The sequence below is a fragment of the Arachis hypogaea genome, chromosome 3, assembly GCF_003086295.3.
Source record: "Arachis hypogaea cultivar Tifrunner chromosome 3, arahy.Tifrunner.gnm2.J5K5, whole genome shotgun sequence".
Lineage (NCBI taxonomy): Eukaryota > Viridiplantae > Streptophyta > Magnoliopsida > Fabales > Fabaceae > Arachis > Arachis hypogaea.
Genome location: NC_092038.1, coordinates 112,313,297 through 112,385,385, shown reverse-complemented (window position 1 = coordinate 112,385,385; position 72,089 = coordinate 112,313,297). Strand labels below are relative to the sequence as shown.

The 72,089-nt window shown below is 35.6% G+C and overlaps 2 protein-coding genes, 1 long non-coding RNA gene and 2 other non-coding genes across 10 annotated transcripts; 4 read left to right on the top strand and 1 right to left on the bottom strand.

The window, feature by feature from the left end:
- Positions 1–12,680: 12,680 nt before the first annotated feature.
- LOC112793275 (small nucleolar RNA R71) lies at positions 12,681–12,784 on the top strand. The gene has a single exon (XR_003197976.1). It is a non-coding gene; the product is annotated as a small nucleolar RNA R71 (small nucleolar RNA).
- A 6,510-nt stretch (positions 12,785–19,294) lies between these two features.
- On the bottom strand, positions 19,295–19,398 carry LOC112793744 (small nucleolar RNA R71). The gene has a single exon (XR_003198441.1). It is a non-coding gene; the product is annotated as a small nucleolar RNA R71 (small nucleolar RNA).
- Positions 19,399–52,502: 33,104 nt separating this feature from the next.
- LOC112790924 (uncharacterized) lies at positions 52,503–55,660 on the top strand. The gene is made up of 3 exons (XR_003196980.3): positions 52,503–52,981; positions 53,084–53,185; positions 53,507–55,660. It is a non-coding gene; the product is annotated as an uncharacterized lncRNA (long non-coding RNA).
- Positions 55,661–61,686: 6,026 nt separating this feature from the next.
- LOC112790922 (probable LRR receptor-like serine/threonine-protein kinase At1g63430) lies at positions 61,687–66,484 on the top strand. 2 transcript variants are annotated; one of them, XM_025833546.3, is made up of 13 exons: positions 61,687–62,478; positions 62,853–62,991; positions 63,113–63,184; positions 63,278–63,421; positions 63,514–63,657; positions 63,866–63,979; positions 64,054–64,118; positions 64,441–64,692; positions 64,778–64,983; positions 65,077–65,212; positions 65,295–65,452; positions 65,579–65,794; positions 65,926–66,484. In XM_025833546.3, the coding sequence occupies exons 1-13, from the start codon at positions 62,394–62,396 to the stop codon at positions 66,169–66,171; spliced, it is 1,977 nt and encodes a 658-aa protein (XP_025689331.1). In that variant the 5' UTR covers positions 61,687–62,393; the 3' UTR covers positions 66,172–66,484. The 2 variants fall into 2 exon arrangements, with proteins under 2 accessions (XP_025689331.1, XP_025689332.1); XM_025833547.3 differs by lacking the exon at positions 63,866–63,979 and having other exon boundaries at positions 61,719–62,478.
- Positions 66,485–66,588: 104 nt separating this feature from the next.
- Positions 66,589–71,159, top strand: LOC112790923 (protein BCCIP homolog). 5 transcript variants are annotated; one of them, XM_025833548.2, is made up of 10 exons: positions 66,589–67,203; positions 68,121–68,218; positions 68,522–68,687; positions 68,827–68,885; positions 68,970–69,194; positions 69,592–69,804; positions 69,918–69,983; positions 70,126–70,215; positions 70,290–70,346; positions 70,595–71,159. In XM_025833548.2, exons 3-10 carry the CDS (start codon positions 68,537–68,539, stop codon positions 70,691–70,693), a joined length of 960 nt encoding a protein of 319 aa, XP_025689333.1. In that variant the 5' UTR covers positions 66,589–67,203; positions 68,121–68,218; positions 68,522–68,536; the 3' UTR covers positions 70,694–71,159. The 5 variants fall into 5 exon arrangements, with proteins under 5 accessions (XP_025689333.1, XP_025689335.1, XP_025689337.1 ...); XM_025833550.2 differs by having other exon boundaries at positions 66,765–67,203; positions 68,142–68,218; XM_025833552.2 differs by having other exon boundaries at positions 66,899–67,203; positions 68,142–68,218; positions 68,531–68,687.
- The last annotated feature ends 930 nt before the right edge of the window (positions 71,160–72,089 follow it).

The window sequence follows — 72,089 nt, the reverse complement described above, 5'->3', positions numbered from 1 at the left end:
TATGTTTGTCTATGTTTTGAGTCGGTACTACATGATCATTAGTATTTAGTAACTATGTCTTAAGGCTATGAATAATTCCTTGAATCCTTCACCTTTCTTAAATGAAATAATGTTTTTAATACAAAAGAACAAGAAGTACATGAGTTTCGAATTCATCCTTGAAATTAGTTTAATTATATTAATGTGGTGACAATACCTTTTGTTTTCTGAATGAATGCTTAAACAGTGCATATTTTTTATCTTGTTGTTTATGAATGTTAAAATTGTTGGCTCTTGAAAGAATGATGAACAAAGAGAAATGTTATTGATAATCTGAAAAATCATGAAATTGATTCTTGAAGCAAGAAAAAGCAGTGAAAAAGAAGAAGCTTGCGAAAAAAAAAAGAAAGAAAGAGAAAAAAGCAAGCAGAAAAAGCCAATAGCCCTTAAAACCAAAAGGCAAGGGTAAAAATGATCCAAGGCTTTGAGCATCAATGGATAGGAGGGCCTAAAGGAATAAAATTCTGGCCTGAGCGGCTAAATCAAGTTGTCCCTAACCATGTGCTTGTGTCATGAAGTTCCAAGTGAAAAGCTTGAGACTGAGTGGTTAAAGTTGTGATCCAAAGAAAAAAGAGTGTGCTTAAGAGCTCTGGACACCTCTAACTGGGGACTTTAGCAAATCTGAGTTACAATCTGAAAAGGTTCACCCAGTCATGTGTCTGTGGCATTTATGTATCCGGTGGTAATACTGGAAAACAAAGTGCTTAGGGCCACGGCCAAGACTCATAAAAGTAGCTGTGTTCAAGAATCAACATACTTAACTAGGAGAATCAATAACACTATCTGAACTCTGAGTTCCTATGGATGCCAATCATTCTAAACTTCTAAGGATAAAGTGAGATGCCAGAACTGTTCAGAAGCAAAAAGCTACAAGTCCCGCTCATCTAATTAGAACTAATATTCATTGATATTTTGGGATTTATAGTATATTCTCTTCTTTTTATCCTATTTGATTTTTAGTTCCTTGGGGACAAGCAACAATTTAAGTTTGGTGTTGTGATGAGCGGATAATTTATACGCTTTTTGGCATTGTTTTTAGGTAGTTTTTAGTAGGATCTAGCTACTTTTAGGGATGTTTTTATTAGTTTTTATGCAAAATTCACATTTCTGGACTTTACTATGAGTTTGTGTGTTTTTCTGTGATTTCAGGTATTTTTTGGCTGAAATTGAGGGACCTGAGCAAAAATCTGATACGAGGCTGAAAAGGACTACAGATGCTGTTGGATTCTGACCTCCCTGCACTCGAAATAGATTTTCTGGAGCTACAAAACTTTAAATGGCGCGCTCACAATTGCGTTGAAAAGTAGACATCCAGGGCTTTCCAGAAATATATATTAGTCTATACTTTATTCGAGTTTAGATAACGCAAACTGGCATTCGACGCTAGCTCCATGCTGCATTCTGGAGTAAAATGCCAGAAACACGTCACAAACCAGAGTTAAACGCCAAAAACACGTTACAACTTGGCGTTTAGCCCCAAGAGAAGCCTCTGCATGTGTAAAGCTCAAGTTCAGCCCAAGCACACACCAAAGTGGGCCCTGGAAGTGGATTTCTGCACTTAGACTTATTTCTGTAAACCCTAGTAACTAGTTTAGTATAAGTAGAACTTTTTACTATTGTATTAGAGTCTTGGTTATCCTGGTTCCCTCTCTGGGGCCAGAACCAATGAACACCTTTATCACTTATGTATTTTCAATGGTGGAGTTTCTACACACTATAGATTAAGGGTGTGGAGCTCTGCTGTTCCTCGAGTATTAATGCAATTACTACTGTTTTCTATTCAATTCATGCTTATTCTTATTCTAAGATATCTATTCGCACCCAAGAACCTGATGAATGTGATGATTATGTGATGCTTATCACCATTCTCGCTTATGAACGTGTGCTTGACAACCACTTTCGTTCTACATGCAAATAAGCTTGAATGAATATCTCTTGGATTCCTTAATCAGAATCTTCGTGGTATAAGCTAGAATCCATTGGCTGCATTCTTGAGAATTCTTAAAGTCTAAACCTTATCTGTGGTATTCCGAGTAGGATTCAGGGATTGAATGACTGTGATGAGCTTCAAACTCACGACTGTAGGGCATGGTGACAACGCAAAAGGATAATAAATCCTATTCTTACATGATCAAGAACTGACAGATGATTAGCCGTGCGGTGACAGCACACCTGGACCATTTTCACTGAGAGGACGGACGGTAGCCATTGACAACGGTGATCCCCCAACATACAGCTTGCCATGGAAGGGAGTAAGAATTATTGGATGAAAGCAGTAGGAAAGCAGAGATTCAGAAGGAACACAGTATCTTCATGCGCTTATCTGAAATTTCCACCAATGAATTACATAAGTATTTCTATCTCTATTTTATGCTTTATTTATCTTTATATTCAAAAACCATTATAACCATTAGAATCCGCCTGACTGAGATTTACAAGATGACCATAGCTTGCTTCATACCAACAATCTCCGTGGGATCGACCCTTACTCACGTAAGGTTTATTACTTGGACGACCCAGTGCACTTGCTGGTTAGTTGTGTGAAGTTGTGAAGAATGTGTGTGAACCATAGTATTGTGCACCAAGATTTTGGAGCCATTGCTAGGAATTGTTCGAGTTGTGAAAAGTATGAGTCACAATTTTGCCTATCACCAGTCATCCTAAAAATAGATATTGCAGGATATATAAACAATTAAGCCAAGTAGAGGAAAGAATGCAAGGAATCACACATTCATGAAGTGAGTTAAAAGAATAAAAACTTGGAATGCAAGCAACAAGAATCAGAATTTAATCAAAGCCACAAACCAAGAATTCAAGCCATATTTGCGCAATGCTTGTTTATCAAGTCCAATAAGTGTCATATCCAAAAGAATGGTGAAAAAGGTCAGTTGGAAAGTGAAAAGAAAAGTTAGCAAGTTAATTAAGTCAAAAGTTAGAAAACCGGTTCAAAGATTAGTGGTATGACGGGCATTGACTCAATCAAAAGAAATGTACAAGGTATGGGAAATAAGCACATTCACATTCATAAGGAAGATGCAGCCATTGATAATGAGATATGAAATTGCATAAAAGCATATAATATGAAAATAAGTCATTAACAATGCCAAGGTCACTAGATATACAATAATTGGTGTAAGGATGTAAAATATGCACTATGTGTAACGAAGAGCAAATGTGGAAACAGTTTTGAATCAAAAGTGTCACACTAGTAAAATCTACCAATCATTGCGAGTGAATGAACCTTATTGAAGGAAGTTAAAGTCAAATTGTAAGGTTAGTATGAGTCAAAAGGCAATTGACTTGACTTGAGAACTGAAGACACAAAAAGGTTCAAATTGATGAGATAGGGTTAGGCAAGATACTATTGTCACAGAAGTCCGACAAAGAGTTTCTTGGACCAAACCTTCTAATGCGTATCATGGGAATCGAATTAAACACGGGAATGCCAACTAAGTCAACCTAAGAATTGAACTTGATGAAGTCAAGTAATCCTAAATTGAAAAAGTTGCAAGTTCAATTCTAGGTAACAAGTTGAAAACAAAACAGTTTCTAGAAATTTGGGCAGCATTCCGGCAGTATATTGGACGTTCCCGGATAACAGAAAACAGCAAAAATCACATATGAATCCATAAATTGCAACAAGCATGGTAAGAGCATGGATTACACATGTTCAGGCAGCATTAAACACAATCATACAATGAAACTCAGCAAGGCAGCACATAAGAACCAAAAGCTCAATATAGCAATAACAAGAATCCAAAAATAGCAGCAACAACCACTATTCAACAAAGCATGCAACAATCAAGAAGTAAACAAGAACAGAGCATTTATTAGGCCTAGAATCCTCTAGCCACATCCTAACTACCTAACAGCATATATTTCTATCTAATCCTAACAACCAGAATCAACAATTAACTAATCTAATCTAGTCATTAACAAACAAAATTAATGGATGAAAGAAAAATATAGCAGTAAGCAGTATGGAACCTGGGAACAAAGCAGAAGTAGAATTGGAAAAATGGAAGGTGAACTAGGAAATGTGAAGAGGTGAAGGGCTGCAGCACCACTCAGGAACGGTGGTGGCGCGGTGGCGCAGGCGGAGGAGCAACACAGAACCTGGTGCAGGGTCGTGGGGTGATGGGCAGAGTAAGGAGAGAGTAGCAAGGAGAAAGGGAGAGGAGATGGTTAAGGGGGAAGAAGAAGATTGGTGGTGGCTGCTGGTCCACCAGGGCGACGGAGGTGGCCACGACGGTGAACAGAGGAAGAGAAGCAGTGAGAGTGAGAAAGAGAGGAATGGAGGAAGAAGGAGGGAGGAGGGTGGAGGGGGTTCAGCGGAGATGGAGGTTCGCTGGACGGTGGCGGCGATAGGTGATTGAAGATGGTTATGGAGGTTTGGGGTGGTTATGGAAGAAGGAACGTTGGAGATGTTGAAGGGAGAGGGGGTGCTGGAAGTGATGGACACGAGTGTTAGGGTTCTCGCGTCCCTGGGTTAAGATTTTTTTTTGAATCCACGCGTATGCGTCCTGGATGCGTGCACGCGGATGGGCGAAATGATTAGTGGACGCGGAATCGCGACGCGCACGGAATCGTGGATGAGAAGAGTATGCATGGGCACAGACACGTACCATGCGTGACCACGTGGGTTGAGAATTGGGCTAGAGGCATAATGGTGGCCCGGAGTTAGCACAACTCTCGGGTCACAAGTATTGGAAGCTGCACCAACGCGCACGCGTACTGTGCGCGTCCGCGTGGGTAGTGACTTATGCGAGAAGCTTCGTGTTGGCGCGATGTGCGCCTAACTCTCAGGTATGGACTATGATGCTGCACCCACTCATCAAAGCGTACGCGTACAGCGTGCGTATGCGTCCCTGCCTTTTTTGTTTTTTTTTTCTTTTTTTTTTTGAGGAACACTAAAAACAGCCCAAAATCTTCCTAATACTACCGACAACAAACAACCAACTACAAATATAAAATTAACAAAATCTTATTATTGTTTTGAGGCTTTCCAATTAGTAACAAGTACACATTGCATGTCACACACTCAACAACCAAATTATTAAAACAAATATATATAAAAGAAAAGTGGTGCGGAATTTACAACCACAAACTAACTGGCAAGTGCACCAGGTCGTACAAAGTAGTACCTCAGGTGAATGAGGGTCGATCCCACGAGGATTCATGGATTAAGCAATAATGGTTGATTAATTTACTTAGTTAGACAAACAGAAAATGGTGTTTGAGAGTTCAAAAAGCATTAAACAGGAAACTTAGAATATCATAAGACAGGCAGTAAATAAGTTGGGAATAAAATATGGAGAAAGCAGTTAAGGCTTCAGAGTTATCTATTTTTCGGATTGACTTTTCTTATTAATTTATTTTAATCATGCAAGATTTAATTCCTGGCAAACCATATATGACTAAACCCTAATTCCTTAGACCTTTTTAGTCTCCTCTAAAATTCATCAACCGCCAATTCTTTGGTCAATTAATTCCAATTAGAGGGTGAAGTTTAATTCTAGTTATTATGCTACAAAAATCCTAATTATCCAAATATAAGAGGATTATATGTCACGTATCCCGTTAAGTCCAGATAATTAGAATTTAGGAGAAATTATTTTCAAGCTGTTGTTCAAGTAAAGAGCTTTTCAAGGTTATACCAGAACTCAATTAGAAAGAGGGTCATACTTCCGTTCCACACAATTTCATAAAAAACGAACAAAAACAATTCTTGAAATATAAATCAGTACATAAATTAAAATAGAAAAAACAAGCAACAGAATCAATCCATACAATAGACAAAGCTCCTAACCTTAACAGTGGAGGTTTAGTTGCTCATGGTTCAGAGTGGAAACTAGGATTCTGGTAAACTGTGAATTTTTGGGATGAGATGGAATAATCCGCAGAAGAAAAGTTTCTTCTTTTTATATCTAATCCTAATTAATTTAAAATCTATTTTCTAAAATTAAAATAATATCTTTTCCTATTTTAAAATAAAATTTAAATTTAATTCAGAATTAATTAACAATCCGTGCGAGCCTTGTAAGCGTGGGGACCACTTGGCTTCACTAGGATCCATGGTGCACAAAATTGTGATCATCAACAATGGTGCCAAAGACTTGGAGCTCTCAAACGTGAATCACACTTTGTCACAACTTCGCACAACTAACCAGCAAGTGCACTGGATCGTCCAAGTAATACCTTACGTGAGTAAGGGTCGATCCCACGGAGATTGTTGGTATGAAGCAAGCTATGTGCATCTTGTAAATCTCACTCAGGCGGATTCTAATGGTTATAATGGTTTTTGAATATAAAGATAAATAACACGTAAAATAAAGATAGAGATACTTATGTAATTCATTGGTGGGAATTTCAGATAAGCGCATGAAGATACTATGTTCCTTCTGAATCTCTACTTTCCTACTGCTTTCATCCAATCATTCTTACTCCTTTCCATGGGAAGCTGTCTGTTGGGTTTCACCGTTGTCAATGGCTACCTCCCGTCCTCTCAGTGAAAATGGTCCAAATGCTCTATCACAGCACGGCTAATCATCTGTCGGTTCTCGATCATGTCGGAATAGAATCCAGTGATTCTTTTGCGTCTGTCACTACGCCCAACACTCGCGAGTTTGAAGCTCGTCATAGTCATCCCATCTTATATCCTACTCGGAATACCATAGAAAAAGTTTGGACTTTCCGGATCTTAGGAATGGCCACCAATAATTCTAGCTTATACCACAAAGATTCTGATTAAGGAATCCAAGAGATACACATTCAATCTAAGGTAGAACAGAAGTGGTTGTCAGGAACGCATTCATAGGTGAGAATGATGATGAGTATCACGAATCATCACATTCATCATGTTGAAGTGTAGCGAATATCTTAGAGTAAGAATAAGCTGAATTTAATAGAAGAATAATAGTAATTGCATTAATACTCGAGGAACAGCAGAGCTCCACACCTTAATCTATGGTGTGTAGAAACTCCACCGTTGAAAATACATAAGTGATAAAGGTCCAGACATGGCCGTGAGGCCAGCCCCCAATGTCTAAGGACTAACAATAATCAAAGATGTTCCAAAAGCTTGTCCAAAGATTGATTTACAATAGTAAAAAGTCCTATTTATACTAGACTAGCTACTAGGGTTTACAGAAATAAGTCTAAGTGCAGAAATCCACTTCCGTGGCCCACTTTGGTGTGTGCTTGGGCTGAGCTTGAGCTTTACACATGCAGAGGCTTCTTATGGGGTTAAACACCAAGTTGTAACGTGTTTTTGGTGTTTAACTCTGGTTTGTGACGTGTTTCTGGCGATTTACTCCAGAATACAACATGGAACTGGCATTGAACGCCAATTTGCATCATCTAAACTCGAATAAAGTTGGACTATTATATATTGCTAAAAAGCCCTGGATGTCTAATTTCCAACGCAATTGAGAGCGCGCCATTTGGAGTTCTGTAGCTCCCGAAAATCTATTTCGAGTGCAGGGAGTTTAGAATCCAACAGCATCAGTAGTCCTTTGTCAGCCTCCTATCAGATTTTTGCTCAGGTCCCTCAATTTCAGCCAAAAAATACCTGAAATCACATAAAATACATAAACTCATAGTAAAGTCCAGAAATGTGAATTTTGCATAAAAACTAATAAAAATATCCCTAAAAGTAGCTAGATCCTACTAAAAACTACCTAAAAATAATGCCAAAAAGCGTATAAATTATCCGCTCATCACAACACCAAACTTAAATTGTTGCTTGTCCCCGAGCAACTGAAAGTAAAATAGGATAAAAAGAAGAGAATATACTATAAGTTCCAAAATATCAATGAAGCTTAGTTCTAATTAGATGAGCAGGACTAGTAGCTTTTTGCTTCTGAGCAGTTTTGGCATCTCATTTTATCCTTTGAAGTTTAGAATGATTGGCATCCATAGGAACTCAGAGTTCATATAGTGTTATTGATTCTCCTAGTTAAGTATGTTGATTCTTGAACACAGCTACTTTTATGAGTCTTGGCCGTGGCCCTAAGCATTTTGTTTTCCAGTATTAATTACCACCGGATACATAAATGCCACAGACACATGACTGGGTGAACCTTTTCAGATTGTGACACAGCTTTGCTAGAGTCCCCAGTTAGAGGTGTCCAGAACTCTTAAGCACACTCTTTTTGCTTTGGATCACGACTTTAACCACTCAGTCTCAAGCTTTTCACTTGGACCTGCATGCCACAAGCACATGGTTAGGGACAGCTTGATTTAGCCGCTTAGGCCTGGATTTTATTTTCTTGGGCCCTCCTATCCATTGATGTTCAAAGCCTTGGATCCTTTTTACCCTTGCCTTTTGGTTTTAAGGGCTATTGGCTTTTTCTGCTTGCTTTTTCTTTTTCTTTCTAACTTTTTTTTTGCCAATATATTTTTTTTTCGCAAGCTTTTGTTTTTCACTGCTTTTTCTTGCTTCAAGAATCAATTTCATGATTTTTTAGATTATCAATAGCATTTCTCTTTGTTCATCATTCTTTCAAGAGCCAACAATTTTAACATTCATAAACAACAAGATCAAAAATTATGCACTATTCAAGCATTCATTCAGAAAACAGAAAGTATTGTTACCACATCAATATAATTAAACTAAATTCAAGGATAAATTAGAAATTTATGTACTTCTTGTTCTTTTGAATTAAAAACATTTTTCATTTAAGAGAGGTGAAGGATTTATGGAATTATTTATAGCCTTAAGACATAGTTACTACATACTAATGATCATGAAGTAGAGACACAAAACATAGATGAAAACGAAAAACATAAAAAATAAGAACAAGGAATGAATCCACCTTAGTGGCGTCTTCTTCTTGAAGGACCAATGATGTCCTTAAGCTCTTCTATGTCCCTTCCTTGCCTTTGTTGCTCCTCCCTCATTGCTCTTTGATCTTCTCTAATTTCATGGAGAATGATGGAGTTTTCTTGATGTTCCACCCTTAATTGATCCACATTGTAACTCAAATCTTCTAAGGAAGTGTTGAGTTGTTCCCAATAGTTGTTGGGAGGAAAGTGCATCCCTTGAGGCATCTCCGGGATTTCTTGGTGATGAGCTTCCTCATGCGTCTCTTGGGTTCCATGAGTGGGCTCTCTCGTTTGCTCCATCCTTTTCTTAGTGATGGGCTTGTCCTCCTCAATGAGGATGTCTCTTTCTAGGATAACTCCAGCTGAGTAACATAGATGGCAAATAAGATGAGGAAAAGCTAGCCTTGCCAAAGTAGAGGACTTATCGGCTATTTTGTAGAATTCAAGGGAGATGACTTCATGAATTTCTACTTCCTTTCCAATCATGATGCTATAGATCAAGATGGCCCGATCCACAGTAACTTCAGATCGGTTGCTAGTGGGGATGAGGGAGCGTTGGATGAACTCCAACCATCCTCTAGCCACAGGCTTGAGGTCCAGTCTTCTCAGTTGAACTGGCTTGCCTTTGGAGTCTCTTTTCCATTAAGCTCCTTCCACACATATGTCCATAAGGACTTGGTCCAACCTTTGATCAAAGTTGACCCTTCTAGTGTAGGGGCATTCATCTCCTTGCATCATGGGCAAGTTGAATGCCAACCTCGCATTTTTCGGACTAAAATCTAAGTATTTCCCCCGAACCATTGTAAGATAATTCTTTGGATTTGGGTTCACACTTTGATCATGGTTCCTAGTGATCCATGCATTGGCATAGAACTCTTGAACCATTAAGATTCTGACTTGTTGAATGGGGTTGGTTAGAACTTCCCAACCTCTTCTTTGGATCTCATGTCGGATCTCCGGATACTCATTTTTCTTGAGCTTGGAAGGGACCTCAGGGATCACCTTCTTCTTGGCCACAACATCATAGAAGTGGTCTTGATGGGTTTTGGAGACGAATCTTTCCATCTCCTATGACTCGGAGATGGAAGCTTTTGTCTTCCCTTTTCCTTTTCTAGAGGTTTCTCCGGCCTTAGGTGCCATTAATGGTAATGGAAAAACAAAAAGCTTATGCTTTTACCACACCAAACTTAAAATATTGCTCGCCCTCGAGCAAGAAAAGAAAGAAAAGAAGAAGAAAAGAAAATATGGAGGAGAGTGAGGGGGAGGTGTATTCATCCAAGGTATAGAAGAGGGGATTGTGTTGTGTGAAAATGGAGTAGAATGGAGGGGTTTTTGTAGGGAAGGGAGAGAGGGTAGGTTCGGCCATTTAGGGTGGGTTTGGGTGGGAAAGATTTTTGAATTTTGAAGGTAGGTGGGGTTTATGGGGAAGAGTGGATGGATGTGAGTGGTGAAGGGGGTAATTGGGAAGAGAGATTGAGGTGATTGGTGAAGGGTTTTTGGGAAAGTGTGTTATAGGATTAATTAGGAGGTAAGGTGGGAATATGTTAGGTGGGGATCCTGTGGGGTCCACAAATCCTGAGATGATCCTGTGGGGTCCACAGATCCTGAGGTCTCAAGGATTTACATCCCTGCACCAATTAGGCATGTAAAATGCCTTAGCATACCATTCTGGCGTTTAAACGCCGAAGTGATGCACGTTCTGGGCGTTCAACGCCCATGTGTAGCATGTTTCTAGCGTTGAATGCCAGTTCCATGCTTGTTACTGGCGTTCAGTGCCAGCTTTCCTCAGGGCATATTCCTAGCGTTCAAACACCAGGATGTTGCTTGTTTCTGGCGTTCAGCGCTAGATCCATGCTCTGTTCTGGCGTTGAACGCCAGCCAGATGCTCCTTACTGGCATTTAAACGCCAGTATGTCCTTCCTCCAGAGTGTGATTTTTCTTCTGCTATTTTTTATTCTGTTTTTAATTTTAATATTTTTTTTCGTGACTCCACATGATCATGAACCTACTAAAACACAAAATACAATTAAATAAAAATAAAATTAGATAAATAAAAATCGGGTTGCCTCCCAACAAGCGCTTCTTTAATGTCAATAGCTTGACAGTGGGCTCTCATGGAGCCACACAGGTGATCGGGTCAATGTTGTATAGTCCCAACACCAAACTTAGAGTTTGGTTGTGGGGATTCAACACCAAATTTAGAGTTTGGTTGTGGCCTCCCAACACCAAACTTAGAGTTTGACTGTGGGGGCTCTATTTGACTCTGTAATGAGAGAAGCTCTACATGTTTACTCTCCCTTGTTATAGAAGGATAGCCGTGTGCCTTAAACACAAGGTAGTCCCCATTCAATTGAAGGACTAATTCTCCTCTGTTAACATCTATCACAGCTTCTGCTGTGGCTAGAAAAGGTCTTCCAAGGATGATGCATTCATCTTCCTCCTTCTTAGTGTCTAAGATTATGAAATCAGCAGGAATGTAAAGGCCTTTAACCTTTACCAACACGTCCTCTACTAATCCATAAGCTTGTCTTACTGACTTGTCTGCTAATTGTAATGAGAATAAGGCAGGCTGTACCTCAATGATCCCCAGTTTCTCCATTACAGAGAGTGGCATAAGATTTATGCCTGACCCTAGGTCACACAGAGCCTTGTTAAAGGTCATGGTGCCTATGGTACAGGGTATTAAGAATTTACCAGGATCTTGTCTCTTTTGAGGTAAAGTTTTCTGAACCCATGTATCTAGTTCACTAATGAGCAAGGGAGGTTCACCTTCCCAAGTCTCATTACCAAACAACTTGGCATTCAACTTCATGATGGCTCCTAGATATTGAGCAACTTGCTCTCCAGTCACATCTTCATCCTCTTCTGAGGAAGAATAGTCTTCAGAGCTCATGAATGGCAGAAGGAGATTTAGTGGAATCTCTATGGTCTCTATATGAGCCTCAGATTCCTTTAGAACCTCAATAGGGAACTCCTTCTTATTTGAGAGACGTCCCAGGAGGTCTTCCTCACTAGGATTTTCGTCATTCTCCTCCCTTATGCATTTGGCCATATTGATTACATCAATGGCCTTGCACTCTCCTTTTGGATTTTCTTCTGTATTGCTTGGGAGAATACTGGGAGGAGTTTCAGTGACTTTCTTACTCAGCTAGCCCACTTGTGCCTCCAAATTTCTGATGGAGGACCTTGTTTCACTCATGAAACTTAAAGTGGCCTTAGATAGATCAGAGACTAAATTTGCTAAATTAGAGGGGCTCTGCTCAGAATTCTCTGTCTGTTGCTGAGAAGATGATGGAAAAGGCTTTTTATTGCTTAGCCTATTTCTTCCACCATTATTAAAGCCTTGTTGAGGCTTTTGTTGATCCTTCCATGAGAAATTTGGATGATTTCTCCATGATGAATTATAGGTGTTTTCATAAGGTTCACCCATGTAATTTACCTCTGCTATTGCAGGGTTCTCAGGATCATAAGCTTCTTCAGAAGCTGACTCTTTAGTACTGTTGGATGCATTTTGCCATCCATTCAGACTTTGAGAAATCATGTTGACTTGCTGATTCAACACTTTGTTCTGAGCCAATATGGCATTCAGAGCATCAATTTCAAGAACTCCCTTCCTCTGAGGCGTCCCATTATTCACAGAATTCCTCTTAGAAGTGTAAATGAATTGGTTATTTGCAACCATGTCAATAAGTTCTTGAGCTTCTGCAGGTGTTTTCTTTAAGTGAATGGATCCACCTGCAGAATGGTCCAATGACATTTTGGAAAACTCAGATAGACCATAATATAATATATTTAATATGGTCTATTCTGAAAACATGTCAAAAGGACACTTTTTGGTCATCTGCTTGTATCTTTCCCAAGCTTCATAGAGGGATTCACCATCTTTTTGCTTGAAGGTCTGAACATCCACTCTAAGCTTGCTCAACTTTTGAGGAGGAAAGAATTTATCCAAGAAGGCCATGACCAGCTTATCCCAGGAGTCCAGGCTATCTTTAGGTTGTGAGTCCAACCATGTTCTAGCTCTGTCTTTTACAGCAAAAGGGAAAAGCATGAGCCTGTAGACTTCAGGATCTACTCCATTTGTCTTAACAGTCTCACAAATCTGCAAGAACTCAGTTAAAAACTGATAAGGATTTTCAGATGGAAGTCCATGAGACTTGTAGTTCTGTTGCATCAAAGCAACTAATTGAGGTTTCAGCTCAAAATTATTTGCTCCAATGGCAGGAATTGAGATGCTTCTTCCATCAAACTTGGACGTTGGTTTAGTGAAATCACCAAGCATCCTCCTTGCATTATTGTTGTTGGGTTCGGTTGCCATCTTCTTCTCTTCTTCAAAAATTTCAGAAAGGTTGCCTCTGGATTGTTGTAATTTAGCTTCTCTTAGTTTTCTTTTCAGAGTCCCTTCAGGTTCTGGATCAGCTTCAACAAAGATGCCTTTTTCCTTATTCCTACTCATACGAAAGAGAAGAGAAAAAGAAAAAGGAAGAGGAATCCTCTATATCTGGACAAAGAGGATCCTTATTATTAGTAAAAGAAGAAAGTAAAAGAAGAAAGGAATCAAACAACGAGTAGTTGTCAATCACAATCAATCCCCGGCAGCAGCGCCAAAAACTTGGTGCGGATTTACAACCACAAACTAACCGGCAAGTGCACCGGGTCGTGCGAAGTAGTACCTCAGGTGAATAAGGGTCGAGCCCATGAGAATTGATGGACTAAGCAACAATGGTTAATTAATTTACTTAGTTAGACAAACAAAAAATGGTTTTGAGAGTTCAAAAAGCATTAAACAGGAAACTCAGAATATCAGAAGACGGGCAATAAATTAGTTGGGAATAAAATCTGGAGAAAGTAGTTAAGGCTTCAGAGTTATCTATTTTCCGGATTGACTTTTCTTATTAATTTATTTTAATCATGCAAGATTTAATTCCTGTCAAACCATATATGACTAAACCCTAATTCCTTAGACCTTTTTAGTCTCCTCTAAAATTCATCAACCGCCAACTCCTTGGTCAATTTATTCTAATTAGAGGTGCAGTTTAATTCTAGTTATTATTTCACAAAAATTCTAATTATCTAAATATAAGAGGATAATATGTCACGTATCCCGTTAAGTCCAGATAATTAGAATTTAGGAGAAATTGTTTTTAAGCTGTTGTTCAAGTAAAGAGCTTTTCCACGTTATACCAGAACTCAATTAGAAAGAGGGTCATACTTCCGTTCCACACAATTTCATAAAATAACGAATGAAAACAATTCTTGAAATATAAATCAGTACATAAATTAAAATAGAAAAAACAAGCAACAGAATCAATCCATACAATAGACAGAGCTCCTAACCTTAACAGTAGAGGTTTAGTTGCTCATGGTTCAGAGTAGAAACTAGGATTTTGGTAAACTATAAATTTTTGGGATGAGATGGAATAATCCCCAGAAGAAAAGTTTCTTCTTTTTATATCTAATCCTAATTTATTTAAAATCTATTTTCTAAAATTAAAATAATATCTTTTCCTATTTTAAAATAAAATTTAAATTTAATTCAGAATTAATTAACAATCCATGTGAACCTTGTAAGCGTGGGGACCACTTGGCTTCACTAGGATCCACGCCTAACTTGGGGAATAACTGTGCCTTACGTGAGGAATGCTGGGAGTTTTGGCGTGTTGAACTCACATGGTGCACCTTACTTGAAGATTTGGGCGCCTAACTTGAAGAATGGAGTGCTACGTTGTGTGTTGTTGTTATGCTTGGCGCCTAACTTGAGAAGAAGTTAGCATCCAACACCATTAGAATCTAGAAGTATAGACTATTATATATCGTTGGAAAGCTCTAGAAGTTGGCATCCAACACCATTAGAATCACGTCCATTGGACCTCTATAGCTTGAGATATTCATGTTTGAGTGTAGAGAGGTCAGGGTTGAGAACATCATTCGTCTTCTTCTCTTTCTCTGCGGAAACTCCGTCGAATCCATTCGAATGCTACCTAAAATAAACAGAATTGTACACGACTCAAAGTAGCATCCATAGTGGCTAAAAAATAATTAATCACTAGGAAAAGATAGGAAAGATGCTCACGCATCAAAAAGCTACCTACAATGGTAACTCAAATCACTTATTAATCAAAGCTAAAAAAGAGTGGAAAGAGTTTACCATGGTGGGGTGTCTCCCACCTAGCACTTTTATTTTAAGTCCTTAAGTTGGACATTTGGGAAGCTCTTTGTCTTGGTGGCTTATGCTTGTATTCATCCTTGAATCTCCAAGGATCTTTGTTTCTCAATCGGTTGATGATGAGCGGATAATTTATACGCTTTTTGGCATTATTTTTAGGTAGTTTTTAGTAGGATCTAGCTACTTTTAGGGATGTTTTCATTATTTTTTATGCTAAATTCAAATTTCTGGACTTTACTATGAGTTTTTGTGTTTTTCTATAATTTCAAGTAATTTCTGGCTGAAATTGAGGGACCTGAGCAAAACTCTGATAAAAGGCTGACAAAGGACTGCTGATGTTGTTGGATTCTGACCTCCCTGCACTCGAAATGGATTTACTGGAGCTACAGAACTTCAAATGGGGCACTCTCAACGGCGTTGAAAAGTAGACATCCAGAGCTTTCCAATAATATATAATAGTTTATACTTTATTCGAGATTAGATGACGTAAACTGGTGCTCAACGCAGTTCTATGCTGCATTCTGGAGTCAAACGCCAGAAACACGTCACGAACCAGAGTTGAATGCCAAAAACACGTTACAACTTGGCGTTCAACTCCAAAATAAGCCTCAGCTCGTGTAAAGCTCAAGCTCAGCCCAAGCACACACCAAGTGGGCCCCAGAAGTGGATTTCTGCATCAATTACTTACTTTTGTAAACCCTAGTAGCTAGTCTAGTATAAATAGGACTTTTTACTATTGTATTCAGTGTCTTTTGATTGTAAGGTCTTTGATTGTAAGGTATTTTGACCATTCGGACCTCTGATCACGTTTGGGGGCTGGCCATTCGACCATGCCTGAACCTTCATCACTTATGTATTTTCAACGGTGGAGTTTCTACACACTATAGATTAAGGGTGTGGAGCTCTGCTATACCTCAAGTTTTAATGCAATTACTACTATTTTCTATTCAATTCATCTATTCCTATTCTAAGATATTCGTTGCACTTCAACATGATGAATTTGATGATTCGTGACACTCATCATCATTCTCACCTATGAACACGTGACTGGCAACCACTTCCGTTCTACCTCAGACTAGGCGCATATCTCTTGGATTCCTTAATTAGAATCTTCGTGGTATAAGCTAGATTGATGGCGGTATTCATGAGAATCCAGAAAGTCTAAACCTTATCTGTTGTATTCCGAGTAGGATTCAGGGATTGAATGACTGTGACGAGCTTCAAACTTGCGATTGTTGGGCGTGATGACAAACGCGAAAGAATCTGATTCTATTCCAACATGATCGAGAACCGACAGATGATTAGCCGTGCCGTGACAGAGCATTTGGACCTTTTTCACTGAGAGGATGAGATTTAGCCATTAACAATGGTGATGCCCTACATATAGCTTGCCATGGAAAGGTATAGAAAGATTGAAGGAAGGCAGTAGGAAAGCAGAGATCCAACAGGGACAAGCATCTCCATACACTTATCTGAAATTCCCACCATTGAATTACATGAGTAACTCTATCTTTATTTTCTGCTTTTTTTACTATTCGAAAACTCCATAACATTTATTATCCTCCTAATTGAGATTTACAACATGACCATAGCTTGCTTCATACCAACAATCTCCGTGGGATCGACCCTTACTCACGTAAGGTATTACTTGGATGACCCAGTGCACTTGCTGGTTAGTTGTGCAAAGTTGTGACTAAGTGTGATTCACGTTTGAGAGTGCTACCAAGTTTTTGGTACCATTGTTGATGATCACAATTTCGTGCACCAAGTTTTTGGCGTCGTTGTCGGGGATTGTTCGAATTACAATTACGTGCAACCACAGTGCCAACTTTTTTTGATCCGGCAACAGCACCATGTTTTTGGCGCCATTGGCGGGGATTGTTCGATTTTGGACAACTGACGGTTCATCTTGTTGCTCAGATTAGGTAATTTTCTTTTTATTTTCTTTTCAAAAAATTTTCAAAAATATTTTTCAAAGTTTTTCCCTTTGTTTTCAAAAATTATTCCAAAATTTTTAAGAATGAATTCTAGAGTTTTATAGTAACATGTTGAAGCCTGACTGGCTGTAAAGCCATATCCAAATCCTTTTGGATTGAGGCTTCCACTTGTCAACATAACGGGTATGTATATGGAGTTGGATGAAATATCAGCTGTTGCATGCCTGATTTATATCTTCTAAAGCTGGCTGGCTATTAAGCCGTGCCCAACCCTTGGATTGGAGCTTTAGACTAACATTGAAAGATTCCTGGATTTTCTTATTAAAAATTTTTGAATCTCTTAATTTCTTTTCCTATATGTTTTTTCGAAAAAAATAAAAGAAAATACAAAAAAATCATAAAATCATAAAAACCAAAAATATTGTGTTCTTGTTTGAGTTTTGTGTCATGTTTTAAGTTTGGTGTCAATTGCATATTTATCTTGTCCTTGCATTTTTCGAAAATTCATGCATTCATAGTGTTCTTCATGATCTTCAAGTTGTTCTTGGTAAGTCTTCTTGTTTGATCTTAATGTTATCTTGTTTTGTATCTTTTATTGTTTTTCATGTGCATCTTTGCATTCATATTGTCTAAGCATTAAAGATTTCTAAGTTTGGTGTCTTGCATGTTTTCTTTACATCAAAAATTTTTCAAAAAATATGTTCTTGATGTTCATCATGATCTTCAAAGTGTTCTTAGTGTTCATCTTGACATTCATAGTGTTCTTGCATGCATCATGTGTTTTGATTCATAATTTTTATGTTGTGAGTCATTTTTGTTGTTTTTCTCTCTCATAATAAAAAAATTCAAAAATAAAAAAATATCTTTTCCTTCTTTTTTCTCTCAAAATTTCGAAAATTTGGGTTGACTTAGTCAAAAAAATTTTAAATTTAGTTGTTTCTTGTAAGTCAAGTCAAATTTTCAATTTTAAAAATCTTATCTTTTCAAAATCTTTTTCAAAAATCAAATCTTTTTCATTTTTTATTTAATTTTCGAAAATTTAATGTTTTAAAATATTTTTCAAAAATCTTTTTCTTAGTTTTATCTTTATTTTCGAAAATTATGCTAACAATTAATATGATTGATTCAAAAATTTGAAGTTTGTTACTTTCTTGTTAAGAAAGGTTCAATCTTTAAATTCTAGAATCATATCTTTTAGTTTTTTTTTAGTTAAGTAATTAATTTTAATTTTAAAAATTAAATCTTTTCTAACCATATCTTTTTAATCATATCTTTTCATTTTATCTTTTATATCATATTTTTTTTCAAAATTTTATCTTTTTTTTAAATTTGATTTTAAAATATCTTTTCTAACTTCTTATCTTCTTATCTTTTGAAATCTTTTTCAACTAACTAATTAACTTTTTGTTTGTTTCTTATCTTTTTCAAAACCACCTAACAACTTTTCTCTCTCTAATTTTCGAAAATACCTCCCTCTTTTTCAAAATTTCTTTCTTTAATTAATTAATTGTTTTAAATTTTAATTTTAATTTTATTTCTTATCTTTATTTTTCGAAAATCATTTAACTCCTTTTTTAAATTTATTTTCGAAAATTTCTCCCTCTCTCATATTATTCTATATATTCATTCATTTACTAACACTTTTCTTCATCTCAAATCACTGCCCTTATCCTCACCCTTGTGTTTGGATTCTCCTTTCTTTATCCCCTTTCTTCTTCTACTAATAATAAGGAACCTCTTTACTGTGACATAGAGGATCTCTCTTCTTTTTCTGTTCTCTTCTCTTTCATATGAGCAGGAACAAGGAAAAGACATTCTTGTTGAAGCTGATCCAGAACCTGAAAGGACTCTGAAGAGGAAACTAAGAGAAGCTAAATTACAACAATCCAGAGACAACATTGCTGAAATTTTCGAACAAGAAAAGGAGATGGCAGCCGAACCCAACAACAATAACGCAAGAAGGATGCTTGGCGATTATACTACACCTACTTCCAAGTTTGATGGAAGAAGCATCTCAATTCCTGCCATTGGAACAAACAATTTTGAGCTGAAACCTCAACTAGTTGCTCTAATGCAACAGAACTGCAAGTTTCATGGACTTCCATCAAAAGATCCCTACCAGTTTTTAACTGAATTCTTGCAGATCTGTGAGACTTTTAAGACTAATGGAGTAGATCCTGAAGTCTACAGGCTCATGCTTTTCCCTTTTGCTATAAGAGACAGAACTAGAGCATGGTTGGACTCTCAACCTAAAGATAGCTTGGACTCCTGGGATAAGCTGGTCACGGCCTTCTTGGCTAAGTTCTTTCCTCTTCAAAAGCTGAGCAAGCTTAGAGTTGATGTTCAGACCTTCAAACAAAAAGATGGTGAATCCATCTATGAAGCTTGGGAAAGATACAAACAGATGACCAAAAGATGTCCTTCTGACATGTTTTCAGAATGGACCATGATAGATATATTCTATTATGGTCTATCTGAGTTCTCTAAGATATCATTGGACCATTCTGCAGATGGATCCATTCACCTAAAGAAAACGCCTGCAGAAGCTCAAGAACTTATGGACATGGTTGCAAATAACCAGTTCATGTACACTTCTGAGAGGAATTCCGTGAATAATGGGACGCCTCAAAGGAAGGGAGTTCTTGAATCTGAATGCCATTTTGGCTCAGAACAAAATATTGACTCAGCAAGTCAACATGATTTCTCAAAGTCTGAATGGATGGCAAAATGCATCCAACAGTACTAAAGAGGCATCTTCTGAAGAAGGAGCTTATGATCTTGAGAACCCTGCAATAGCAGAAGTAAATTATATGAGTGAACCTTATGGAAACACCTATAATTCATCATGGAGAAATCATCAAAATTTCTCATGGAAGGATCAACAAAAGCCTCAACAAGGCTTTAATAATGGTGGAAGAAATAGGCTCAGCAATCTCAAGCCTTATCCATCATCTTCTCAGCAACAGATAGAGAATTATGAACAGAATACCTCTAACTTAGCAAATTTAGTCTCTGATCTGTCTAAGGCCACTTTAAGTTTCATGAATGAAACAAGGTCCTCCATCAGAAATCTGGAGGCACAAGTGGGCCAGCTGAGTAAGAAAATCACTGAAACTCCTCCTAGTACTCTCCCAAGCAATACTGAAGAAAATCCAAAAAGAGAGTGCAAGGCCATTGATATAATCAATATGGCCGAACCTAGAAAGGAAGGAGAGGACATGAATCCCAATGAGGAAGACCTCATGGGATGTCTCTCAAGCAAGAAGGAGTTCCCTATTGAGGACCTAAAGGAATCTGAGGCTCATATAGAAACCATAGAGATCCCATTAAACCTCTTTCTGCCATTCATGAGCTCTGAAGACTATTCTTCCTCTGAAGAGGATGAAGATGTAACTGGAGAGCAAGTTGCTCAATATCTAGGAACCATCATAAAGCTGAATACCAAGTTGTTTGGTAATGAGACTTGGGAATGTGAACCTCCCTTGCTCATTAGTGAACTAGATACATAGGTTCAGCAAACTTTACCTCAAAAGAGACAAGATCCTGGCCAATTCTTAATACCCTGTACCATAGGCACCATGACCTTTGACAAGGCTCTGTGTGACCTAGGGTCAGGCATAAATCTTATGCCATTCTCTGTAATGGAGAAACTGGGGATTATTGAGGTACAGCCTGCCATATTTTCATTACAAATGGCAGACAAGTCAGTAAGACAAGCTTATGGATTGGTAGAGGACGTGTTGGTAAAGGTTGAAGGCCTTTACATCCCTGCTGATTTCATAATCTTAGACACTAGGAAGGAGGAGGATGAATGCATCATCCTTGGAAGACCTTTTCTAGCCACAGCAGGAGCTGTGATAGATGTTAACAGAGGAGAATTAGTCCTTCAATTGAATGGGGACTACCTTCTATTTAAGGCTCAATGATCTTCTTCTTTAACAATGGAGAGGAAGCATGAAAAGCTTCTCTCAATACAGAGTCAAACAAAGCCCCCACAATCAAACTCTAAGTTTGGTGTTGAGAGGCCACAGCCAAACTCTAAGTTTGGTGTTGAATCCCCACATCCAAACTCTAAGTTTGGTGTTGGGAGTCTACAACATTGACCTGATCACCTGTGAGGCTCCATGAGAGCCCACTGTCAAGCTATTGACATTAAAGAAGCGCTTATTGGGAGGCAACCCAATTTTTATTCATCTAAGTTTATTTTATTTTCATTGTTCTTTTATGTTTTATTAGGTTCATGATCATGTGGAGTCACGAAAAAAATATTAAAATTAAAAACAGAATCAAAAACAGCAGAAGAAAAATCACACCCTGAAGGAAGGACTTACTGGCGTTTAAACGCCAGTAAGGAGCATCTGGCTGGCGTTCAACGCCAGAACAGAGCATGGATATGGCGTTGAACACCAGAAACAAGCAGCATCCTGGCGTTTAAACGCCAAGAATATACCCTAAGGAGAGCTGGCGCTGAACGCCAGAAACAAGCATGGAACTGGCGTTCAACACCAGAAACATGCTGCAGCTGGGCGTTGAACGCCCAGAACATGCATCACCTCGGTGTTTAAATGCCAGAATTGCATGCAAAGGCATTGTACATGCCTAATTGGTGTAGGGATGTAAATCCTTGACACCTCAGGATCTGTGGATCCCACAGGATCATCTCAGGATCTGTGGACCCCATAGGATCCCCACCTACCATATTCTCCCCTCTTCTTAACATTCATCCTCTCTTTCCAATAAACACTCTTCCCCAAAACCCTTCACCAATCACCTCAATCTCTCTTCCCAATTACCCCTTCACCACTCACATCCATCCACTCTTTCCCATAAACCCTACCTACCTTCAAAATTCAAAATTTCTTTCCCACCCAAACCCACTCTAAATAGCCGAACCTACTCCCTCTCCCCTCACTATATAAACCCTTCTTTTCTCCTTAATTTTCATACAACACAAATCCCTCTCCTATACCTTGGCCAAATACACCTTTCTCCACTCTCCTCCATATTTTCTCTTCTTCTTTTCTTTTCTTTCTTCTCTTGCTCGAAGGCGAGCAATATTCTAAGTTTGGTGTGGCAAAAGCATAAGCTTTTTGTTTTTCCATTACCATTGATGGCACCTAAGGCCGGAGAAACCTCTAGAAAAGGAAAAGGGAAGACAAAAGCTTCCACCTCCGAGTCATGGGAGATGGAGAGATTCATCTCCAAAGCCCATCAAGACCACTTCTATGATGTTGTGGCTAAGAAGAAGGTGATCCCTGAGGTCCCTTTCAAGCTCAAGAAAAATGAGTTTCCGGAGATCCGACATGAGATTCAAAGAAGAAGTTGGGAAGTTCTGACCAACCCCATTCAACAAGTCAAAATCTTGATGGTTCAAGAGTTCTATGCCAATGCATGGATCACTAGAAACCATGATCAAAGTATAAACCCGAATCCAAAGAACTATCTTACAATGGTTCGGGGAAAATACTTAGATTTTAGTTCGAAAAATGTGAGGTTGGCGTTCAACTTGTCCATGATGCAAGGAGATGTACACCCCTACACAAGAAGGGTCAACTTTGATCAAAGGTTGGACCAAGTCCTTAAGGACATATGTGTTGAAGGAGCCCAACGGAAAAAAGACTCCAAAGGCAAGCCGGTTCAATTAAGAAGACTGGACCTCAAGCCTGTGGCTAGAGGATGGTTGGAGTTCATCCAACGCTCCATCATCCCCACTAGCAACCGATCTGAAGTTACTGTGGATCGGGCCATCATGATTCATAGCATCATGAATGGAGAGGAAGTAGAAGTTCATGAGGTCATCTCCCTTGAATTCTACAAAATAGCTGAAAAGCCCTCTACCATAGCAAGGCTAGCTTTTCCTCATCTTATTTGCCATCTATGTTACTCAATTGGAGTCATCATAGAAGGAGACATCCCCATTGAGGAGGACAAGGCCATCACTAAGAAAAGGATGGAGCAAACAAGAGAGCCCACTCATGGAACCCAAGAGACGCATGAGGAAGCTCATCACCAAGAAATCCCGGAGATGCCTCAAGGGATGCACTTTCCTCCCAACAACTATTGGGAATAACTCAACACTTCTCTTGAAGATTTGAGTTACAATATGGATCAATTAAGGGTGGAACATCAAGAGCACTCCATCATTCTCCATGAAATTAGAGAAGATCAAAGAGTAATGAGGGAAGAGCAACAAAGGCAAGGAAGAGACATAGAAGAACTCAAGGACATCATTGGTTCTTCAAGAAGAAAGCGCCACCATCACTAAGGTGGATTCATTCCTTGTTCTTATTTTTCTGTTTTTTGGTTTTTATGCTTATTATGTCATCTATATTTGTCTCTGTTACATGATCATTAGTATTTAGTAACTATGTCTTAAGGCTATAAATAATTCCATGAATCCTTCACCTCTCTTAAATGAAAAATGTTTCTAATTCAAAAGAACAAGAAGTACATGAATTTCGAAATTATCCTTGAATTTAGTTTAATTATATTGATATGGTGACAATACTTTTTGTCTTCTGAATGAATGCTTGAACAGTGCATAATTTTGATCTTGTTGTTTATGAATGTTAAAATTGTTGGCTCTTGAAAGAATGATGAACAAAGAGAAATGCTATTGATAATCTGAAAAATCATGAAATTGATTCTTGAAGCAAGAAAAAGCAGTGAAAAAGCAAAAGCTTGCGAAAAAAAATAGAAAGAAAAAGAAAAAGCAAGCAGAAAAAGCCAATAGCCCTTAAAGCCAAAAGGCAAGGGTAACGAGGATCCAAGGATTTGAGCATCAATGGATATGAGGGCCCAAGGAAATAAAATCCAAGCCTAAGCGGCTAAATCAAGTTGTCCCTAACCATGTGCTTGTGGCATGCAGGTTCAAGTGAAAAGCTTGAGACTAAGTGGTTAAAGTCGTGATCCAAAGCAAAAAGAGTGTGCTTAAGAGCTCTGGACACCTCTAACTGGGGACTTTAGCAAAGCTGAGTCACAATCTGAAAAGGTTCACCCAGTTATGTGTCTGTGGCATTTATGTATCTGGTGGTAATACCGGAAAACAAAGTGCTTAGGGCCACGGCCAAGACTCATAAAAGTAGCTGTGTTCAAGAATCAACATACTTAACTAGGAGAATCAATAACACTATCTGAAATTATAAGTTCCTAGAGATGCCAATCATTCTAAACATCAAAGGAAAAAGTAAGATGCAAAAACTGTTCAGAAGCAAAAAGCTACAAGTCCCGCTCATTTAATTAGAATTAATATTCATTGATATTTTGGGATTTATAGTATATTCTCTTCTTCTCTTCTTTTTATCCTAATTGATTTTCAGTTGCTTGGGGACAAGCAACAATTTAAGTTTGGTGTTGTGATGAGCGGATAATTTATACGCTTTTTGGCATTGTTTTTAGGTAGTTTTTAGTAGGATCTAGCTACTTTTAGGGATGTTTTCATTAGTTTTTATGCTAAATTCACATTTCTGGACTTTACTATGAGTTTGTGTGTTGTTCTATAATTTCAAGTAATTTTAGGCTGAAATTGAGGGATCTGAGCAAAACTCTGATAAAAGGCTGACAAAGGACTGCTGATGCTGTTGGATTCTGACCTCCCTACACTCGAAATGGATTTTCTGGAGCTACAGAACTCCAAATGGCGCGCTCTCAACGGCATTGGAAAGTAAACATCCATAGCTTTCCAGAAATATATAATAGTCCATACTTTATTCGAGATTAGACGACGTAAATTGGTGCTCAACACTAGTTCCATGCTGCATTCTAGAGTCAAACGCCAGAAACACGTCACGAACCAGAGTTGAACGCTAAAAACACATTACAACTTGGCGTTCAACTCCAAGATAAGCCTTAGCTCGTGTAAAGCTGAAGCTCAGCCCAAGCACACACCAAGTGGGCCCTGGAAGTGGATTTCTGCATCAATTACTTACTTCTGTAAACCCTAGTAGCTAGTCTAGTATAAATAGGACTTTTTACTATTGTATTCAGTGTCTTTTGATTGTAAGGTCTTTGATTGTAAGTCTTTTGACCATTCGGTCCTCTGATCACGTTTGGGGGCTGGCCATTCGGCCATGCCTGAACCTTCATCACATATGTATTTTCAACGGTGGAGTTTCTACACACCATAGATTAAGGGTGTGGAGCTCTGCTGTACCTCAAGTTTTAATGCAATTACTACTATTTTCTATTCAATTCAGCAATTCCTGTTCTAAGATATTCGTTGCACTTTAACATGATGAATGTGATGATCTGTGACATTCATCATCATTCTCACCTATGAACGCGTGACTGACAACCACTTCCGTTCTACCTCAGACCAGGTGCATATCTCTTGGATTCCTTAATCAGAATCTTCGTGGTATAAGCTAGATTGATGGCGGCATTCATGAGAATTCAAAAAGTCTAAACCTTGTCTGTGGTATTCCGAGTAGGATTCAGGGATTGAATGACTGTGACGAGCTTCAAACTCGCGATTGTTGGGCATGATGACAATCACAAAAGAATCAAGGGATTCTATTCCAACATGATCGAGAACCGACAGATGATTAGCCATGCTGTGACAGAGCATTTGGACCTTTTTCACTGAGAGGATGGGATGTAGCCATTGACAACGGTGATGCCCTACATACAGCTTGCCATGGAAAGGAATAGAAAGATTGAAGGAAGGCAGTAGGAAAGCAGAGATCTAACAGGGATAAGCATCTCCATACACTTATCTGAAATTCCCACCATTGAATTACATGAGTAACTCTATATTTATTTTCTGCTTTATTTACTATTCAAAAACTCTGTAACATTTATTATCCGCCTAACTGAGATTTACAAGATGACCATAGCTTGCTTCATACCAACAATCTCCGTGGGATCGACCCTTACTCACGTAAGGTATTACTTGGACGACCCAGTGCACTTGCTGGTTAGTTGTGCGGAGTTGTGACTAAGTGTGATTCACGTTTGAGAGCGCTACCAAGTTTTTGGCGCCATTGTTGATGATCACAATTTCGTGCACCAGTTGACATAAATTCCAACCGTCTTCACCAAGCTTGGGCAAAGTTCTACCCAAGATATAAGCTCCCATATATGGTTTTCAAGTAGCAAACCGGGATCCCATATCTTGTTTTCACACCCGTCTTCAAATTGAGCATCATGATTCTTCCATCCGGGTGGTTGACACATAGAATTTTCTTTAGCACACCAAATTTTCATTCTAGACCCACACAAAGTAGCATTCTTCCAATCATGGTCCCTAGACCTTGAAAGCTTGACCTTAAAGAGCCTAATGCCAAACTTCCAACCACTACACAACTCCCGTTTACTCTTAGTTCTACAAAGAGCTCTAAGTTGACCATCATTTTCAATCAAACCATATTCAAGTGAGAAAGTAAAGCTTAAGGAAAAGAATTTTACCCACTTAAATGTTGTGTTGGATGGTGACATAGGAAAGGTGACTTCCCCACACTTAGACAATGCGAGGTCTACTCCCTTATGCTCTTCCTGGGTTATTTCCACCTCTCGACAACTTTCTTCAAATTCTTCTTGCTTGTCAACTTCTTCCAAGTCTTCCTCATCGTCAATCGAGTCAAACTTGGGAGGTTGTATGAAATCTACTTCAACATCGGCTTCACATTCAATGGAAGAGTCTTCAACAAGAGCATCAACGTTGCTTGATGGTGAGTTATCTTAAAAAACTCCAACTTCAATTTCCATGGGGGAGGATTCCATTTTGGATAAGAATTCATCAATGATGGAGTCTTCCTCTTGATTACTCTCTTCAAAGTCTTCAACTATGATATGCCTTGGAAGTTGTACACCCTCCTCAACATCAATACTAGGCTTCTTAGAGAGAGGTTCTTGAGATTCCCATGGTGGTTCCACATCTCCTAAATCTTCAACCACTTCTTCCTCTTCTTCAATAATTATGGCTTCCTCCAATTGTTCCAATACAACATCTAACTTCTCACCCTCCACTGGTTTTTCTAATCTCTCCTTCATGCTTTGCTCTTTTTTTGATCTTTCACATGCGGCCACGGAAGTACCTTGAGTGTTCAAGCATTGGTAGGCTAAAGTGTGCACTACCTCGGTCAAGTTAGTCACAAACTCTAGTGCATTCCTTTGCATGGCTTCTTGTCCTTGAAGTAACAAAGTGAGAGAATTGTCTATTGGGGCTTGGGGTGGATAGGAAGGTTCATTATTTTGGAGAAAGGGTTCATGGTAGGTGATGACATGTCATCATATACCTATTTTTCTATGCTTTTCATACAAGAAATTGATAATTTGTGCTTAAATATTGAATGCTTTTATACTTAAATGATATATTTTCTTGATATTTTAATTTTATAAATCTTGTAGGAAATAAGAAGAAAAAGAAGCAAAGAAGCACAAAAAAGGAGGAAAAAAGAGCTTTGGGACACACTTTGAAGTTGGAGCACACTTTGGAGCCTTAGGCCACGCTTTTAAAAGCGTGGCCCATGACCAAATTAAAGAGGAAAACAACCAGCACGCACACTGCCCTGCCCTTGCCAAGGGCAGGGCAGAATCGTGATGCACATTGAGGTTGGAAGCAAGAATTTCGCTAAGGTAAAATCTGGGCGCTCACAGCATGACCATGCCTCCTTCAAAGGGCTATAACTTGAGCTACAGACGTCCAATTGATGTGCTTCCAGTTGCGTTGGAAAGCTGACATTCAGAGCTTTCCAACAATATATAGCAATCTATATTTGGCTTACAATTGAGGCAGGAACGAGAGGCATCTTTAAGGGCCAAAAATAAGCAAAAATAAACTAAAGTGCTTCCACCAAGGCTCGAAGCTGGAGCCTCACTCCAAAACAAAGTAGCGCTCAATTTTCTGCCCTGCCCTCTTGGAGAGCAGGGCAATGTCGTGCTCTTCATGGAAAATCAAGGAAAAATTGCTCCTCAAGTGCTTTCACCAAGTTTCGAACCAAGCACCTAAGGGGAGTGAGGAGCGCATCATGACACGGTCCAAGGAAGTGAGTGCGCAAGACACACATGCAAGGCAACATTGCCCTGCCCTCCACAAGGGCAGGGCAGCATCTTCACACATCAAGCCCGCACCACGCCCGCACCACGCACGCACCACGCATCAATTTTCTGCCCTGCCCTCCACAAGGGCAGGGCAGCCTCCTGGGAACACCCATGGGTCAAAATTCAATTCAAATTCCCTTTGAACTCAAATCTTCACCAACTGAACCAAGGCCATCCAAGACCCATTTCCCTCAAATCCAAAGCAAGCAAAGCCCACTCAACATGACTCAAAGGCACATGGATCAATTAAATTAGGATTTTCATTTTTGTAATTTGTTTTAATTTCATTTTCATTTTTATTTTGTAAAGCCTATATAAAGGCATCAATTCCATCTCACTAGGGGGCTTGCTCTATTAGGGAGTAGTAGTAATAGATAGCTCTATCTTAGTTTTCTTTTCTGTTTTTTTCTTGAGTGAGATTGGAGGAATTCTGTTTCATTCTCACTTTGAGAATTCTATTTGTTTACTTTCTGCAGATTTCTAAGAAATTGAGGATTGAATTTGAGTCTTCACTGATTGCTTCTCTTTTTTCTTCTGCAATTATTCTCTGTTGGATCAAGGAAGGGATTGAGATCTAGACTTGTTTTCTAGTCTCCTCCATCCCTGAGATCTTCAACTTTCCTTTAGCTATTGAAATTGAGCTGCATTTTACTTTCTGTTTCATTCCTCTTCTGCTACATTTACTTTTCTGCAATTTCCTTTCCTGTATTTTGCACTTTCACATCTTTGTTCACATTGAGCTTGATTTAATTTCCTGCACATTTACATTTTCTGCAATTTAAATTTCTAGTTGCTTAATCTATTGCTCTCTTAAATTTCCTGCACCCAATCCCCTTTACATTTCCTGCAATTTACATTTCGTGCAATTTAAGTTTCAGCTCTTTTACTTTCTTGTTCTTTAAGTTTCCTGCAATTTTATTTTCTGCATCTTTTAAATTCCTTGCAATTTAGTTTCTGTTGATCAACTTCACACAATTCACTCAATGTTAGCTTGACTAAACTAATCACCCACTAAAGTTGCTTGATCCATCAATCCCTGTGGGATCGACCTCACTCTTGTGAGTTATTATTACTTGATGCGACCCGGTACACTTGCCGGTTGGATTTGTGTGTTGGAAATTTATTTTTCCGCAAAAACACCATCAAGTTTTTGGCGCCTTTGCCGGGGATTGATTAGATCAACAATGATTAAGTGGGTGAGAAGTCTAGATCAAGCATTTTTTTTGTTTTTGTTCTCTGTTTTAAAGTGAAACCAAGGTGTTTGAGTTTTTGCCTCACTAAGAAATTCTCATCTCTGATATGAGTAATTTCAATTTTTCTTGGTGTTGTGTTTTCCAAAATTTAAATGGAGTTCAACTCATCTTATGATCAAACAAATTTTATGGGATATTACCCACCATCACCAATCTCTAATGGTGGTTGGGAATATCACCAAGAAATCACAGATTCTGAGCACTCCAATCCATGGAGATTTGCTTCACAGACACAAGATGAGCAAGAAAATCATATGGTATATTTTCTTCCACCACAAAATGATGCTAGTCATGATTCTAATGGTGGCTGGGAAGGAAATTCTAATGCTCCATATGATATTCATCCAAAGATATCATCACTTGACCATGCTTCAACAGAAAGCCTCTATCAAAATTCACCACCCACACAAACTTCCATGAACCAAAGCCTCTCAAAGCTTGAGACCATGATTGAAAAATATGAGAGGGAGGCACAGATATCCTGGAACGAGCAAGAGAATTCATTCAAAAACATGGAAATAATGTTAGCTCAATTGGTGAGTGCAACAAGGAAAGAGGAAAAACAAGAGGAAGAGGCTACTAAGTCAAGTGAATCTTTAGTGAAGAAGGAAGAGGTGGTGGAAATATTTGAACCTGAAACTGCCCTTGAGATGACAAGAGCACATGACAACTCACAACTCTCACAAACTTCCCTGGACCAAAACGCCTCAACACTTGAATCCATGATTGAAAGGTATGAAGAGGAGATGAAGAAAGCTTGGGAAGATCAACAAACCTCCTCCATGAAAGAGCTATTAAAGCAAATGTTGAGTGTAAAAGAGGAAGTGGAAGAACAAGCTAGTGAGGAGGACAATCAAGAACATCCAAACTCAAGGGAAACAGAGAGGCACATGAAGGACAAGCTCATTGAACCACCAATTCAAAAAGCTCTGGATGAATACAAAACTCCAATAATCACACAGCAACCAAGTCTTGAATTCAAAGAAGTGAAGGCAACTAACAAGAGCACCAATCCTGTCCCTAATCCAGCAAGCAAGATCAATCAAGCCATTTGCAAAAGGAAGCTTGCTGAGGAAAAGCCAAGGCAAGGGATAGTAGCTGAATCTTCTCCCCCTTTGAGGTCATTCCTCTTAACAAATTGGAAGAAGAGGAAGAAAGTAAAGAACAGGTAGACAGTAGGTACATTTCTTCTCCATGCTTTGTTTAAATTTCAATAAATTGGCATATGATTACATTCTAAGTTTGGTGTTGCCTTGCAACAAATTATTTTCAATCTTTTTGGATGATTGCATCAAATCAAAAATGAAAGTGACACACCAAGATTCTAAGTTTGGTGTGCCACTTATTCTCTATGCAACGCATCCAGCAACATCACTTGTCTGCATAATCATAGTGCCTTTGCATTGTTATTTTTCTTTGTTTTGACAGTTCGTTTGCATTCTCTTTGTTTTAGTCACCTCTTTATTTTTAAGTTTTCTTTTATCAACTGTTTTTGTTAATACAACACCAAGAGATCCTTATTCATGACAGATTCTTGGCTTGGTGATTGTATTTAACATATAACAGTTTCTTTTGTTTAAGTTTAATTCAAATAAATTGACATATGGTCGTATTCTAAGTTTGGTGTTGCTATGCAACAAAATTTGGTTCCAATCCTTACAAGATACTTGCATCAATTCCAAGTGAAAGTATCACACTAAGTTTGGTGTGCCACTTATATTTTTTTTATGCAATGTATCATGCACACCATCTTATGTTTGCAATCATAGTGTTTTTATTTCTCCGTGCCTTGATTATTATCCTCAATTTTGCTTGCTTGAAACACATGTACTACTAACATTTCATTGTGTAAGATATTCATGATCCATCTTAGCCCCATAGCCATTGTTCTAATTGTTGCTTGAGGATGAGCAAGCACTCTAAGTTGGCAAGGGAAAGGGAAGAATTGGAGAAAAAGGACAACAATAATGAAGATGAACTACAAGGTTGTAAAGTTCCTTTTCCTCTCCTTTGTTTCCAGCACTTTAAATTGCATGATTGTCTTATTATCTTTTCTGTTTACATGTGTGTATGAATAAAGCATAGCTTGAATCTTGATTTGTAATATGTTGCTGTGGCATTATAACTACCAACTTGAATTCTGTGAGTTCAAAAGCAATAAAGCATCATGATCATAAACAAACAAGGCATTAAAGAAGATTTTAGCATGTGCATAAAAGTTTTGGAAAGCTAGTGTGATTGATTGTTGCTCAATTGCATTGGATTTTATTTAATTGAAGCTTTTCATCTAGTATATTTTGTGAAATCTTTTGAAATCATGAAAACCTTGAAGAAGCAAATATAATTAAAGCAAGAAAAGAAAAAGGGAAGGAATGAGAAAGCTGAAGGCTCTGAGTACCAATGGCAATTTATTTGCTAAGTGCTTGTGGTGTTTATGTATTAAGCCAAATGCTTGAAAACAAAACACTTAGATGTCAAGGCTAGGCTCAAGTGCAAAAGCACTCCCTCAAAGCTCAAGGTTCTGAGCATCAATGATTAGAGAGTCAAAGAAAAGAAAAAAAATGAGCTTAATGAAGTCCTCTAATTAAATGCTTGTGGTGCTTATGTATCAAGTGGTAATACTTGAAAACAGAGCATTTAGAAGTCGTAGCTTTGTTATTAACTCATGGGACAAAGCACCCAAAAGGAGAAGCTAATAAAAAAAAATCAAATGCTTGTTTCAAGGAAAAATTATAAGGAAAAGATTTCATAAATTGAGCTAGATAGAAGCATCAATCATTTACATTTCTTTTGTGATTGTAGCATGCTTAGAAAACTAGCTTACCATGAACATTGAGTTGCTATTCTTCTTACCTTGGATTGTCAATCTTTATCGCATGATTCTTTTCTTGCTTGGGGACAAGCAAGGTTTAAGTTTGGTGTCGTGATGACATGTCATCATATACCTATTTTTCTATGCTTTTCATACAAGAAATTGATAATTTGTGCTTAAATATTGAATGCTTTTGTACTTAAATGATATATTTTCTTGATATTTTAATTTTATAAATCTTGAAGGAAATAAGAAGAAAAAGAAGCAAAGAAGCACAAAAAGGAGGAAAAAAGAGCTTTGGGACACACTTTGAAGTTGGAGCACACTTTGGAGCCTTAGGCCACGCTTTTAAAAGCGTGGCCCATGACCAAATTAAAGAGGAAAACAACCAGCACGCACACTGCCCTGCCCTTGCCAAGGGCAGGGCAGAATCGTGATGCACATTGAGGTTGGAAGCAAGAATTTCGCTAAGGTAAAATCTGGGCGCTCACAGCATGACCATGCCTCCTTCAAAGGGCTATAACTTGAGCTACAGACGTCCAATTGATGTGCTTCCAGTTGCGTTGGAAAGCTGACATTCAGAGCTTTCCAACAATATATAGCAATCTATATTTGGCTTACAATTGAGGCAGGAACGAGAGGCATCTTTAAGGGCCAAAAATAAGCAAAAATAAACTAAAGTGCTTCCACCAAGGCTCGAAGCTGGAGCCTCACTCCAAAACAAAGTAGCGCTCAATTTTCTGCCCTGCCCTCTTGGAGAGCAGGGCAATGTCGTGCTCTTCATGGAAAATCAAGGAAAAATTGCTCCTCAAGTGCTTTCACCAAGTTTCGAACCAAGCACCTAAGGGGAGTGAGGAGCGCATCATGACACGGTCCAAGGAAGTGAGTGCGCAAGACACACATGCAAGGCAACATTGCCCTGCCCTCCACAAGGGCAGGGCAGCATCTTCACACATCAAGCCCGCACCACGCCCGCACCACGCACGCACCACGCATCAATTTTCTGCCCTGCCCTCCACAAGGGTAGGGCAGCCTCCTGGGAACACCCATGGGTCAAAATTCAATTCAAATTCCCTTTGAACTCAAATCTTCACCAACTGAACCAAGGCCATCCAAGACCCATTTCCCTCAAATCCAAAGCAAGCAAAGCCCACTCAACATGACTCAAAGGCACATGGATCAATTAAATTAGGATTTTCATTTTTGTAATTTGTTTTAATTTCATTTTCATTTTTATTTTGTAAAGCCTATATAAAGGCATCAATTCCATCTCACTAGGGGGCTTGCTCTATTAGGGAGTAGTAGTAATAGATAGCTCTATCTTAGTTTTCTTTTCTGTTTTTTTCTTGAGTGAGATTGGAGGAATTCTGTTTCATTCTCACTTTGAGAATTCTATTTGTTTACTTTCTGCAGATTTCTAAGAAATTGAGGATTGAATTTGAGTCTTCACTGATTGCTTCTCTTTTTTCTTCTGCAATTATTCTCTGTTGGATCAAGGAAGGGATTGAGATCTAGACTTGTTTTCTAGTCTCCTCCATCCCTGAGATCTTCAACTTTCCTTTAGCTATTGAAATTGAGCTGCATTTTACTTTCTGTTTCATTCCTCTTCTGCTACATTTACTTTTCTGCAATTTCCTTTCCTGTATTCTGCACTTTCACATCTTTGTTCACATTGAGCTTGATTTAATTTCCTGCACATTTACATTTTCTGCAATTTAAATTTCTAGTTGCTTAATCTATTGCTCTCTTAAATTTCCTGCACCCAATCCCCTTTACATTTCCTGCAATTTACATTTCGTGCAATTTAAGTTTCAGCTCTTTTACTTTCTTGTTCTTTAAGTTTCCTGCAATTTTATTTTCTGCATCTTTTAAATTCCTTGCAATTTAGTTTCTGTTGATCAACTTCACACAATTCACTCAATGTTAGCTTGACTAAACTAATCACCCACTAAAGTTGCTTGATCCATCAATCCCTGTGGGATCGACCTCACTCTTGTGAGTTATTATTACTTGATGCGACCCGGTACACTTGCCGGTTGGATTTGTGTGTTGGAAATTTGTTTTTCCGCAAAAACACCATCAGTAGGAAGGTGGTTCTTTTTGTTGGAAATATGGCGGTGGTGTATATTGAGGTGGTTCTTGATGATGATCATGATAGGATTGTGGTGGTTCTAAAGGTTCTTGCTCATAATGGTCATAAGGATGTGGTACGGGTGATTGATCATGGGATGGATAGGGGTCATAGGAAGGTATTTGGTCAAAAGGAGCTTGTGAGTATGGTTGAGGATTATGTCGAGGGAACGGTTGGTGACATGTACAAGAACTACCACGTCTCTTAGATTGATATGCATTAGGAGTGGAGTTATACCTATGTGAGACCGGAGGATGTTGTTGCCATGAAGGTTGTCCATAAGCTTGTGGCTCCTCCCAACCTTGATTGTTCCATCCTTGATGCATATTGGCATTGAAGTTCACATTTCCTACAACACAATTAGGACTCAACTCATAGCCAAGAGGGTGAGAATTCATAGTGAAAGCAAAATAAAACTAACAAAGTCCTAAAAACTAGCAAAGACTAACAAGCAAAAGACAAACATATTCACAATATTCACATATGTACAATAACCAATAACAAGGCACACAATTGCAAGTCCCCAACAACGGCACCATTTTGATGAACGGACTCTTGTGTAGTATAGAATTTCACAATAAATTCTCGTTGCAAGTATAGTTTTTAAACTAACAAAGAATTCTTTCATACAAACATTTGGTTGTCACAAGTAACAAACCCCTAAAATTAATAACCGAAGTATTTAAACCTCGGGTCGTCTTCTCAAGAAATTGTAGGGTAGTGTTCTTGTTATTGGTTATGCGTTGTATATTTTGGGGTTTTGGATGAGATTTAAGAAAAGTAAATGGCAATGAAAATCTAATGATAAAGCGGTCTTGAAAAAGTTTGGTGGTCAAGGATCTCTATCCTTATTACTAAACTCATCATGATAATTGCAATGATCAATCTCATTAATTCATTCTCTAACTAGTAAAGGAGAGTCATATGAGCTATATCAATCCAAGTCCATAGGTCCTAACTATTCACTAATAGAATTAATGAAAGCTAGAGTCAATGGCTACCAATCATTAGTCACTTGGGCATTGGTAACTCAAGAGTTCCTGAATTACCATCTCAAGCCAAGAGCACAAAAGTCTACTCTAACATCCTTCCAAACATTTTATCAAATACTTGGAAGGCATAAAAGAAAAACATGGTAAATTGACAACAAGAATGAATTCTAACAACAATTAAATGCAAGATATTAACAACAACAATCAAAGAAAACACAATTAATAAGAATTACCTCAAATTGCATTAAAAGGAAATAAGACGAACAAGAATAGATCACTTACAAAGCATGGAAGCAAAATAGAAGGAATTGCAACAAGAGAATAGAAGAACAAGATATGGAAACATAGAATTGAAAGGTAAAAGTAGATGAAAGCAAAGATTAAAACCTAGATCTAAGAAATTCTAACATAAACCTAATCCTAATTCTAGAGAGAAGAGAGAGCTTCTCTCTCTAGAAAACTAACTCTAAAACTAGATCTAAATTGTGTTATGTTCTAAGGTGCCTTCCCCTTCAATCCTTGGTCCTTTTAAGCATTTTGGCGCCAAAGTTGGTTCCAAACTGGGCCCTACAACTCTGTGAAATTGTTGGGCACGTTTTCTCTTTAAAAATCACGTGCCAGCATCGACGCGTACGCGTCCATGGTGTTTTGCGCGATCCACGCATATGAGTCTAGTGCGCGCGTGTCCATAGGCATATCCCAAATCTTTGGTTTTTCATGATTTCTCCACTTTACATGCTTTCTCTTCATTCCTTTGGTCCATTCCTAGCCCTTTTCAATCTGAAATCACTAGCAAACACATCAAGGCATCTAGTGGAATCAAAGGAAGATTAAATTTATTAAATCAAGGATCCAAAAGCATGTTTTCACACTTGAACACAAATTAGGAGACAATAATGAAACTATGCTATTTTATTGAATAAATGTGAGAAAAGATTAACAAAATGCTCTAAATTCACCACAAGATAAACCCTAAAAACGGGGTTTATCAGCAACCCACGCATACGCATCGCGTTCGCTTTCTGTTTTCCATTTTTTCTCTCTTCTTCTCTCCTTTCTTATTCTTTCCTCTTTACTTTCTTTTTCCTTTTCTTCTTCCTTTCTTACTTCCTTCTTCTTCATTTCTTTAACTTCTAATCCTTATTCTCTTTTACTTAATTCATTTGCATATTTTCATTCATTGCATTTTAACTTTCTGCATATTTTTATTTTCTTTTCTAAGTTTATTATTTTTCCATTAGTGTTAAATGTTCTTATTCAACTGTTGCATCTTTCTGGCATTATTTTGGTGCTTAGTGACTTGTTTTATATTGTTGGGTGATATTATTTATAGGTCAATGCTAATCTTTTATGACACTTGTATTCCTTGTGCATTGATATGAACTTATATTGTCTTTTATGACCCACTCTCTCTCTTATTGTTGGAATTCTTGCACTGTTGATGTGCCATTTGCTTATATTGTTCTCTCAATTGCATGTTGTAGCTACCATGTAGTTGAGAACCTTATTATCATCTGGCATTAGCACACCTAGACTTTATTTGTTTTCATATCTTTGTTTGTGGGTTATTCTTCTTCCTTTTTCTCTTCTTTCAGGATGGCCACCAAGAAGGAAAACGGAAGACCTCTGAAGGGGGCAGACAATAAGTCACTCTGCACAATCTTTTGAAGAAACTCCGCAGTTTTAGCAGCCCTTCCACTTGCACATCTTTGCATGCACCGAGGACGATGCAATCTTTAAGTGTGGGAAGGTCGATACCAACTTCCGTGGGTTAGTTACTTTCTTTTCAACACCAGTATTTAGTTTTCTTTGTTACTGAGTTGTTGCATTGCATGATAGATTGCATGTGTAATTAGTTGCTTGTATTTATGTCTTACTTGGTTGAAGTAATGAATTCTTTTCCAAGAAACTATTTTATAGCATTTTACGAATTTGAATTAAAATTTTTGTTGAACTTGCTTGAAGAAATTTATTTTGGAACATGGTTTAGAGCTCGAACACACAAAACTGGTGAGATTTTCAACCTATTTGATTGGTTGTATTTTATCTACCAATGTTCTATTTTGGTATGTGTTGTTCTCTCTAAAATTGTGATCTTTGTCTTGCTTGATTCTATATTTTCATTGTTTGATGTATGCATGCACTTATGCGATTGAGGCCTTTGTTTCCCTGAGCTTACATACCCATATGGCCTTACCCTTTCATTATCCTTTGCAAATGAATGTTGAGCCTATTTTACCTGATTCGTTCTTTACTTTAGCACATCATTAACTCTAAGCAGAAAACAATAATGTCCTTAATTTGGATCCTTGGTTAGCTTAGACTAGTGAGAGTGCACATAAATTAAGTGTGGGAAAATTAGGTTTGGAAACATTTGGATTGGGAATTGAGTGTTGTATATTTTTGGTGAATTTGTGAAAAAGATATTTAAGCACATATTCTTGCATTCAATAACTTAATCATATGCATTGAGAAAAAACAAAAGAAAAGAAAAATAAAAAGAAAAAAAAGAAAAGAAGAAAAAGAGCAAATAATAAAAGGGGATAAAATGCCCAAAGTAAATGGTGATAGCAATGCATATGTATTGTAATCACAATCGGATGCATGAATATGTGAAAAACATAGTTAATGGGTAGTTAGATTTCATATTCTGATTATATGGATTGTCTTAAGTTAGGTGGGAAGTTTGGGTTAATCAAGGATTCGGATTTTAGTCCACTTGACCAAATACAATCCTACCTTGACCCTAACCCCATTACAAGCCTTAAAAGACCTCTTGATATGCATATTATGCATTAAAATTTTGTTGATTGGTAGAAGAAGAGAAAGTCTTAGAAAGCAAGATTAGTAGAGAATTGAGAGAATCAAACCTTAAACACTAGAGTGATTAGCGTGTATACACTTCTGGTTAGGGGTCGATGCTCGATTCTTTGTTCCCAACTTTCACGAGCTTTCTTCTTGCAAGTCTATTTGTACTTCATTTTATGATTTGAATTAGTGGAATCTAGTTTATAATTGTTCTTGGAGAATTGATTTACTTTTAACCAAGTAGGTAGAATCATTTTTGCATGTAGTTGCATTCATATAGATAGGTTGCATTTAAGAAGTCTTACCATTCCTCTTCACTCTTATAGTTCTCTTGAGCTTAGCATGAGGACATGTTAATGTTTAAGTGTGGGGAGATTGATAAACCGCTATATTACAGTTTATTTTATACTGAATTGAGTGGATTTTATCCATTATTCTCACACTTATTCATAGAATTTGCTTGTTTTACATTTTCCTTCCTAATTATGTGCTATGATTGAAAACATGCTTCTTGGGCCTTAAATTTGCAAATTTTAATCCTCTCTTATTACCATTTGATGCCATGATATGTTTGTTAAGTGTTTTTAGGGTTTATAGGGCAGGAATGGCTTAGAAGATGGAAAGGAAGCATGCAAAAGTAGAAGGAACACAAGAAATTGAAGGAATTGCTATAGTTGCCTTGTAGTTAGGTGGCGCGTACGCGTCGCCCATGCGTGCGCGTCGCAGGATCAGCGTGACCAGTGCAAGAGGCAAGCGACGCGTACGCGTGACCAGGAATTTTTCAACGACGCGTCGCGTGATAGAGTGTCACATGCTGCACTTAACAGAACTCACTGGGGGCGATTTCTGGGCTTCTTTTGACCCAGTTTCAAGTCCGAAAATACTGATTAGAGGCTGCAGAGTGAAGCTGGAAGGGGGGATTCATTGATTCATACTTTCATTCATAATTTTTAGGATTTTAGATGTAGTTTTCTAGAGAGAGAGGAGAGGTTTTAGGATTTTTAGTTCAATTTCTCCTTAGGTTCAGAATTCTACCTTGCTTTACTTTAGTTTTCTTCTACTCTCATTTGTTCTAGAAATTTAGTTATTTATTTCCCTTGTTGATTCCTTTGCTTTACTAATTTAGTTTATGAGTTCATTACTCTCAATTTTCATTAATGCAATTTATGTTTCATGTTTCTTATTGTTCTATTGCTTTGTTATTGTTATTTCCTTGCTTTGGTTAGTCTTAGATTTTGCTATGTCTTGTTAGTTTTCTATGTTTTCATTTTATGCCTTCCAAGTGTTTGATAAAATGTTTGGTAGGATTTTAAATTAGATTCTTATGTTCTTAACTTGGATTGATCAATTAGAGATTCTTGAGTTATCAAAATTCTTTTGTTGATTGGTGATTGAAAATTGCTAATTGGCTTAGGTTTCACTAAATCTAATCCTTGATTAGGACTTGTGAACTTAAGTTAGTTTTGCTCACTTGACTTTCCTTCGTTGTTAGAGGTTAACTAAGTGAAAGCAAAAGGCAATTACCATCACAATTGATAACGATAATAAGGATATGACTTCTAATTCTCAATCTTTTCTAAGAGCTTTATTATTTATTAGTTTATTTTCTTACCATTTTTACTTTCTTGTTTCTTATTTCAAAACCCAAAAATATACTTTCCCATAACCAATAATAACTACACTTCCCTGCAATTCCTTGAGAGATGACCCGAGGTTTAATACTTCGGTTAATTTTGTTGGGTTTGCTTAAGTCACAAACAATTTAAATATTGATTGAGATTTAATTGTCGGTTTAGAACTATACTTGCAACGTGATATTTTTGTGAAAATCTTTACCAACGGTTTTCCTCTGTCAATTGGACAGAAATATCCCCGATTTCTTTTTGTTGTATATCACAAGCCACGACCTTCTTTCTGGTGGCTCGTAGTATCTTCATAGCAGCAGATTTTGGAGCCATTCTTTCTGTGAAGCGAAAGTAAAGGTACATTAATTACCAACATAAATCACAACCAAAAATCATAAGCTAAAGGTAAGAAAGCTACCTAGCTCGGACCGAAGCTGGCCGGAGTCCCCTAAGAATTTTTTAGTGTCCAGGTGAGGATCCCAACCCCAGCACTCTTGAGACAAGTCAACTACACTCTTCTCAAGTTCATCTAAGGCATCTACACTATATTTGGCTATCACAGGTTTCTCTTCCCAGTATAACGAGAAATACGGCTCATCATTCTCATCCAAGAAGAAAGGTCAAGCCTCCTCTACAGCTCAAATTTTGAAGAAATAATTTTTGAAATCATAGAATAACTCGTCAAAAATGGAGAAAATCTTCCTACCTTGAACTGCACGAAAGAAAAGCCAAGCTAGCTTTTTTGAACCAAAGGGTTTGGTCAGAATAAAAAGGTAAAAGAAAACCTTGATGGAAGGTCGAACATCAAGCTCCCAACATAAAAATTGGTCTATTTTGAGAAAGGCACAAGAATTAGGGTGAAGTTGATAAGGAGCAACGTTGCAAGTTCAAAGGACATTACTCTCAAAGTCAGAAAAGGGAAGCCTAACATCTAGCTTAGTGAAAAAGCAGTCATAAGCGTAAAAGAAGGGACATTCCGACCTATCTAAGGGGAAAAGCATACCCTCTCCTCGGGATCAGGCACTACTATTTCATAGTTTTGCTCATCTTTCCAGTCCTCACAAAGCCTATGGTGCCTACAAAATGTCTCAGCATATTCTTTATCAATCACGGGGGCATGAATATGGATAGAAGAATCTACCCAAGATAGAAAAGAGGAAGAAACTTTTGTTGACATGTCATAAATAATAGATCGAGACATAAAGCTATACCTACAAATACAACAAAGAAATAGTCACAAGAGAACTCAGACACCAATCAAAAGACGTAGAGTAAGTGCAACAAAACACAAAACACAATTTCAAAAGATCTTTTCAAAATAAAAGGGATAGTAATGGCGTTATTCTGCACTAGCAACAGCAACGCCATTGGAGGACAACACGACTATATTCTACAGCAACAAACAGCAATAGTTTCTCAAAATTTCAGAGACACAACTAAAGTTCATAGAGATAGTCCAAAATAACAAAATAGTTTCAAAATCATTTTTAGCAATAAAACGAGCCGTGATGGTTAAAGGAAAAGCAACAGTCTCCATCAAGCAAAAGTCTCCGTCAAAATAGTATTAACCCAAGGTATCATCCAGAACAAACAAATGCAAGTACTCAGAGCAACCGAAAGACAAAAACAAAAAATGGTAGATAAAAGTACCAATCTTGAAGAGATGCGAAATGGGAAGGCATGTCAAGCAGCAAGAAAACTCGCACGTTCCTCTTCAAAGTTCCAAAAAATCTTCAAACAAATCAAGATGGAGAAATCTCGAAGCCAAGAAACGGTTGCAAAGCAAGAATAGGAAAAGAAGAGCAAAGAGTTTTTTATGAAGGAATCAAAGAGAAGCGTTTTTCAGAGATGGAAAAAAGAAGAGAAGAAAATGGCGAGGCTTTTATATGAAATAAGGGGAAAAAGGGCATTTTTCACCCGTCTTTAAAGTCACGCACGGATTTTTAGGAAACTGCCGTATAACGTTCGCCGAATCATTAAAGAGGCAACGTTTTAAATTTTCTAAAACACGTCGAGTACCCGATCTCCTGAAAGTGGCGTGTCCGACTATGGAAGCTGAAGCCACAATTGCTTGAGGCCGACCTTATGAAAGCTCAAACTCAAGTAAGGGCACTGTTTATACCCTGGTCTAGAAATAAAAACAGGCCCAATAAGGATAAAAGGTCCAACCAAAAGAGTGGCCTCTCCAAATAAGTAATTGCCTCGCCGAATCTCTTCTATTATCTCTATCTCCGCTAAAAGATAGATTCCAACAAACTTCCAAGATAAAGGGAACGGTTATCCACTAACAAAGGTGGAACTACTTCAAAATTAGTTATCTATTCTACTATAAATACACTAACACCCTTAGGTATATTCGCGTTCTAATCTACTAAAACCTAACTCTTGCCAATTTAAACATCTGAGTCTCTTGCAAGTACCACTCCCTACCTCCTCACGAGAAACTCAGACGGCGGCACCTCGACGCAATAACCAGTCAAACGGTGCCTCATAAGGAGTTTGGACCTCACGTTCAGGTCCAAATCATCGCTTCAGGTAATCCTCAGAACATTATTATTATTATTATTATTATTATTATTATTATTATTATTATTATTATTATTATTATTATTATTATTATTATTATTATTATTATTATCTAAACACCTAGATTTTTTTTATTCTAATAAAATAATTCTTTGTTTCTTTGAGGTTTTAAAAACAGTTTTTTATATTATCTATTCAAACCCGAAGTAAATTTTATAATAAACATATTTATTTTGAAGAAGATTAAAAAAAGATATTTTTTTATAAGGTCAGCCAAACACGTCTATTGTGCATATTTTCTCATGTCCTAGATAAATTGGTTGTATAACTTATTTTTTATATATTACTGAAAATTTTGAATTTTCTTATATTTTATACTTTTTTTCATGTTTTTTTATTTCGGGCACGTTTTTTGTCATGTTTAATTACAAAGATTTTTAGGATGTATAAATTATATTTCTGATCAAGAATTTTTAAAGAATATAACAGAATACACTAAAAGCTTATTTCCAAAAATAAGTACTAAAAAAGAATGGAAATGGGATGAAAAAGATAGTAAATGTTTAGGGTTTCATTTCATTTTTCGACCTTTTTTGTTAGTTCTTTTATTTCAAAATTTTTTTCTTTAATTTTTAACTTAGATAAACTTAAAAGTCTATTAATTTTAGATTCTCCAAAACGTATAAAAATACCAACTACTACTATAGATAAGATTCTAAAATTTAAAATATTTTCTATATTAGAGACATGTTATTTAAATTTATACTTTCAGATAAAAATTCCAAAAAATAATCTTGAAATAAAGATAGAAGAACTTTTGGATGAAATTTGTGCTAAAAATCCTTTAGATATTAAAAATACAAATAACGAATTAGTAAGCATTAAATTAAAAGATCCTACAAAAGAGATAAATGTTCCAAATAAAATTCCTTATTCTGCAAGAGATAGAGAAGAGTTCTCATTAGAATGTAGAGATCTTTTAGAAAAAGAAATTATAAGATTAAGTAAAAGTCCTCATACGGCTCCAGCCTTTTATGTCGATTTGTAAATTCATAATTTAAAGTATTGACCATTTCTACTATTTCTCTTGCATTTATTTCTAGTCCTTGTTGTATATTTATAATTTTCATTTATAACTTTTCAATCTTATTTTAGTTTATAATATTCTTTTTTTCATGGATTATTGTATATAAAATCTTTTATCTGTTTGTCTTTTTCTTTAAGAAAAGGAAACTCTAGCAGCAATTAAATCTCTTAAGAAATGGAAAATTGATTTACTACCCAGAAAATTTACATTAAGGACAGATTCAAGTTACCTAACATATGATTGACAATGTAAATCCAAGGGATATATCCCTAAAATTTACAAATAGTCAACCTATTTTTAATGAAGAAGAAGAATGCTTGGTTCCAGCACACCAAGTAATATTCATGTCCGTCTACCCAGAAAATTTTCAACCAATTTGAAATTTTCAACCAATTGATCAGATTCAAGATTTAACAATTTACAGTCATGAAGGAAGGCTAGCCAGCACATTAGCAAGGGTCTTTGAAAGAACTCAAAAAATAACGAAGGAATCTCATACAAGGATTAATTATAAAAGTAGAAATACTCTGCTTGTGTCCAGTAAAAAAAATAAAATTGAAGAAAGAGAGATGAGACTCTCGGTAGAATTTGAATCAGCATTCTACAACTTATCTGGACTTTTAGAAAAGCTTCCTGAAGGGATATTTCAACCAATTGATCAGATTCAAGATTTAACAATTTACAGTCATGAAGGAAGTAGCCAGCATATTAGCAAGGGTCTTTGAAAGAACTCAAAAAATAACGAAGGAATCTCACACAAGGATTAATTATAAAAGTAGAAATACTCTGCTTGTGTCTAGTAAAAGAAATGAAATTGAAGAAGGGTCCATCTACTGTAAAGATGTAAATCTGTACAGATTTACACATTTTTGTTTTATTGATTTAAAAGCGTATCACTAAAAAGTGTTGCTTAAAGAGAAAGTGTTACCCTTAATCGTTAACTTGGCTCTGATACCAATTTTTTATCGTCGACTTTTTCAAAATTTCTATTAACTCTTCATATTTTATTTTGAATAAGTTTATAATTTGTATAGATTCATTTGGTGGTGCTTTATTTAAATAATTTGTAAATTCATAATTTAAAGTATTGACCATTTCTACTATTTCTCTTGCATTTATTTCTAGTCCTTGTTGTATATTTATAATTTTCATTTATAACTTTTCAATCTTGTTTTAGTTTATAATATTCTTTTTTGCATGGATTATTGTATATAAAATCTTTTATCTGTTTGTCTTTTTCTTTAATATAATTTCTTAAATCCTCAATAACTTCTTTTATTTCTACACTTTCTCTTGTTTCTAAATATCTGTTTAATTTTTCAATTTCATTCTCCATTTTTTCTTTTAACAGTTTTAATTCTTTTAAGTCATAATATGGTTTTCCAGGCATTTATAAATTTTTTAAGTTTAATTCCAACTTGTTTATATTTATTCTTATTTCTATCCTTTTTATTATAAGATCATTAATTTCAATCTGAAGATTATTTAATTTCCTTTTACACTCCTTTATTTTATTTTTTAATTTTCTCGTCCTTTTTCTTTTTATTTTATTTTCTGGTTTTTCAATCTTTTTATGCTTCATTATTTATTTTAAAATTTCTGCAAACTCTATCATCGATTCATCACTATTTTCTAGAGATTCTATTAATTTTTCTAGTTCTTCAACTTCTCTTTTCAACTTGTCATAGATTATTTTTAGGGCTTCAAATGCTCTTTGATTTATTTCAGAATAATTCAAATGATTTTTTCTTTCAAAGAGCTCTTGTTTCTTGTCTTGATAAATTACGTATATTTCTTCTTTATTTATTGTCATAATTTAATGTTTAGGGTTTCATTTAATTTTTCGACCTTTTTTGTTAGTTCTTTTATTTCAGAATTTTCTTCTTTAATTTTTAACTTAGATAAACTTAAAGGGCTATTAATTTTAGATTCTCTTATTTGAAAATTCGATGAAACTAATTTCCTGATGGTTCTTTTAATAATAGAACTGGGTTTTCAATAGCTTTATATTTTGGTATTTCTGTTTTTACAATTTTCTGAAATAATTCATCAACATAAATTCTTTCTCTATTTTTAAATATTATACTATGATGGCTATTTGTTAAAGCATAATTTATTGCATATGTAATTGAAAATGGTTCGTCATCTTGTTCCATTAGATTCTTTCTGTGAAATTTATAAGCCAAACTTATAGATCTTCCAAGATTTTCAGTTGATAAAGGTATAGTGATCCAAGATGGGCATTGAATTTAACATTTACGTTTGCCAAGTTTCTATGAACAATTCTAATTATTTGATCTATTGGGTCATCAGTAATTCTTTTGTCACAGATTGCTAAGCTTATTGGTGAATTAATTCCTTTCATATATGTAGATTTGATTAAGACTTGTATAGTACTAATATGAATCCATCCAATTTTAGATCTTTTTTGTTGATCTTTAATTTTCTCAATCTGTTTACTCAATTCTTCATCATTTATCAAAGCTATTTCAAGTTCTCCATTGGCGGATTTTATCTTTATAGGGGCTTCAAGTTGAATTTTTCCATAATATATTATATTTTTCTATTAAAAACTTCTTTAAAAAGATTTTGTTTATTAAAATTTTTATTTGATTTGAGATTTAATTCTGTTTTTAGAACAGCCTGCTTTTCATTATCTAATAAGGCAGATAATCTATAATAATCAGATTCTTCCGTTAATTCTAAGCTTTCTAAATAATTCATAACTAAGAGATTAGGATAAAGGCGTACCTTTCTGGAGAAAAACTTCCTTTATTTAGTATATTTTACATAAGATGTTTTTATCTCCAGAGGGGAGATTATAGATATTAACTCCAGAGGGGAGTTTAAAACTATTTTTTCCTAAGGGAATTCTTTTTTCAGACTACAGAATCGCCTCGGCAGCTTCCTCCTTGCTCTCCTAGCATATGAGTACTCTTAGCCTTCTGCTTTCTGTTTTCTGATGATTTCTACAATTGCCTAAGCATCCTATTTATAATAGTTGGGTTTGATGGACAATTCCCATCCTTACCCTTCTTATGACGTCATTGCTTACATCATTGTTTGTTTTTCTTGCACCAGCTACATTGTTGGTGCTCTATGACCTAAGTGCTTACGTCACTATGCAATAATGTTAAGAGATGCTTCAGATGCACTGTCCTCCTCTTTTATCATGTGACCCTCAGATGCATTGTCTTCTTCCTTCATCATGTGAGTTGATTCCGTTTCATTATTGCTTTCTTCAGATATCTCTGAGGCACATAGCTGGCACTTGTGGTCTTCTCTGTCTTTTATCAAATAGCAGAGATTCCTCTTTATCCCTTCAGGAAGCTTTTCTAAAAGTCCAGATAAGTTGTAGAATGCTGATTCAAATTCTACCAAGAGTCTCATCTCTCTTTCTTCAATTTCATTTCTTTTACTGGACACAAGCAGAGTATTTCTACTTTTATAATTAATCCTTGTGTGAAATTCCTTCGTTATTTTTTGAGTTCTTTCAAAGACCTTTGCTAATGTGCTGGCTAGCCTTCCTTCATGACTGTAAATTGTTAAATCTTGAATCTGATCAATTGGTTGAAAATTTTCTGGGAAGACGGACATGAATATTACTTGGTGTGCTGGAACCAAGCATTCTTCTTCTTCATTAAAAATAGGTTGACTATTTGTAAATTTTAAGGATATATCCCTTGGATTTGCATTGTCAATCATATTTTTAAATCTCTTTACTGCATCAACGAATCCTGCAGGAAACTCACTAATTATTTTTAGATCATTAAAAATTAAAATTGTATCAATTAATCCATACTGGAAAAACTGATAGGTGTCAGACGGAGAAGCATCTGGAAATATAACCAGCTTTGTTAGCTGTTCTTTGGCAATAGGATAATATCCCAAAATTGCCTTTTTTTCTTCAGTCCAATTCAGGACTATGTTAAGGGTTTCTCTGAGATTTGTTCTACAGGCCCTTTTTTTTCCTTGATTTCAGCCCTTGTAGGAATGTTTCTTATTATCCCTGTTATCTGGGTTTGAATTGGAGCTTTATCTGCTCTTTTTAGGGTTTGCTCTGGATGGAGAGCTTCATATTCCCTGAAGGATTCCTTTGCCTCTTCCAGTGTTAGAAACCCTCCTTTATGAATTATCCTTGATTGATGTGTGAATGGTGCTACTTTTTTCCAGGCATCATATACTCCTTTCATGGGGCCATTATAAATTACATAATATTTTTTATCTTGGGTAGATTTTTTAATAATTTCAGCAATTGTTTTATTTTCTGAAATTTTTTCTTCACCTGATTTGTCCACCATGCTTAGCTGGCTGAACTCTGATGGTTTTGCTTGTTGTGTTGATTTCATTGTCTCAATGGCCTTCTTGAGAGATTGGATCTGTGTCCTTATTTGCTGGCAATGCCTGCATTTTTCGAGTTCTTGCTCATATTTTTGAATTTCTTGATCTAATGCGTTGTAGACGAACTCCATTCTCTTGTTAATGTATCTGCAATAACATTTTTGTTACCCTTAATGTATTCAATTTTTATTGGATATTGTAACAAAAATAATTGCCATCTTACCAATCGCCCATGATTATAATCAACTTTTAAATTATATCGTATGAAACCTGTTAGGTAACTTGAATCTGTCCTTAATGTAAATTCTCTGGGTAGTAAATCAATTTTCCATTTCTTAAGAGATTTAATTGCTGCTAGAGTTTCCTTTTCATGAGTGGTATATCTCTGTTCTGTTGGAGTAAAAGTCCCTGAAATATACCTGCAAAGTAATTCCTTTAGGGAATATTTAGAATCTAGTGATTCTTTTTCTTGTTCCAAACTTTTTATAGCTTTCTTAGCTTTTAGACAACCTGACCAGGTTATGTCTGAAGCATCTGTTTCTACTATTAAATAGTCATTTTCTTCTGGAATATAAAGTTCTAGAAGTTTTTCGCATAATTCTTTAATTCTTTGAATTTGCATACTATCTTTTTCATCCCATTTCCATTCTTTTTTAGTACTTATTTCCATCCTTGATCAGAAATATAATTTATACATCCTAAAAATCTTTGTAATTATTTCCTATCTTCTATTTTATTAGAAAATAAATTTACCTTTTCTAGAACATTTGGTTGAAGTTTTAGCTTTCCTTGGGTGGATAGAATTAATCCAAGAAACTCTATTTCTTGTTTTGCTATTCTTGCTTTCTTTTTGCTAAGAACTAATCCTTTTTCTTTACATCTTTCTAAAACTATTAATAATTTTTGAAGATGATCTTCTTTATCCTGTTTTGTAAAAACTAGTATATCATCAATGTACACTAAAACAAATTCATTTAACTCTTTTAGATTTTCTTCCATAAATCTTTGATAAATACCTGGGGCTTGTTTTAATCCGAATGGTAATACATTCCATTCATAGAGCAACACACTTGTTGATTCTTTTGTTGGGCAAGTAAAAGCAGTTAATTTCTTTGTTTCTTCGTCTAAACGAAGTTGCCAATATCCTGATTTTGCATCAAGAGATGAAAACCAAGTTGCTCCTTTGATTTTTTCTAAAATAGAATCTTTTCTTGGAAGTTTATGAGCATCACCAATAGTTGCTTCATTCATCTTCTTATAGTTAATAACCATTCTTCGTTTTCCCCTTTTAATTTCATTATTGTTTTCGACATAAAAGGCTGGAGCCGCATGAGGACTTTTACTTAATCTTATAATTCCTTTTTCTAAAAGATCTCTACATTCTAATGAGAACTATTCTCTATCTCTTGCGGAATAAGGAATTTTATTTGGAACATTTATCTCTTTTGTAGGATCTTTTAATTTAATGCTTACTAATTCGTTATTTGTATTTTTAATATCTAAAGGATTTTCAGCACAAATTTCATCCAAAAGTTCTTCTATCTTTATTTCAATATTATTTTTTGGAATTTTTATCTGAAAGTATAAATTTAAATAGCATGTCTCTAATATAGAAAATATTTTAAATTTTAGAATCTTATCTATAGTAGTAGTTGGTATTTTTATACGTTTTGATTTTTGATTTATTGAAGAATCGTGTGGAGCTTTTAAAATTATATATGTTAATTCTTGAATGAATGGATGATATAGCCTTAAAAAGTTATTTCCTATGATAAAATCCATTCCAGAATCTAACATATATATAGATGGAACAATGAACCTATAATTTTGAATAAAAATTTCAGCCATCTCTGCTTTTTGGTCAATTTTATATATTGATTTGTCAGCTATTCTAACTCTTAATAGTTTCTTTAATTTTTTCCAATCAAGTTTTATATTTAAACTAGCAAAGCATTGTGTTGCTCCAAAATCTATGAAAGCATTTATAAACTTTTCTGTTATTTTTATAGTAATAAATGTGGCATTATTACTCAATCTCTGAGTCTGTTTCTGAGACATATTCAAAAATATAGTCTAAGTTATCATCAGATTCCTCTAATGGTTCCATGAAACAAGACTTAGCAATTTCTATTTGTTTAGTAAGATTCTTTTTATCCTTCTTTTTTGGACATTCATTTGTATAGTGTCCTTCTTCTTGGCAATACCAACACTTATAATTTTCTTTTTTATTTGGGCAATAGTTATTTCTTTGTCTTTTGTTTTTATTGTTATTTTCCTTCCTAAAATACCTCTTTTTTCTCCAGTTTGGATAGTATTTTCTTTTTATAAATTGATATTTTCTTTTTCTTTGAAGGTTTTTATTAAGACCATATTTTTGAGGTATCTCTTCATTATCCTGACAGCAAATTCTAATTATATTTGCAAATCTTTTTTGAGTCGCTTCTTGCATACAACGTTCTTTTATTTCCTTTCTTATTGCAGAGGTTGCTCCACCAAAATTATTTTCAATTGTCCCTCTATTTATTTCTCTTATAAATCTTCCCATTATAAATTCATTAGCAGGATATGGAAGTTTTGTTATATACATACTAAGATAATGATTTTTATCTTCTTCTTTTAATTTGTAATAATGTATTCTATATTCACATATATAAGACTCCACATTACATAAATCATATATCTGAATATTAGCTAAATGGTTTTTTGCTTCTTGATATTCTTTATTATAGACTTCTTGTCTATGATCTATAATATTTTTTCCAAAAAATTCTTATATAGAATCATCATTATATATAATATCTTATCATAAGCTGTTGTTTTTACTGTTAATTCTTCTATTATTTGGTTTTCTATTGATGTCATATAATCTCTTATAGTTCCTTTAGTATGAAACCCTATATAATTCCAAATGTCTCTTCCAGATAATTCACTAAGTTTTGGATTGGTAAAGGCTTCTAATAAGAAGGAATTTAACCAGTTTTCGAAAATTTCTTTTTCATTCTTTTTACAGTCTAGATCGAGCATTCTATCTCCTTCCATTTCCTGGATTTTAGGAACATATTTTGATGGTATTTTTGTATATTTTGAATCTTTATTTAGAAACCCTTTTTTAAAAGCATAATTATCAAAACCTGTTTCCCATTTAAATTGAGATTGATTATCCTTAGATGTTCCAGCTTCATTTTTTACTTGTATTGGAATTGTTGGTTCTTCGTCACTAGAATAATCTAGGATGTGTTCTTCATTTTCTATATTTTCAGAATTTACTAATTCTTCTTCTATTTGAAATCCCTGTTCCATAATATTATTTTCTTGAGCCATTTTTAATTGTTTAAAAAGCATTGTAACTTCTTCTAATTTTTCTTCAATATTCATAATTTTAGTAGTGGTTTTACTTTTAAATCTGTTATGTTGATTATATTTTGAAATTTTTCTTCTTTGGAATTCTTTTTTTCCTTATTTCTTTGAAATTTTATGGATACTAATATTTCTTCAAGCATGTCTACTATAGAATTTAATTGTGGGTTAAAGGTATGATAAAGATGTGGTGAATCATCTCCATGGTAACATTTTTTAGAAATTCCGTGTGAAAAATAAGTTTTTTTCGGGTTTTTGAAGTTCTTCAATAAAATTTATAGTAAAATAAAGATTTTGAGAAAAATCATTTTGTATTGATTTTAAGAATTCGATGTCATTACAGTTAACACTAGTTAAAATCATTAATTTTTGATCTATTAATTTTGATATTAGTGGAAGTGTATGCTATTAGTGGAAGTGTTAACGCTCAATCAACAGAGAGGTGTACAAACCAATCCGATGTACTGATTCTAACCCCTTTTTTTATTAGTAATATTTGCAAATGTGATTTCTATTTGTATGAAAGAATCTATCTTGTTTTATTTGGCTTGTATAAGTGAATGCTTTTGTCAGTTTGTCCATAAAAATCACTTCACTGTATGATTTGTGAATGGCAGTATGCAGGAATGAAGGTGTTCATGAATTTGAAGCATTAGGAGATTGGGCCTGTTGCAGCAACTTTTCGTGTTATTTCTTAGTTATTCTGGTGTCTACTGAAGTTTTTGAGTTTTTAGAGCAAAGAAATAAGGTTCTGATTCAAAACTTACCGTATGTTCTAGTTCCTTTGTTCGGTTGGGTGGCTGACTGGCTCTGCGTACAGTGTTACATGAAGAGGTAGAGAACATAATGGATAAACTTTTGCATTTATGATTAAGTGAATTCTCTTCACAAAAATTTCTTGTATGCTTGGAAGTAGAGAATTGTAAGTAAATGGTCAAATTAGTCCCCAAAAGATCACTCATTTTTTAAATTAGTCCCCAAAAGAATTTTTTTAATTAAATTCATCTTTCGAAGATTTTAAGTTAGTCATTTTAGTCCTTACGTCACTTCCATTGTTAACAGCGTCAAAGTTTGTTGATGTGACACGTTAAGTGATATCACTATACACACCTAGTAGTCCTAATTAGTGACTAACATGTTAAGTTTATGAAATTAGGTCAAATAAACTCCAAATTGAAGGATTCCAATGCCTCATGTTCTCCCCTCAATTAGGTTTTGATTTGATCTAATTTCATAAGCTTATCATCTTAATAGTCAATTAAGACTCCTATTTGTGTGTTGTAGTATCATTTAACGTGCCACATTAACAAATTTTGACATTGAATAAAAGAAATGATAGAAGGACTAACGCGATTAATTTAAAATCTTTGAAGGACGATTTGATTAAAAAAATCTTTCGGGGACCAATTTGGAGAACGAGTGATCTTTCAAGGACGAATTGGACCATTTACCCAGATAATTGTTTTAATGCTACAGCAATGGACATTGTAAGTTTTTTTGCCAAATAAATCTTCAATGTTAATAATGTTTGGTTTTGTTGCCCTTTCTTTCCTTCTAATTATTTCAACCTGTGTCTATCTGACTTCAAACCATTTTTCTTTTCTATTGAAATGTTTTCATTTTTCAAATCGCAGTTTTTGTGGCACTTATAATATTGTGTGTCAGAAATGTGTGGAGACAATTTAGAATAACCTGGAGAAGTTGCTTCATACTTCTCATTTCTGAAGAAGCAGTAAACATGATATTGGAGTAGCAATCTAGCATTGCCACTTTCTAGCCCATTTACAACCTGATTATCTTAGTTCTCCTAGAAGCATATTTGCATCTGTGCATTTTCTATATTAAATATAAACTTTTACATTGTATTTTGAGTTCAAAATAGCTATGGGTAGTTCACCTTGCCAATGCAGTGATGTTAACTAAACTTTGATTGAACAATTATCGAAGAAGGTGATAGATATGAGGTAATCGCAGAGGATCGCTTGTCAAGGTGTACTTAATGATGCTTGGAATTACGTTTTACTGTCTGGAAGAGTGGAAGGTAAATCTTTTGAGTTAATCTATACCCTATATAGTGTTTTCCCTTAATGGAGGGAGTGAAATTGAAGATACTATTGAAATTTGCGGCTATTGACTTCTGCAGAGCCTGGAATGTCTTCTGCCTAATCCTGGGCTCTAGAAATCTGAATTAGCAAAGAAGAGGCCACAGTACAAACACTTAAAAGACAACTTTCTCTTGAATCCTGTAAGTTAGTTTCTGTGGGAGCTCTGGTGTTTTCATTGTATCGCTGCAATTGTGTTCTTTCTTTAAAAATTATTCTTTAAAATGCGAGCAAGGGGTACTGTTCTGAGGACTGAAAAGATGCATTATTTCTCACTATATTGATGTTGATAACCGTCAATGTCAGACTAAAGCTGGAATTGAGTTACATTACATTGATAAGGTGTATGTGAGTCTGTGGCAAAGTTCAATATTTTGCTGAATTAGTATTTTTCAAAATTTTTATTCTTATTTTTTTGCTTTATCTGTTTGGCTCTTTTAATGTTTCTGAGGTTATATAATCAGGAATCACAAGGACAATGTACAACTCAACAGTTCTGACACTGATGATGCCATTTGAGTGTAGAACCTTACTCTAGATCAGAAATACTAGTGGGGAGAATTCGTTGTGTCTTGGGGAGACCAATGCAAGGAATGATTTCTTCCAAGTAAATTGCACATGTCTCTTCTATATGTTGAATTGGGGGGAAATCAATAGATACCTTATTTAGCTGTTTCTTCTCTTTTTCGTTGTTCATCTTCTTTAGAATCCCGATAGAATTTTTATTTTAGTGGAGTTCATCAAATTTTGGTAAGCAAAATACTTGTTTTGTGATCTGCACAAACCCATGTAGCATCCATTCCATTAAACTTGTTTGATGACCCTCTGGTCCATGATGTTTTATCCTTATCATAAGATGCATTGTCTGCTAGTACTTTGGTTTCACCTTTACTGTTGATGTATTCTTAAGTTTCTTGGACTACCGAGGGCAACCTGGGTTGGGACTTGGATTAGGGAGAGCAAGTCAAGATTTCAGGATGTCGTCTTTTGTTGCTTACTGAGGGGACTGTAGATCAGAAATGTTAACAGATGCAATATACATTTCCTTTTACATAAATTGGATATGAAAAATATGTGATTTACTTTATATAATAATCATGTGAATAGATAGCATTGGAGGATTTAAACTCATTTTGCTGTCAGATACTATTCTGCTATACGTTTTGGTCACAAAGGGGTTGGTACTTGGAATTGGAAGTAATGGGGTAGTCTAAGGCAATATAGTGAGGACATTGTCTAGTCCTCGGTTGTATTGAATCTGTTAAATAGATTTATTACTAAATTAACAAATAGTGTTGCTCATTGCTTCATTCTTTTAGTGATTTTCTATATGTTAATATTTGTTTCTTGTCCATTATTTTCTGCTCTTTTTATTTTATTTTTTTCCTCTACTGGTTTATGTATCTCTGCTTGTAAAGTAGCAATGCGGTTAGTTATTACTTATTACACTTCATTGAGTGCACACTACTATTAAAGTATTAGTCAGTTTTTCAGAAAGGTCTAATTTGTTTTTTGTTGGTTCTAATTGCCGGGTCAATCTCCAATTAGGTGGATTACTGTGTTGACTCAAGAATTTAACTTTGCTAACAGCCTTCACATTTGGGACACTCTTTTAAGTGATCTAGAAGGTCCACACAGGTATAATTTTGTATGTTATTTATCTTGTAGTACTATATTGCCATTAGCCATATGATCTGTTGCCACCTCTTTGATGAATATGACTGATATAAATGGAAAGAGCCATAAGATTAGATTTCAGTCCAACTTGCCAAACTAATTAAAGATAAAAATAAGAGAAAAGCCCAAAGTCATACACGCTGAATAATGGGAGTGAGTAATGCGCTGGAATATATAGGTAATGTTGAATTATTGTTGAGAACTTGGATTTCGGGAAAAGATCCTCTAAAGTGAAAATTTTGGTAGTATGTTCATCATTTGAGTCTTACTCTTTGCTTCAAGAGTCATTAGAGTGTATAACTTCCTCACTTCAGAAGAGTGACCCTTGAATTTGAATAATCAATCATCAGCTTTGACATGTACTGATTTTATGCCACAAATATCATAAGCCCTTAGACAAGTGTAATATGTTCCCAGAATTGGAACCACTGATATCAAACTCAACAAACATTGATATGTTTCCTAGCAGACGGGAGTGAGAATCCAAGATGGTTGGTACCGAATCATTTAATGGGCATGCACTGTTTTCATATGGGACCATCACATATTTGGAAAATAGGGTTGGCTTATATCCGTTTATCACTCCATTTTTAATGTCTTTATCAGAAATAAAATTGAATAAATTAGCACTCATCACCATCATATATATGTACTTGCAGTCTTCATATTTAAGTTGAAAGGTTATACTGATCGATCAAGCCCTCTTCTATCTCTAAAGATTGCTTGCTTGGAATCGGATCCATGAGCTATCTGCACCATATTTTATATATATCTTCATCCTCTCTTAAATATGAATTTCATATATGCTTTATGGCCTACATTGATATCCTTAATTAATTTTAACTATTTGTATGTTAGAAGTTAGAACCGTTACATTAAGAATATTATTAGCATTATTACTTTAATAGTTTAATCTAGGATTTAATTAGTTCCAATAAAAGTATGCGTGAAGCTAGTTATTTGTGTGATTTTGATCATTTAAGAACAATTGACAATAATGTTATATATGTTAAATTTGTTGAAACTAAGCGTGAGAGATTTGATTTGGAATGGAAGATACTTTCACCATCACCAAAATGATACTTCTCTTCCTTTCCTAAATTCTAAATTGTATTATAACATTTTATGTATGTAACCAAACTTTGAATTCCTTGGTGTTAAATCAACTTTGATAACGAAGTGAAGAGATAAAGTAACTTGTAAGCACAAAAAGATAAGTTAAATTAAATTGTTTAGCATCAAGAAGCACCGACCCAACACATTTATGTCGCCTAAATTGCACACGTCTTGGTGTTTGGAAAGCATGATAATGTCTATATGTATGTACGCTGTAATTTTCCACGGTAATATTGTTTATACACCCATTTGGCTGTATTTGATGAATTCATGGGGTTGGGACCCTCTCATGGGCCATGGACCGGAACCTACCTGTCCAAACGGAGCAAACAATAGTTTGGCAGAAGGTTGAAGAGTAGGTCAGATAGTAGAAAATGCAATAGAAAAAAAATTCGACTCGGGGCATTTTCTCTTTTTAGGGTATGAAGTAAAAAACGAAGATAGAAAAAAAAAAAAAAAACAGGATTAATGGATAATGATGTTGTTACTTTTATTTTTGATAATGTTATTTTATATATGAATTTTTTGTATTATATGTTTGCATGATTGTAATAAAAAAATTGACAATATCTTTTTTAATATGTTAAGATGTTAGGTTGTGCTAGTAAGTTCGGATTCTTTTTATTTTTTAAAAGAGAGCGACTTGAAATGAAAAATATACTGGGTTTAACATTTGGCAAGTCTTTTGGTGTTTATTTTTTTCAAAATCAAAACTTATAAAAGCGCGTTAGTGGCTAATGGCCATAGCCCTAATGCTATGCTTTGTGTCTCTTAACATTTATCTTTTTTTTCAAAAAAAAACATTACTTAAGTAGAGTAAGTTTTAGGATCTTCTCAATCTATATGCTACATAACTCTTATAGGAAACTTATTTTAAAATTACACTAGGCAAAGCAGAGATAAAGAAGCTGCTGATATAGGACTAAGGAATTCAATGCAGAAATTCCAAAAAAAAAAAAAAGAGAGGAAAAGTCAGTCGAGAATTTTCTCTTTTATGTGCAATGAAAGGGCATATTTCAATAAAGAAAGACATGTGGGGAGGGTCCTTATTAAGGAAGGCACATGGGGGATTCTTCATGTCAAGGTGAAGGAAGCCTTCCTAAGCATTATTCATCCTACATCGATGTTGATGGAACTTTCATAAAGCACAACCAAAACAAAATGTACCATCTCATATTTTTTAAAGTTATGACCCAACCTGTCTTCTTGCTATACCTTCAATACTTGATACCTAATCAATTAGCTGACTTCAAATATAAAAAATACTATCAGAGGAAAACAAAAATGAAGTGTTAATATATATAATTGAAGACTTTTAATTTTCTCCTTTTTAAAAGAAATAATGGATGAGAATTGAGTTTTAAGTATTATAATAACTAATATTATTTGGACATCTTACATCTAGTACCTTAGCTTAAATGTTTTTGAAGGCTTCTCAATGTGCATATTGATTCATGATCATGATGAGGTTCCTTGTTCCTTTAAATATACTCCAATCTTTTTAAGAGTGTCTTGCTTGGAAGCACTGTTAGCGAGGGCCCTTCATGCTTAAACAATATCTCCCTTTGTCTCGTTACCCTAACTTTTTAAGAGAATAGACTTCTCCATATGACACTGAAAAAGAATAAAAATAATAATATTAATAAAATTCAAAACAAAAATAAAATCAAACGGTACATCATATTTAATTAATTAAAACATGGTGGCTTTTCATATGGGAAATTCTTTTCAATATTTATACCAAATAAGATGTAAAATAGAAACGACTAAAACAAGCACACATGGACATAGACATATTCAAACAGGATCAAATATTAAACTAGCTAAATTTCACTTCACATATGTGTGACAATAATATATATTAGGTAGTAGTGGCTTATTCATATTCAAAGACATAATCTATGAAAAGAAAGGTAGGGTAGAGTAGGGTTGGGGCTTGGGGTGGAGGTTGCTAACTTGTTATGCATGAGGATCAGATGGATTTTTATTAGACACATCACTCTAGCTTTAATAATTGGTTTAGATGGAAAACAACTGTAAGGTGTGGAATTATGGGAGAATTTCTTTCTTTTCTTTTTCTAAAAGCACTTTTGCTTAGTTAGTAACAACCTTACAATTAAACAATTAATAATACTTCATACTTTTTTTCTTTTTTCCGAAATAACATTTAGCAGCATGCCAACATCAATGAGACAAATGTTTATAAACAGATTATTTATGCACTAACAAAATGTTGATAAACTTCATAATTTGAAATCTTATTTACCTTGTAGTACTATTTTGCCATTTAGCCATATGATCTATTGCCACCTCTTCGATGAATATGATTATGTTATAAATGGAAAGTGCCATAAAATTAAATTTCAGTTCAACTTGCCAAACTAATTAATCCAGGTCAATTTTTAGAACACTAATAATAATTAAAGGCAAAAATAATAAAAAAAAAACCGCAAAGTCATCCGTGTTAAATAATGGGAGTAAACTAATGCTTTGGAATTTGCAGATAATGTATTTTATAAACGATATAAAATTAAAATTTAAGTTTAATGTATCAGTATAAAATAATTATATATATTTAATTATATAATATAATCTCAATAAAAAAACTATTTATTATATTAGTCACTTAAATAATTATAGAAAAAAAATAAATGTGATTAAACTATTATACACTCTCGATACCTCAAATTTAAACTCATAAAATCAATATATGATAAACCTTGTAATGTATTTTATAAACAATATAAAATATAACCTAATTTTAATATTTTATCTGCATTAACATAAGAATAAAAAGGTTTTTTTATTTAAATAAAATAAAAAATTATTAATATTATCTGATTCTTTTAAACTAAATTTTAAAACGTGAATCCTTTATTTTTATTAATATATAAATTGTCTCAAAATCATGTGTATTAGATGATTTACATATGGAAGTCTTCAAAAAAATACACAAAAAATGATCTCAAGGTCCTGAATTTTTCAAGCTGAACATAAATCATCTCAGAGTAAGAAGGTTTACACGTTTTTGCCCTAAAACATAAGGGAGTATGGCAATTTATGTGTATTTCGCAACTCACATTAGTCTAGGATGATTTACGTGTTAGAGACTAACCCTCAAGATCTTGTGGCGATTTATGAAGATAATGAGTCTATAAATAAACGAATATGATGTATAACGAGTCATACATGAATAAAGAGTTTTAGGAAAGATGGCTGAAAATGTGTTTTTACTAGTTCATCATCAAGAAAAAATTGATGAAATACAAGTGAGGTGTTACGTTCTCTAATAAAAAGCAGATTGGAGTGTTTGTCAATCCGTCAACGAGTTTGATGAATTTACAAAATATTATATTACAAAACTTAGGAAAGTGCAGTAAAAAACGTGTAAAGCAAGTATTTTTTCGGATTCCTATTTCACTCAGGTAAGGTTATATTAAGTTTGGAAAATACGAGATGCTAAGTGATGACGACGTGTAAGATATATTTCACAATAAAGTTAGAGTTCCAGATTTGGACGCTATGGAGTTGTTTGCGAGAATGGTTGATGTAGAGGGTAGCTCCGGTGGATCTGTTTCAAATTTACCAACCGGCGTAATAGAAGGGAGTTCTAATGCCGTTCCAACTGGTCACGAGGTTACTGCCCATGTTTCATCTCCATCATTTGCAGCAGATTTGTCCGTTCAGACAGATAATGCAAATGACTTGAGTGATGTGCGTACCTTCGGGGTGTTGAGTATAAAATGTTTAAGTCTAATCAATTGAAGTATCATGGAAAGTGTGTGCAGTTTGGGAATAGATGTAATTGGCTAATACGTGTGACTATGCGAAAGAAGAAAGGTTACTGGAAAGTTAGAAAGAACAATAGGCCGCACACATATCTTGCAATAAAGATATCCACCGATCACAGGCAACTCGATTATCATGTCATCTGTGCGTTAATTCTACCAATGGTCATGACAAATGCATCAATCTCCGTGAAAGTATTGCAGAATGTGGTCTCATCAAAATTTGGTTTCAACCCAGTTACAGAAAGGTGTGGATGGCTAAGTAGAAGGCGATTGCACATATATATGGAGATTGAGAGGAGTCTTACAACCTGATTCTAGAGTGGATCATCGGGGTTCAGATATATTTGTTTGGCATTATAACAGCGCTATGTACTTCACCTGTTAGGGCTACTAATACGGTCGATGGAATGAGGATATTTTTTTCATTGATGCTTTTAGACGTTTTCTCCGTGTGTTGAGATCTTCAAGTATTGCAAGCCACTAATATCTATCGGTGGTACGCATTTATATGGCAAGTATGAAGGTACTTTATTAATGGCGATTGTATAAGATGAAAACTCAAACATTCTTCCAGTGGCATTCGGGTTAATTGAGGGCGAACAGATTCGTGGAAGTTTTTTTTGAGTCACCTTCGTCAGCACGTGACTCCACAGCCCGACATTGTAGTTATCTCTGACAGCCACAACGCAATCAAGGCTGCATTGGTTGCCGAAGATAGTGGGTGGCTCCTACGGACTGCACATCATGCATTCTGTGTAAGACATATAGCTGCTAACTTCGCATTAAACTTCAAATCTAAGGATGCAACAAAGATTCTTGTGAATGGTTAATTGGTGCAACAAGATCGGATTAGAGTTGTGGACCTAATATCGGGATAGTGGCCACTGATACAGTCATGACAACTAACATTTTTGAGTGTATTAATACCGTCCTAAAGGGTACACGTAACCTACCCGTGGGTTCACTTGTTAAGTCAACATATGAGCGTTTGGTTGAGCTCTTTATTAGGAAAAGAAAGGAAGTAGAGTCGTAACTCGAGACTAGCGAAAAATTTTGTCAGACACTTGTATAGCTGATTGAAAAAATTCTACAAACTTCCAGAAACATACGGGTTGATGTATGTACGAGTTTAGCTTGTTACACGTAAATCGTGCTAGACTGCTATGTGTTGTGAGAGACGCATAAATGGTCCTACCTCTTTGTATTTTAGGTGAAAAACGTGTAACCTTTTTATCTTGGGACCAGTTACGTTCAACTTGGGAAGCTCAGAACTTTTAGGACGATTTATGTACATTTTTTTTAAAAACTTCCATACATAAATCGTCCTAGAGTATAGTGTTTAATATATTATCTAATACAAACAGTCTTGTGACGATTTATATATTAATAGGAATAGAAGATTCACGTTTTAAACTTTAGTTTAAGAAAGTCTGATATTATTGATTACTCTTTATTTTATTTAAATAAAAAATCTAATTTTACACTTACATGCACCAAAATGTATGCATTAATACTAGGTTAAATCTACAATAATATCATTTATATTCTAAAATTAACCACTAAAATCAGTCATCAATATATTTATATATAAATACATATAATTAATTTATTTTGTTATGTATTTATATTCTAATATATATTTTATACTAATAACTAACTTTAGTATACACATAATATAATTGTTATATTTAATAAAATAGATCAAGATCTTTTAAAATAAAAAATTAATAAAATAATAAAATAAAAAATTAATTATTTTTAAATATATTTCATAAAAATTACAAAATAATAATGATTAATTCTTTGTTTTACTATTTTAGTACTTTATTAACTTCTTCGGTTCTTCCCGAATCCAAATTATAATAAAATTAGTACATTAATTATGCATTATGATGACGCCTCGCAGTTACTAAATCAAACCAAAATTACTAGTAAGCAGCAGCTGCCAGTTGTTTGTTTTGACTCGCATCGATCCCAAACAACTTTTGACAAAACTGAAAAGACAAAACACGCGAGATAGATACCAATATATCGTCTCGCGAATTTCACGAGATAGTGTTGAAACAATCAATTATCATCGATTCATCTTCACTACGCAATTAGTCTCTGCAAATGCAATGATTAATGCTGAAACTCCAAAACTTCATACCAATTTAGTATGCAACAACTACCATAAACAACACTAATAAGAGAAAGAAAAAGAGGGGTTTGTACCAGAAAAAAAAAACACTCTACAGAAACCGCCATTTTTAAACGTAACACAGAATAAAAAGGTCCATCTTTTTCGACCAAGTGCCATCAAAATCCAATTTTGGATAAAGTCTCTTTGAATCCAAGTTTCTCCCTCTTCGGGGGTTGGGTCTAGTACAGTGTCAGTGTCAACCCTACTAAATTCATTTCCTTTGGCTTTAACTCCATTTTCTGCTTCTGCTTCTTTTTATTCTCAGTATTCAAATCTAGGATTCAAAAACGCTTCCGTACCTACTTATACCTTCCATTCCTTCATTAACAAATCTACATTTTCCACAAAGACACTAATTAAGCTTAGTACTAGCCAGTACCCACCTTTTAGGACCTTTAAACCTGGCTTAGTATTTTTTTTTTTTGATGTTTATATCCCTTGTGTATTTTGTGCTCTTGAGATGTTTGTTTTTTGTCCTTGCTGAGTTCATTTTGAATTGGAAAGAGTTCTTTGAAGTTTGTTTCTTAGAGAGAAGTGGCTGAAGGAGGAAGGAATAGAAAATTGTACAAGACTTTGTGGGAGAACATGAAGCTATACACTTCATTGTTGTTTCTGGGTTTGATTTCCACGCTGTCTTTTGTAGCTTCTGATACGGTGGCAAAAAATGAAGGTACTTGTTAAGTTTATGGTGGTTATGTATTCGCTTTTCTCTCTCAGATCTCGTTGCATCAATTCAGTTACCCTCTGTTTGGATGATGGGAAAACATAAAGACAGTACCAAAAATAGTTATTATGATGTGCTTTTTTGTTCTTTTCGTTGGAACTTGCCTATAGGCTATAGTGCCATTAAGTAGCAGCATTTTCTGTTTCTGTTTCTTCTGTATACTTTGAAGGTTTGAGATCCAGCAACTGTTTTCCATTCTCAAATTCTCACTGTATTTTTGTTATGGCTTCCCAATTGAGCTATGGTATTCAGCATTCATGGTAACTAAGCATTTGCATTGCTTTTTTCGGCCTCTAACCGGGGAGTTTATTTCTATGTAGTTTCGGCGCTTCAAACCTTCAGAGAAGCTATCTTTGATGATCCACATCTTGTTTTGTCCAATTGGAATACCCTGGTTTCGGATCCTTGTGAGTGGAATGGTGTTTTGTGCAATGGACCTCGAGATCATGTCATCAAGCTGTAAGATTCCACAGATCCCTTAACTACATTTATTCGGAGTGCAAATTGTTATGTTGCTGTTGATGAGTTGTATTCTAGCTAGCACATTCCTTATTCTATAGTTTGGGATAATTCTTTGCAGAAACATATCAGGGTCAGCCTTAAGAGGGTTTCTTGCACCAGAATTGGGGCAAATCACCTACTTGCAAGAACTGTATGTGCCTTGCACAATGTGCTTCTAGACTTGTAGTTCTGGAATATGATGTCTGTAATTTGTGGTGTTAATATCTGGTTCTTATGGTTGTAGAATCTTGCACGGAAACAATCTTATTGGCACAATACCAAAAGAATTGGGCATGTTGAAATCTCTCAAGGTGTTGGACTTGGGGTTGAATCAGTTATCAGGACCGATTCCTCGAGAAATTGGAAATTTGACCCAAGCAGTGAAAATGTAAAAGAAAATCAATAACATCTTGAATAGAGAGAACTTTTAACTCTTACTAGTTTGTCACAGTCTCTTAAACTTTATTCGCATTCTTGTAGAAACCTGCAGTCCAATGGGTTGACTGGTAGGCTACCCCCAGAGCTTGGAAATTTGAAATACCTTCAAGAACTTCGGTTGGATAGGAATAAGCTTCAAGGACCTGTTCCTGCTGGTGGAAGTTCTGATTCAACTATGCATGAGATGTGAGTATAAATATTGGAATTGAGTTGGTATTGTCTGGTCAGAATTCATAGGCAGGGAGGCATAAATGAACTTTGGCTTTGAGTTATTTTGAAAATTATTGCAGCTGTGAAAATTTATCTGGTTTACTGTTAAATATAAGATACAAGCTACACCTTCAAAATTTGTTTCTGGTGGTCTGTCTCTTACAGTTCTTATAATTTTCTTCAGGTATGCCTCAAATGTGAATTTAACTGGCTTGTGTCGTACGTCTCAATTAAAAGTTGCAGATTTTTCATATAACTTCTTTGTTGGGAGCTTACCCAAATGTTTGCGTGTTCCAAGGTACTTATTTGATCCTCATTTCATGTTTTGCCATTCTACTCAACCTCCACATTTACATGAATTCTGTCAAACAGATCAAGCTTTCAAGGGAATTGCCTTCAGATTAAAGACATAAAGCAGCGGACTTCTGTACAATGTGGTATGCATGACACTATTTTTTTTGTACTCTTAAAGTTGAAAGCATGAATTAGAACATCTCATGAAAATTAAAAAATACATAGGAGACGAAATGAGCTCTGGCTTGAATTCATTGTAAAGGGTCTTTCAAAGTTTCACTGGCTTCTGGCTTCCCTTTATTTTCCTTTTCAAAATCCAACCTGTTTCCAAGAGTGGAATGAATGAATATAATAAGTAACATTTGAATGAACTTTGTAAATCCAACATACGTATTATCTATCTATTTACTAGATATATTCTTGGCCTTACTCATTGAATGTTTTTTATGAACTATCATTTCATAGCTGGTGCTTCACCTGCCCAGAGCCATCCAGTAATGAACCTAAAGCATCGAGCTGCTGAACATGTGTCGAAGCATCAAAGAGCATCAAAACCTTCCTGGCTTTTGGCTCTAGAGATAGCGACGGGAGTCATGGTTGGTTGTCTCTTTTTGATTGCTATTTTCACGGCGTATCAGAGGTTTAACAGCAAATCATCTATCATCATTCCTTGGAAAAAATCTTCAAGCGAGAAAGAGCATATGACAGTATATATAGGTTCAGTTTCTACACCCTCCGGTGTGTATTTCCTTCTAATATTTCTAGAATTGCTTTTAACATACTCAACAATATCAATATGCAGAATCTGATGTGTTGAAAGATGTGACGAAGTATAGCAGACAAGATCTTGAAGTGGCCTGCGAAGACTTCAGCAACATAATTGGTTCTTCACCAGATAGTGTGGTCTACAAGGGTACAATGAAAGGTGGACCCGAGATTGCTGTAATTTCCCTCTGCATTAAGGAAGAGCATTGGACGGGTTACCTTGAGCTCTATTTTCAGAGAGAGGTAATGGAACATTGCAGTTCCTAAAATGTGCAAGAACTGACAGACAAATAATCAAGACAAGTTCTTAATTTTTCTGTTATTGATTCCATTCAGGTGGCAGACTTGGCAAGGTTGAATCATGAGAATACAGGAAAACTGCTAGGTTATTGTAGAGAGAGCAATCCTTTTACCAGGATGCTGGTTTTTGATTATGCTTCAAATGGGACACTCTATGAGCACCTACATTGCTGTAAGTCAAGTTTCTTTCCTCCTTACATGATTTTTTTCTCTCCCATTCGTTTTGGTTTCTTAAAAAGGAATTTTGACTGCAGATGAAGAAGGGTGCCAATTGTCTTGGACACGGCGTATGAAAGTTATTATAGGCATTGCTCGTGGACTCAAGTATTTGCACACAGAAATTGAACCACCATTCACTATCTCAGAGTTGAATTCCAATGCTGTATATCTTACAGAAGACTTTTCACCAAAGGTATGCATGCATTGAAACTGGTTTAAATGTTCAGACCCACCAATTGAGACAGTGTAATTGAGTATCCTATATTTAACACACTACACTTGCCATGCCTTCTCATTTTATTGAAACCTTAAATCGCAGCTGGTCGATTTTGAAAGTTGGAAGACAATTCTTGAAAGATCAGAGAAGAATTCTGGTTCCATTGGCAGCCAGGGCTCCATGTGCCTTCTTTCAAATTCCGTGGAGGCACGTCGTCTTGACACCAAAGGAAACATATACGGCGTTGCAGTACTTCTACTGGAAATAATCAGCGGACGACCTCCGTATTGCAAGGACAAAGGGTACTTGGTGGACTGGGTAAGAAACTCTAATTTTATCTGCTTACTTAAAATTCAAGTAACCGCTCAATTCAACTTCTTGAATTTGTATCAACAGATTGTAAGGAAACTAAACTTTTCATTTTATTTGCTTTTAATTATCATTATCAGGCTAGGGAATATCTTGAGATACCGGAAATGATGTCAAGTGTGGTGGATCCAGAGTTAAAACATTACAGAGAAGACGACTTGAAAGTAATATGTGAGGTGGTATCTCAATGCATCAATGGTGACCCCAACGGCCGTCCGTCAATGCGGGAATTATGTAGCATTCTGGAGGGCAGAATTGACACTTCAATTAGCGTGGATCTCAAGGGATCATCTTTGGCTTGGGCTGAACTTGCCCTTTCATCTTAGATTCATTTGAGATTGTGTCAATGCTAATGACCAAGTATAACACAAAGATTGTCACATATACATTCAACCAGCATCTATAACTACTACTAACACTTGTTCTTTTTTCTGACTACTTAAATTGTCAATTTTTTCTTTTTCTTTCTTACATGTAAATGGTTGCTAAGAAAGGGAATGGGTGAGGATTAATGCATGACAAGGTGTCATCATTGTATAGCAGTGGTAGGTGAAATTCCAGAAATTGATTAATGTAAGAAGTTTGTCAGGCTACAATTGTATTTTTCGTATATTTGTATACATTGAGCATTTTGTTGTACGGTTTGGGATTCTTGTTGAGAGTTTTACCTTTTTTTTTGTGAGTAAATTTTTCTAATTATATTATTTAGTATAAGCCAATGCCTAAGGGCATTCAGAGGATTCATATTCTTCGGCTTTCTCCTTTAACGAGGACTTACTTAAGAAGTGGGTTAAAAATAGGGATGCACAATACAAAACATCAGCTCACTTACAAATATAAGACACTTCAAAACATAGATTTACATTCTTGATCACAATTTATATTTCTTTATTAAAAAAAAAAAAAGCTCTTACTAGCAGGTGTAGCCGTGTAGGCTTTTCATGACTGTTGTTGTTGCCGTTTGGGAATATAGAAGGAGAGGCCATTCGAGCCAGAGCACGAGCATTTTGCACTGGAGTAGCTATAACAAATTTAACCGTCAGACTGTTATGTACACAATATATTTAAGATTTCTAATTTAAATGGGATACTCTCAAAGCCCAAACAACAAACACTCCTAAACGGCTAATTGGCTAAACCCTAACACATCACTCCTCTGTCCTCTCCCACGCTGCTGCCGTCGTCTCTAACCCATCGCTGCTGCAATTATGTTGAACCTGTAGCTTTCTTCGATTCTTCCCTGTCTCCTCCTCAGTCGGTTAAGCCACATCAGCTTCGCCTCCGCCGACCTGGTGACCGCCGTCGGCCATCGCGCACAGCAGTAACTCTCTGCTTCGTTCAAACTTCTGAGTTCCAAGGTAACGAGATTTCCTTCTCTCTGCTACTCTCTGCTTCGTTCTGCCTTTATTCCTTTCCATGGTTTCCTTTCTTGTTCATTCCTTTCCAATTTCCATGTGAACGATATCTGTTCTCTCTGCAACTTTTCTCAGCTACAACTCATGTTTATGTTATGTGCTAAAATTTCACTAGCTACTTAGTACAAGTAATGATCCTGGCCTGTTATCAATTACATGTGCTGATCGTTGCCTCCACATTAACAATGTTTTAAAGCAATTATTATGTTTGCTAAAATGTGGAGTAATGGTATATACCCCATTTTATATGTATACCTTATGTGCACCATTTCTGCTATAGTATTAAAGTGATTGATCAGAAACTAGAAAAGATGAGGATGAAAATTTGGTATTTTTTAAGACTTGTTGCTTAATCTATGCATGCTAATCTATCATTTACTACATATAAACACAGATTTGAGGAAGTAGGGTTGGGGGGAGGGGGGAGGGGCGGATTTAGGAAATATTATTTTGCAATGATGATTGAATTGAAAGAACATGGGAAAAACAAATTGACTGAACAATTTTATTCTGAATTGCAGAGAGCATGAAACTCATTTCTTGTAGAAGAATCTAGTAATAAATGGCTAAAACTTTTCAATAAAAATGTGTATTTTGTTCCATGATCAGCTCAAGAACAAATAAGGAATCATAACCCTATCTCAAGCAGATAGTTTGGTATATATATGCAGATTTGATTATATAGACAATGTTTTTTTCCTTTTTTGTTTTATCAGAATTAACGTTCGTGTTCTTAAGTTTTTGGTATTCTTCTCTTATTGAGTTGGTGCCTTGGTGGTTTCTTTGTTAGGGATCTGGAATCATATATTAGCATGTGGATTGAGTTGGTGGCTTGATGGTTTCTTCTTTTTGTTTTTTAGTTGTATTCTTTTTCTCTGCAGCTGCAAGTAGGACAGTGGTTGAAGTTGAATAGACCAAGAACTGGGCATCCTCTACAAACTGCACTACTCTTGCAGAGGTCTAAACATTTTCCTATTTCTCTCTTAATGATCATTGAGGTTGAGATTGGTGCAAATTTAGCAGAGGCCTTACTGTCTAAAAGAAAGGCTTATATTTTTGTCAAATGCATGCTTTAAGGTTATTAGTGTTTCTGCTTATTGAAAAAAAAATTCACATAGCATAAGATATAAGCTTTTCTGCCACTACGTGTGTTTGGAACTTTGTCAAGTATATATTTTCAGGTTCTGCCTTTTCTGAATGATGATTGTCTTAAATATAATGTGTACATAATAGTCTGACTATGCGGTTAAATTTGTTATAGCTACTCCAGTGCAAAATGCCCAGAAGGCCAAGAACACATTCCCAACAGCCCAGAACTTTGCCATTTACATTCTCCCCTTTTGCTCGTGCTCTGGCTCGAATGGCCTCTCCTATGCCCAAACGGCAACACCAACACTCCAAATTTGATGAAAAGCCTACACCTGCTAGTAAGAGTTCCTTTTCCTTTAAAAAAAAAAGAAATATAAATTGTGATCAAGAATATAAATGTATTATTTGAAGTGCCTTATATTTGTAAGTGAGCTGATGTTTTGTATTGCGAATCCCTATTTCTAACCTACTTCTTAGGTAAGTCCTCGTTAAAGGAGAAAGCCAAAGAATATGAGTCCTCTGATGAGGAGTTTGAAGTAAGATATCTTTTTATACAAATATTTATCTCTAGTGTTGCATCTATTTAGTATATTAATTAAACATGGTCTCTGTTGCTTAAGGGAGTTGTCCAAGCAGACTTTTCCTTTTTTGATCCTAAACCCAATGACTTTCATGGAGTGAAGACCTTGCTGCAAACATACCTGGATGATAAGGAATGGGATTTAAGTGGATTTGTAGATTTAATTTTGGCGCAGACTACAGTAGGCACTGTTGTAAAGATAGAGGATGATGAGGATGAAGGGCTTTTTGCTGTTGTTAGTGCTCTTAATTTGTGGAGATATAGGGTAGGTAACATTGTGCTATATATGTTGTGTTGCTTGATCCATTTGCCTCATTTTTCTTATCTTGATCTCAATTGCAGCTATATATCTGATGCCCTTACTGTTTGTTTAGTTGATACTTGACATCCTACTCACTTTTTTGTTGTTGCATGTGTCTCTTTCTTTTGGAGGGTTAAAATCTCTCTCTGTCCCCTTGCTATTATATATAACTTTCTTGCCTGCATCCAAATTTACTAGTTTGCTGACTTGTAAGTGAGGCACTACTACTAGGATATAGAAAAGCTTTCATGAACAGAACAATAACTTAATTCTTAGTTCCCTCTTTAGTTAATGTCTCCAGTTCATTATCTTTTGGCGATTTGTAAATTTGGTTTGTGACTGGCATCTCATCATTGATTAGGAGCAAAAATGCATTACGGAAGTTAAGGACTTTCTCCTATCCAAAGCACGCCAAGAGAAGGGCATTACTGATAAATTGAGGTTACTTTTGGAGGAACAAGCACGTGACATAGGTCTCTTGGTTTCACAGCGTGTGTTGAACCTTCCTCCGCAACTCTTGCCACACCTTTATGAAGCCCTTTTTGATGAGGTGTCATGGGCCACAGAAGATGAGGTTAGATTTCAGTAGTATCAGATTGGTGGGGGTGTTAAAATGTGTTTCCATCTAACCACTGGAGACTAATTTTCTCCTTAGAACTTACATTGTCTTCTTTCACATTTTATCAGCCAACAGAGGACCTCCGGAAGTCTTTCCAGTTTAAGCATTATATAATACTCAGCAAAATTTACGAGGTATATTTGCTGCTTTAGCACATCCCCTCTATTGATTGTTGTCATATGGACTGGTTTAGCTTTTTTTTAGCTAAGATAATTTTTGTCCCTCCTCAAATATCATGTGTTATGCTGTACCTCTTTCCTGGATGTGAAAACACAGCACAAGAATATAGTAAAGAAAAGAAAACCAAGCTCCGACGATGATGAAGCAATAATTTATGTAAAGCCTGAGGATGAGATTTTCCATAAGGTATTGATGTTCTAGCGGTGTCGTTGTATAGTATATCTTTTGCATCTGATTACTGATTATTTTCCATCATACAGTTGTGCTCATGGTCCTTCTGTTTTCCATTGCGAGCTCAGCAGCTTGCACCTCCTGAGGCAAGTCTTCTATTTTTCTAAACTCCCATTGTATCATGGCAGTTACTATTGTTTGGTCAATTTCTTAAAGATACTCGAAAAACATTCTAAAGTCCCACCACTTTTGTGTCTGGTAGAAATTCATACTATAGTTGCTTGCTTCTTTGGATATTGGTTATCCTGTCACTTTGCAGAGTTGTGGTGTTCATGTAACATCTATTTCATTAATGATTCTGAACCATATATTTATGTTCATATACACATTGCAGCTAAAGAATTACAGGCCAATGGGATTAGTCATGGCTGTTGAGGCAGGCAAAATTCCAGCATTTCGTCAAGAGTTAGGTTCTCTAATCAGTGAAACTTGAAGCAGCAAGGTTGCACAATTTCCATTATACATACAACCTAACTGCTGAAGCTTTTCATCTATTTCAACCTTCACAATTCTTTTGAGCTGCCAAATTTTGATCCCGCCCGCAAATTATCCAATTTTAACGAGATGGTGAAGATAATTTTGTTTCCCCTCTTGTTTCTGTTGTACGGTTTTCCTGCAGTTATTGGGATTCCATACATGATGTGGTAAAACTTCCATGAATTTTTGCCATGAAAAGAGGATTGGAAATACATAATTCGGTTTTTTAATTTTTACTGAACCTGATGAAGAAGTAATATTTTCTCAGTTCGATCCGTTAGTAAAACATAATCCAATTCATTTGATTTAAGTCCCAAAGTATTTTATGAGATTGGTGATGTGCATCAAAATTGTACTTGAGATTTTTAATTACACTAATTACATCTATGAAATTGGTAAAAGTGTATCATGTTAATCCTTAATTTATTTTCTGTTAATGGTGTGGACTATTAGGCTGCGTTTAGTGATAAGATAAAACACTAAAAATAAGATATAAATGATTATAACACAAAAATTAATATTTTTATATTTTGTGAAGTGATCTTGGGGTAAGAACATATAGAAGTAGGAATTGAAGATATAGCATCAAAGAGAAGTGAATCGAAAACAGACAGAAATAGAAATAGAAAGCTTGGTAAGCAAGTGACATGGCTAGAATTATTATTATTAAGCAAAAATATATATTAGAGAAAAGTTCTGCATACAAGTCATTAGAGCTTGTATGCTTTACAAGTTAATTAACGAATAAACCCCAAAAACGCGATGCAAGGTTTACGTTCTTCTTCTTCTTCCTCTTCCTCTTCTTTTTCTTTTCTTTCGTTTCTTGCCTTCTCTTTCTCCTTCTTCTTTTTCTTGCTGCACGTTCTTCTTCTTCTTTTCTTTCGTTTCTTGCTTTTTTTCTTTCATTTCTTGCTTTCTCTTTCTCGTTCTTCTTCTTCTTGCACGTTCTTCTTCCTCTTCCTCTTCTTCTTTTCTTTCGTTTCTTGCCTTCTCTTTCTCCTTCTTCTTCTTCTTGCTGCACGTTCTTCTTCTTCTTCCTCTTTCTGTTCTTCTTCTTCATTTACGTGCTTTTCTCTCTGTTTTCTTTCTTCGTTATTCTCGATTTCCATTTTTTTTTACATCAAGCTCTGAAATCGTTTTTGAAGAAGAAGAAGCAGCCGAAGATGAGGAGGAGAAAGAGAAAGAATTCTGAAATATGCATAAGGTGTAATTCAACGAATTTTGGGTGTCTTTCTTAAATCCTTTGGGTGTATTTTTGTAATCTTTTGGGTGTATTTCTGTAATCCTTTGGGTGTATTTATATAATTGTTTGGATGAATTCCTGTAACCGTTTGGGTGTATTTCTGTAATCC

What these genes read in the sequence shown, in the direction of transcription:
- LOC112790923 (XM_025833548.2), top strand. Translation starts at nt 68,537, where the DNA reads ATGCCCAGAAGGCCAAGAACACATTCCCAACAGCCCAGAACTTTGCCA. An exon ending in CCTCTGATGAGGAGTTTGAA is followed by an intron (nt 68,886 to 68,969) that starts GTAAGATATCTT and finishes CTGTTGCTTAAG; the next exon opens with GGAGTTGTCCAAGCAGACTT. An exon ending in TTAATTTGTGGAGATATAGG is followed by an intron (nt 69,195 to 69,591) that starts GTAGGTAACATT and finishes ATCATTGATTAG; the next exon opens with GAGCAAAAATGCATTACGGA.
- LOC112790922 (XM_025833546.3), top strand. Translation starts at nt 62,394, where the DNA reads ATGAAGCTATACACTTCATTGTTGTTTCTGGGTTTGATTTCCACGCTG. An exon ending in GATTCAACTATGCATGAGAT is followed by an intron (nt 63,658 to 63,865) that starts GTGAGTATAAAT and finishes AATTTTCTTCAG; the next exon opens with GTATGCCTCAAATGTGAATT. An exon ending in AGCTCTATTTTCAGAGAGAG is followed by an intron (nt 64,984 to 65,076) that starts GTAATGGAACAT and finishes GATTCCATTCAG; the next exon opens with GTGGCAGACTTGGCAAGGTT.